The sequence below is a fragment of the Helianthus annuus genome, chromosome 8 (assembly GCF_002127325.2).
Source record: "Helianthus annuus cultivar XRQ/B chromosome 8, HanXRQr2.0-SUNRISE, whole genome shotgun sequence".
Taxonomy (NCBI): domain Eukaryota; kingdom Viridiplantae; phylum Streptophyta; class Magnoliopsida; order Asterales; family Asteraceae; genus Helianthus; species Helianthus annuus.
Window position 1 is genome coordinate 81,136,071 of NC_035440.2, and position 72,089 is coordinate 81,208,159.

Genomic DNA, 72,089 nt, shown 5'->3' on the forward strand with positions numbered 1-72,089 from the left:
GGTAACCAGGGAGCCACAACACAATAGACCAGACAAGACAACCACAAGACAACCAAATGCAACAGAGTGAATCCTCTCTGTGTCCCAAAAACAAGCTGGTCTTGCCTAAAACCCGGTATCAATATGCCTAGACACAAGACCCAGTGATGCAAAAGCAGAAAAAGGTAAAAGAGAGATAGGAACGATCTCACAGTGGGTGCGTAAACTCCAGCGGATCAGGCTTGTAACCTTCACTTAGGGTTACAAGCTCTTGATCAGAAAACCAAGCACAAGTCCTGTTAGTTACCCCTAAAAGGGACCAACGAGGACCTTCTTCAAGTGTACCCGAGAAGAAACAAAAAATTAGGGTTTCAATCTTCCAGGAGCAGCGCCGTCTCCCAGAAGCCAATACTTCAGAATCAGAACAACCAAACCCTAGAAATTAGGGTTTCAAACACCGTAGTGGTACAGGCAGCAAAAGAAGGGGATCACCAAGGATTGAAGTCGGCACACCTTATGGACTACCAAGACCTCAAATTTACTGGAGATACAATCTTTGCCTCCGATCGGAAAACCCTAGTTTGATTCACAATGAAACAGACCTTCGAGATATGCAGCAGAAGAACACCAGAGCACCGATTCAACCTCAGAGCTCTGATACCATGTCAGAACTCAAGGATCAATCAACAGACAGGTTTATTCCTTAATCACAGAATCAAATACAGGTAAATGATGAACCAGTCATCACAGATTGACTGGTGAATCAAACAAAGTGATTTACAAAAATAAGAACCTTCAACTCTCACGAATGAACTTGTGAGGATGTTGATAGAAGATGAACATGAAGAGCAGGTTGCGATAGAGAAAGAGAAAGTTGTGAATGATTTCTTTGCCTCTGGATCCTCCTCATAGATATACGCACCAAACCCTAGACAACTACGACCAGTTGTCATGAGCCCAAAATGAAGCAGCCACAAGCCCATAATCAACAAGAAATAAGCCCATTAAAGGAGCAAACCAAACCTCGCATAAACAAAAGAAAAAGGGAAATAACTAAGATAAATGTAACATAGAAAATATATAAGTACAGGCACATTTATACTGGTATTATACTAGTATTTTAACACACTGCTAAAAACTTAGAAATATACTCTCGGTTGATCTTCATCATTTTCACATATTGAGAAGATAAAAAGACCAAGAGCAAAAGAAGAGACTTCAATGTTCATCATTATATATTTGTATTGGGTGATCACTACCTTGTTTAGTGAGTCGTCAAAGCTTATCACTTCTTTAGAAAAGCGAGACGAGGGTATCAAAACCTTCCAATTAATGAGACAGTTTGTACACCAGTGACCTCCACCACATTAGAGAGGCATTTTCAGTGCAACAACTCTCGATTTGAAATTAGGAAGATGATGTATAGTGAACTAAGTAGTACACATACTTGAACTTCGAACTTCTATAAATATAGGTTTTGTTTTCTTATCCATTAATCTTTTATTTCTTGTAACAATTATATAACCCAAGAGCTCTTCCATATTCAAAATAAAACTAAGATTTTTTTTAAGAAAAATTTTCATCCGCCACTAGTGTCCTACAATACCCACTAGTGAATAGGGCCGTTCAAATCGCTCGCCGCTCGTCGCTCGCTCGGCACTTGTTTGGAAATTGCTCGGAAAATGCTCATTCGATTTGACGCTCGGTTGTAAACGAGCCGCTCTGCTCGGTTCGGTTTGTAAACGAGCCAAGCATGAGCAAAGGTCCGCTCGGCTCGGTTCGGCTCGAATTATTATTGTAATTAGTATATATATATACATATACATATACATATACACATACATCTATAAACATGTATATACACATATATACACAAATATAAATTATACATATATATACACACATACACCTATATATATACACACACTTATACTTACATATATACTTAAATTTATAGTTTTATATGTACCAATCTATTAGATTTGGGTCAAGTATATACAAATTTACAACTATATCTATACGTACTAGCCCAATCACGCCAATAAAAAATTAAAATCAAAACTAAAAGTTAAACCCTAAACCAATAAACGACAGTCTGTTCATTGCCTCAATGTTTCATGTCGTTACCCTAAGTCGATCGTCTCCTGCTCTCAACGTAATTGTTCGTGCAATATGATCATCGCCTCGTTAGCCACAACATTGTTATTCACAAGAAAAATATTATGCCATGAAATGTGCATGTTTTTAAAAGACATAAAAACTTGAGACCCAACATTGTCACTATCTCTCTCAGCAAATTTAAATTAGGTGACACGGTTGTCCAAATCGCTCGAACTTCGCTCGACGCTCGCTCGGAATTTTCACTGCTCGAAAAATGCTCGCTTGATTTGATACTCGGTTTTAAATGAGCCGCTCCGCTCGGTTCGGTTTGTAAACGAGCCAAGCACGAGCAAAGGTCCGCTCGGTTTGGCTCGGCTCGTAAACAACCCTACTAATGAACATAAAACTAATAGATTAACCGATTTGAGACTAGAACGAAAAAATTGAATTATTGGGTAACTCAACCATTATTATTCGAGAGAAACAAGCAATTTGAAATACAATTGATAAATCAGACTCTAACTCCTTAATTAATTCGATTTACATGATCACCGCTAGACCTGGCAAAACAGGCACATTCATTCTATTTTGAGTTGATATGGTTATTTTAAATTTTAAGATGAGTTAAGATGTACCAAACAAAATTAGTCACTAGGTTAGGATGGGTTACGAAGTGGTGAATAAAAAAAAGAGTTGGTCAGGATGGGTATGAGATAAAACCTAAGCGGGTCAGGATAGGTACAAAAATAAAATCACTAAACTAATTACTACTCGTAGATATCTCCCGTAGTACTCACCCGTCGTTCTTCGTTTAAAAATAATAAAAAATAAAAAAAAATTGTAAAAAATCTAAAAAATTCCAAAAAATCATAAAAATTCTAAAAGATCCAAAAAAATAAAAAACCATAAAAATTCTAAAAATTCCAAAAAAATCTAAAAAATCCAAAAAAATATAAAAAAACAAAAAAAATCTAAAAAAGCAAAAAAATTTCTAAAAAAGTCAAAAAAATTCGAAAAAATCATAAAAATTCAAAAAAATCCAAAAAACTCTAAAAAATTAAAAAAACTCATAAAAAAACTAAAAATCTAAAAAAATCTAAAAAGCAAATAAATCCCAAAAAATCAAAAAAAATTATAAAAAATCAAAAAAAATTATTAAAAAACCAAAAAGTTCTAAAAAACAAAAAAACCATAAAAAATCAAAAAATTTCAAAAAAACCATAAAAATTCTAAAAAATCAAAAAATTATAACAATAAAAAACATTCTAAAAAATAAATAATCATAAAAATTCGAAAAAAAATCCAAAAAATATAAAAAATAAAAAAAACATAAAAAAGCCTTAGACATTTTAGAATTTTTTTTTACTTTTTAGATTTTTTAGATTTTTTATGATTTTTAGATATTTATTGATTTTTTAGAATTTTTTATGTTTTATAATTTTTTTTGCTTTTTTAGAATTTTTTTTATTTTTTTAGAATTTTCTTTTGAGTTTTTTCGATTTTTTGTAATTTTTTGGATTTTTTTTAATTTTTATGATTTTTTAGAATTTTTCTTATTTTTTTTGATTTTTTAGGGTTTTTTTTTTTTGAGTTTTTTGGATTTTTTAGAATTCTTATGATTTTTTATAATTTTTTTGATTTTTTTTGCTTTTTTAGAATTTTTATGATTTTTTAGAATTTTTTTGATTTTTCTGAATATTTTGGATTTTTAAAGTTTTTTGGATTTTTTTAGAATTTTTATGATTTTTTAGAATTGTTTTTTTGATTTTTTGGATTTTTTAGAATTTTCTGATTTTTTTGGATTTTTTAGAATTTTTATGATTTTTTATAATGTTTTTTTGATTTTTAGTGTTTTTTGGATTTTTTTTATAATTTTTATTATTTGTTTAGATTTTTTTTTATTTGTTTAGATTTTTTTTTTATTTTTTGGATTTTTTAGATTTTTTATGATTTTTTAGATTTTTTATTATCCATCTTAACCCAAACACATTTTGACCCATTACTCATCCAACCTTTTTTAAAACACCCATTCTGACCTATACCCATCTTAACTCAAACCTATCTTTACCCATTACCCAAACCCATCCAACTGCCCACTTTGCCACTGCTAATCACCGCAAATGTATCTCGTTTTACCTCCTCGCCCATCAACTTATTGTGAAGCGTGGATTGCATTTTCTTTTTCGTTTTCTTCTCTTTTCCCATAAACCAAAAAACGGAGAGTTTATTACTCATATGGTCCATGTTCTTTGCACAAATTTCACCATTGCTTTCAATTTACACAAATGCTCCTAGTCGTATGAGTTTTGTAGCTATGGAGGTTCTTACCATGGATGGCTGTTGAATTTTTCCAAGTAAATTTGTGTAAAACAAAACACTTAATTATACATATATATATATATATATATATATAATATTTAAACAAATTATGTAAATTGACCGAACTACCCTCATTACCATTGCCACAACCTCCCCCTTTGTGGTGAGAAGTGGTGTCGACATGGTGTTAGGAGAACTTGCCGGTGGGGATTAGGTTTATAAGAGAAAGAAGAGATCGGGGGAAGTTGAACAGGGAACAAAGTGAAAGGGGTTATTAATTATATATGTTTTATTTAAATATTTATTAAATAGTTAAATAATATTTGATTGATTTAATATTAATTATTTTATTTTTTAATAGTAAGGGAATTCTAGACATTTTACAAAGACATGACTTAATTTTTCAACGTGTTAACCACCATTGTTATAAGTTTCATACCGCAGGTGGTATCTTTATAATTTTAAAAGGGTTATTGGATTTTGTCACCTCTAACTATTGGCCTTTGACCGTTGCCACCCACAACTAACACTTTGACACCCGACACCTCCAACTTGTCTTTTAGTTTGTGCTGGCACCACTCCGTTAACTCTTTACTAACTGAGTTAGTTTCTAATCCTACGTGGCACAGTCTTGATTACGTGGACAAGATTATGTGGCGTATACGTGTCACCTTCATCTCCTTCCTTTATAATAGATCATATACGACCCTGTGACCCTGTCATCCTCTCCTCCAGCGACCGCTCCTCCATCCAACGCTGGCTCGACGCCGGCCACTGTACTTGCCTAATTACCAAACTACCCCTCTCCAACAACCACTTTGCAGAACTTAATTGTTTCTGTTTGAAACCCAAAATTTAATCAATTTCGTTTTAATACACCCAATTCAATCATGTCGCATTTCGAATCAAGTTGGGTATTGATGAGGATACGTCCCTAACCGGACCGAATCATCGCCACAAACAGAGCCGAATCACGGCATACTAAGATCGGACCGGACCTTGCACCACAAAACGGGTCGGATACTACGATGGTGCGACATAACTAACTGGGTCCCACCTCCATAACCGTCATGATAGCGACTGGTCCGACTCTAACTAACTTGCCACATCAGCACACCCAAAAGCTATAAATACCCCGCCAAGGCTTCCAGCAATGGGTAATCGCTACTCTCTTCCCCTAATCTCTCCTCTCTCTCTCTCACTGACTTATTTCCTCCTCACAAATACTTATTCTCACGCCCGAGCTTGGTCACAGAGAGGCCCCCCTCCCTGTGACGAGGCTAACGGTGTGACTGTCTCTTGTGATCTTGCAGGTTTCTTGCCGGGTCATCTGAAGCTATGCTCTGACCAGCTCGTATCAACTGGTTCTTGAGTCTTCAGTGGCGCCATCCCCTCGAATTCACATCATTCGTTTCCTTGTTCTCGTTTTTTCGAAGTCATGGCAGAATTACCGACAGCAGTCTCCACCAGTCCTTTCCCATCTTACAATGATATATGGGAAGGAAACGCTAACTCCACAATTGCTCCAGCAGCAGTTGTCGCCTCAGCAGCCTCGATAGGCTCTGCGTCGGTTCCTCCAGCTGCAAATCCTGTGGGAGGAAGTTCTGTCACCACGCTGTCTGTTACTGCTCCAGTTGTCACGCCATTACCGAGTTTCGACAACGCTTTCCTTTTGAGGAACGCTGATCTGTTGCGACAGTTACAGCAGCAACAACAGCGAGATGAGATGCTGCAAAGTCTCCGAACAAACTTGTTTACCAATGCCTACTCAGGGGGAAACCCTGTCTCCGTCGGCCCTTTCGTTTCCGGATCTCTAGTAAGTTCTATGATCTCTACTCCTATACCACACGTTACACAATTTTCTTCGGTAACAAGTGCTCCGATGAATAACGGTCTAAACGACCTGTTTCTCCAGGGATCTCTGGGTTTAAACCCCCAAGACCAAGAGCTACTCATGCCATACCATCCCACATCTATGACTTCACAATCAAAGTTTATGTTACGGATTGTCAATGCCCCACTCCCAGCTAAGCTCAAGATGCCTCCCACGTTGAAATTTTACGATGGTACGTCTGACCCGGACGACCACATGTTCGCGTTTGCCGGAGCGGCTAAGGTCGAGCAGTGGCCAATGCCGGCTTGGTGTCTTATGTTCGCCCAAACTCTCACCGGATCGGCTAGAGTTTGGTTCGATGGGTTGCCAGAGGGGTCGATCGACCACTTTGAGGATTTCCGACGTATATTCTTGCAAAACTTTTGTCAGCAGCGTCGCTGCAAAAAAGATATTACTGAAGTACACCATATAAAGCGCCGCGATGGAGAATCTGTGGAAGATTTCATAGACCGTTTCAACCGAGAAAGCATGCAGATAAGCGGAACGGTTGATCAGCTCTGAGTATCGGGATTCTGTCACGGGGTACGGAACAATCAGTTGGTGGAAAAACTTCACGAAGATCTCCCAAAAACCATGGAGACACTCATGGAAAGGGCTCGAGCTTTTGTTCGAGGGAAGAGTGCTTGCGGCCAACCGAATGAAACAACTGCCAGGAATTCCAAAGCACGGACCACATCATGGAGACGGAACGCATCACCGCTGAAAGATAGGAACAATAACTGGAACAGAAACCATGGCCCGTATCAAAAGTCCGATCGAAGCAGTTTTCGGACAGGAAACGTACGATTCAACAGTTTCTCCGAGTTAACAAAGTCGCCGAGCGAAATCCTCAGCACGGAAACTACTCGTTTCCCTACGCCATCGAAGCAACGACCCACCTCGGACAAGCACTCCAAGAAATATTGTGAATATCGCCGAGACAAGGGCCATACAACTGACGAATGTTGGGCCCTAAAGCAAGAAATCGAAAAGGCCGTTCGATCCGGTAAACTCTCACATCTTGTAAAAGAAGTAAAAGATGGAAAGAAGCCAGCAGTAGTAGTTGATAATCCGAACACCGAGCCCGGAATCAATATGATCCGGTCAGCCGAGTCAAGAGGGGTAAAGCGGTCAAACCAGCATATGGCGGCATGGATGCACCAACTAATGTACTTCCCTCCGGTCGATCCCGATGATGCTCGGGACGGACCGATTACAATTTCAGCTGTTGTCGCCGGACACCTGGTCCGACGCATTTATGTGGACGGAGGAAGCGCCTTTGAGATCATGTATATCCAATGTTTTCAGCAGCTGAATCCCCAAACAAAAAGGAAGTTGATCGAAGTATCTACCCCTTTGATAAGTTTCTCAGGAGAGGTAGTCCGACTGATGGGACAGATTACTCTCCCGGCAACATTCAAAGACGGCAACAAGAGCAGAACAGTACCGCTAACTTTCCTGGTTGTTCGAACTCATTCTTCACACAACATAATACTTGGGCGACCCGGATTGCGAGCTCTCGGAGCAATCAGTTCGATAATACACGGAGCTATTAAATTCCCTACCGAAGCCGGAGTTGCCACTATCTGCTCAGAGTTAAACTCGTTTGTCGCCGAAGTGAGACACGCAGCAGAAACGAGCTCCAAAAAGTCCGAAGTACCTACGGAACTTTGGGCAATCAACCCGGATTTCCCCGACCAACAAGTAGCTATTGGCGCTCAGCTCCCAAAACGAACGAAGAAGCTTTTATGGGAATTGTTAAGCAACTCGATAGACGTCTTCGCGTGGAAGCACTCCGATATGCAGGGAGTCCCCAGATCTATGGCACAACACCACCTGAACGTAAAAGAATCAATCAAACCAATAGCACAAAGAAAAAGGCACATGGCGCTGGATCAAGCCAAAGCCATTGCAAAAGATGTTAAAAGCCTCCTAGATGCAGGAATCATTCGAGAGGTTCGGTATCAAACATGGGTATCAAACCCCGTTATGGTACGAAAAAAAGATAATTCATGGAGAATGTGCATCGATTTCACCGATCTAAACAATGCGTGCCCGAAAGATTGTTTTCCCATACCGGAGATTGATGAGAAGATTGACTCCGTCGCTACGTTCAGGTTAAAGTGTTTTTTGGATGCTTACAAAGGATATCTTAAAATACAAATGGCGGTCGAAGATGAGGATAAGACGGCCTTTGTCACCAATGAAGGAGTATATTGCTTTACTAAAATGTCGTTCGGTTTGAAAAACGCCGGTGCTACGTACCAGCGTCTGATGAACAAAGCTTTTAAGGATCAGATCGAGCGAAACGTAGAGGTATACGTTGATGACATCGTGATAAAAAGTCACGATGAGGTCGCCATGCTAAAGGACATACTCGAAACGTTTACCCGACTCCGAAGCATCAACATGAAGCTAAATCCAAAAAAATGTACGTTCGGGGTAGAGGAAGGTAAGTTTCTGGGAGTCATGGTCGGGTCGAAAGGCTTACGAGCCAACCCCGATAAGATTGATGTTGTTCTTACAATGAAGCCTCCGACGTCGGTTAAAGAAATTCAGTCCTTAAATGGACGATTGGCTGCTCTCCATCGGTTCTTGTCAAAAGCAGCAGACCGGTCGCTCCCGTTCATGGATGTTCTCAGAAAAAGCTTTAGATCGGAGTTCAGATGGACGGAAGAGGCCGCACGAGCTTTCGAAGAGCTTAAAACGTGTTTGGGCACCTTGCCAACTCTCACCGTACCAGAAGAAGATGAGGTGTTAACGGTATACTTAGCCGCATCGTTCGGAGCCATCAGCGCAGTATTAGTCGCCCACCGAACTGGAAAACAAATCCCCATTTATTATGTAAGCCGAACGTTAAAAGATTACGAAACAAGATATTCAAACTTGGAAAAATTAGCCTTGGCTCTGGTCCATGCTTCAAGAAGGCTTCGCCGATACTTTCAGGCCCATCCAATTGAGGTACGAACAGACCAAAGAATCCAACACGTTCTCCGACGACCTGAGGTCTCGGGTCGAATGGCGAAATGGGCGATTGAATTGGGCGCATTCAACATCACCTTCCGAACTAAAGGTCCGTTGAAAGGACAAGTAATAGCAAATTTTTTGGTCGAAATACCGGAGGAGAAAGGAACCGAAGAGGTAGAAAAAGCTCCAGAAAAGCCGTGGTCCTTGTACACCGACGGCGCTGCTAGTGCCGAAGGAGCAGGAGCGGGCCTAATTCTCACCGATCCAGACAGAACGGATATAACATATGCACTCCGGCTAGAATTCAAGAGTTCAAATAACGAAGCTGAGTATGAAGCCCTCCTAGCTGGCCTACGCCTAGCGCAGAGAGTCGGAGCAAAAAATGTTATAGCTCATGTGGATTCGCTGCTTGTAGCAAATCAGGTAAACGGAGAATATGAGGCGAGGGAAGCAAACATGGTCGAATATCTTGAACAGGTAAAGCAGGCGATGGCATCATTCGAATCATGTACGGTCGAGCATATCCCCCGTAGCAAGAACAAGAAGGCGGATGCGTTGAGCAAGTTGGCATCGGTATCATTCAGTCACCTAGCCAAAGAAGTGAGAGTGGAAGTTCTAGCTACACCTTCAATCGCAGCTCCGCAAGTGATGCAGGTCGAGGCACCATCACAAACATGGATGACGCCAATAATTAACTATTTGGTGCATGACGTTCTGCCGGTCGATAAAGCGGAAGCAAGAAAGATCCAAGTCAACTCCCTCCAGTATCAGATGCAGGAAGGAGGCTTATACCAAAAGACCTTTCTCGGACCACTGCTAAAATGTCTGGACCCGGAGCAAGCTAGCTATATCATCAGGGAAATACACTACGGCATCTGTGGTATCCATGCCGGACCCAAGATGATCGTGACAAAAGTAAAAAACGCAGGGTATTACTGGCCCGGAATGCATGAAAGCGCCGTGAAAGAGCTCCAACAATGTGGCGAATGCCAAAGGCACGCACCAACCAGCCTTCGAGCCAAAAACGAAATGATACCAGTAACCGCTGCTTGGCCCTTCCAAAAGTGGGGCGTTGATATCGTCGGACCTTTTCCAAGATCAAGCGGAAGCGCTCAATATCTGTTAGTCGCGGTGGATTATTTCACCAAGTGGGTGGAAGCTCGACCGTTTACAATCATCTCCGGCTACAATGTGACACGATTCTTCTGGGAACAAATAGTGTGCGTCTTCCACTCTACATCATAAGCGACAATGCAAAGCAGTTTGCAGAGAACCCCTTTAAGCGATGGTGTGAAAATCTAAAAATTAACCAAGTCTTTTCCTCGGTTGCTCACCCTCAGGGCAACGGACAGGTCGAACAGATAAACCGACGCATCGTCGACGGAATAAAAAGAAGGCTAGGTTACGAGGGAAAAGGCTGGGCGGACGAGTTACCAAACGTCCTATGGGCGCACCGAACACTGCACAAGACCAGCAACGGAGAAACACCGTTTAGTCTTACCTACGGTACTGAAGCAGTGATTCCCGCCGAGATCGGACTCCCAAATCAGAGGTGCAAGAATTGGGAAGAAAATGAACGTGAACTCCGGTCCAACCTTGACCTGTTAGAAGAGCGCCGAAACATTGCGGCAATCAAGGAGGCCCGGTACAAGAAGAAGATTGAAAAATACTATAATGCCCAGGCTAAGTTCTACAAGTTCAAGGTCGGAGATTATGTGCTCCGAAACAACGATGCGAGCCGCATCGAGGCTCCCGGCAAGCTAGCCCCAAAATGGGAGGGACCGTACCGAGTTAAAGAAGCTAGCGACAAGGGCTCGTACGTGTTGGAAAAAATTGATGGAACGCCAATACCCCGGACGTGGAACGGGGTGCATTTAAAGAAATGTTTCATGTAAGCGGCCCGCTACGGCTTAAAAAAGATCGCTATCTGTTATGTTGTATTTTTCCAATTTCCATATGTAATCTGGGAGGGTAATGCCCCGGTATTTTCTCCATTTTCTTTGTAACCGGGAGGGTTTTGCCCCGGACCAACAACTTGCAAATTAATGAATAAAGCGATCTGTATTTTTATGAGTATAAAATAGCATATTTATAAGTTCGAACAATCTCTAAAAACGTGCACAAACGGGCCTCGACCCATGTCTCGCGCCGATCGAGAAGGCTCAGATAGTTTAAGAAATAAAAAATCTATCGAGCAAAGCGGTCCGTACCTAAAACGGCCCGATTACAATCAATCAACTAAAAACCTGGTCGAACAGTTTAAGTTTGGACGCAAACTAAAAAACCAAGTAGCCAGGAATGAATAACTAATGGCAAGATCTGATTCCGTACAAAACATGACAGTCGAACAGTTCAAGCAAAAGTTGTAGCAGTTATATGACAAAGAAAAGTATATGTTTAAAAATGTATGGTTATAGTAGCAAACAAAAGCCAAAAGCTATATGATAAGAAAGATCGAAACTTCAAACTTCCAAGTCTTCTTTCATTATGGGAAGTTCGCTCTGCTGCTTGATGACGGACAAGGGCTCGTCCACAAGATCAGCAATCTTCCCAAGAACAGAGATGTTGAAATTCTCAAAAGCTTTTACCGCAGCATCTAACTTGTCTTGAGCATCCCCATCATACCCTGGAACTTCCTCGAAAGATCGAGCAGGTCCCTTCGCGGCTTCAAAGCCGTGCTTAATACCTTCGTTCGCTCCGACTGCGTTGACACTGTTCACCTAATCCGCAACAACTTTCTCCAGTTCCGGGCTTTGATGCACCAGTTTAACAACCCACGCGACCCCGTCCGTTAAGAACCATTGCTTGGTAAGTTTAAGCTCTGACAATTGGGCATACGATTCGATCATATCACGCTCACACCGGATCAACATCCCTTTTGCCTCATCGATCGTTGCTTTATGCGACTCGACCTCCCTGTCACGAGCTCTCTCCACTTCATCTTTAGCTACAAGGAAACAAGATTCAATGGATCGAAAAAGGGGAGCAAAAAAAAAAAAGATTGTGAACATACTATCAACCAGGCGGTGATAATCAGCCAAAAGTTGATCGTGAGATGTCTGCATCTCCTTCAGCTCGGCCGCATGTTTTTTCTCTACACCAGATAACTTCTTCTCCAAGTCAGCAAATTTTGACTTAAAAGTTTCCAAATCTTGAAGAGCTTTATCTCGAGCCTCATAAGCGGCCGCAGCCGAGGCTTGGGACGATTTGTTAACCTCCTTGGCTTCTAAGTTTTGCTCTTTTAAACGATCAATTTGAGACCGAAGGGAGCTAAGTTCTTGTTTTGTTTTCGAGCGAACATTATCTTCCTTTTCCAAATTGGCAATCTCGCGCCGGAGTTTGTTACAAGTTGATTCCGACTCAATCCAACGTTTATACGACTCTACCACCAATGAGTTAGACTGGGCTTGGTTTACCATAAGGGCATTTCCAAGCTCCGGGCCACTCATCTTTCGATAATGAGAGTGCTCAGCCGGAGTCCCAAAATGGAATAACGCCATTTTCGCTGACAAAGCATCCACTATCCGGTCCTTGTTCGTCAACGACCACTCCGGAACATACTTCTCCAATGCCCGAGTTGAATCCATATCCTCAATGCCGCCCAAACCTAACTCCCGTGATAAGAAAACAGCTTCAGTGTTAAACCATAAAGGGGACGAAGAGGCACTGTCCCCACCATCAACAGGCTTGGGACTCGGCCTTGACACATTAGAAGCAACCCCCGTGGTGAACTTACCCGAAGGAGAAGGCTCGATCTTCTTAGGATCGGAGGTACGAACATCAGCAACAACCTTGATGACTCCCCCTCCGAAAGACAATGGGCTCGACGGAATGTTTTTTGGATGGTCCCTATGGGTACGACCCCCATGAAGATGAGCATCTAAGTTTTCTAACACGCCTCCAGCAGCAGAGAATCCAGTAACTTGGTCATCATCATCATCTAAAGTAATAGTCTTAAAATCCTTCTTCGTTTTCTTCTGTCTAGGTTTCGGACCAGACTTAGACGAAGCCCTTTTCCTTTTCAAAGAATTTTGAGGCTCTCCATCCTCGTTCTCCTCTTCCTCATCACCATCATCACCACCCTCCTTCAAATTTTCAGCACGTTCCTCTTCATCTCCCACAGATAAGTGAACACCCTCATCTTCGATCACAAACTTGGAACCGGACCCCTTCGACCCGATCGAACCAGTCCCTTTACCTTTACCCTCACCACTGACGGTCGCTATCACAATCTGAGCCGGAGCAACGTTCGCCGTTTGTACCGAAGGATTTGGGCCTGAACCCCCTTGACCGGCTAAACCTCCTTGATCATTCGGAACCTCCGGTTCTCGGATCTGATAAAGATTCTCGTTCACCACGTTTAGATACGGAGGGTCACCTTTCGGTGTCCTCGTGGCTTGGATCTCAAGCTCCTTGGAGTCGAAGGACTTCAATCTCAACGCCTCTCTCAAACCCATAACTACAAAAAAAAATAAGCAAGTAGCATCCGAAGTCTGGTATAATATAAAAATATATATATATATATATATATATATATATATATAAAAGCAGAAAGTAAAATGATTATGCAAGTGATACGGCGAGCATCATGACAAAAGTAAGAAGCATGACTAACCCTCTCCATTCCACCTAAGGGTAGGATACCACGCCAGCTCGGACCAAATCGTGTTGATCCGTCCCATAACAAGAATGTGTTCCGGATAACTTTGTATGCGACCTGCTTCCTTAATCAAGGTTGCGTACAAGACTTTATTAAATTCAAAGTCCTTAGGAAGAGAAGACGGGAGTTTCATTTTCTTGTTTCTACAGACCATAAACTCCGGAACGCATCGGTCATCAACGTAGAAAAATCGTTCTTTCCAGTCCTTTATGCTAGTGGTAATCCATGTATAGCAGCAGGAGTCCTTATCTCTAACCTCGAAGGTGTACCAATTACCGGACCGATTCAATTTGTAAAAAGCCCGGAACACATCCAAGTCCGGGTCGAATCCCAAACCACGACAAGCCAGCTCAAAATGACACACCTTGGCAAGGCCAAAGGGGTTCATTTGAGAAATGTGAACCTCGTGGAACGTAAGGACCCCGATCAAGAACTTCGTCAGAGGAAGACGGTAGTTACAATAATCGAACAAACGTGTGTAAACCCCTATTTTCCCCGGAGGAAACGGAAAAATAGGCGTGTCCTTTTCGGGGAGAACAGGGTGCAGAGATGCAGGGATTGCATATCTTTCAATATACCAAGTTAAACCACTTTTAGTCAGAGTGTTAAAGCAACCGGACAGGTTGTTTTTCGACGCCATGTAAGGAAGAAGCTAACCTGTTTTGCAGACCGCTTGTTCTCAGAAAAGAAGGAATGGAAAGGGTGACGAAGATAAAGAGTGAAAAATGAAAAGTGAAAAGTAAAATCGGATTAGTTTTCCCCCTTTATATAGGGATAATGGAACCGACTTCAAACCGCCAATCAGACGACGACACGTCATGACAGCTGACGCCCACCAACCGTCACATCAGGCGGGAAACGTAAAAACGACTGTCGGTTACCCAACTAAGGTCACCGCCTAGAAATTTGAAATTCAAAATATTTCTACGAAACAGCAAATCAGAAACTTTAGACCGCCAAAATTGCGTCGTCATAGTTCGAAGCTGTTATCTAAGAAACGCTACGAACTAGGGGGAGTTGATGAGGATACGTCCCTAACCGGACCGAATCATCGCCACAAACAGAGCCGAATCACGGCATACTAAGATCAGACCGGACCTTGCACCACAAAACGGGCCGGACACTACGATGGTGCGACATAACTAACTGGGTCCCACCTCCATAACCGTCATGATAGCGACTGGTCCGACTCTAACTAACTTGCCACATCAGCACACCCAAAAGCTATAAATACCCCGCCAAGGCTTCCAGCAATGGGTAATCGCTACTCTCTTCCCCTAATCTCTCCTCTCTCTCACTGACTTATTTCCTCCTCACAAATACTTATTCTCACGCCCGAGCTTGGTCATAGAGAGACCCCCCCCCCCTGTGACGAGGCTAACGGTGTGACTGTCTCTTGTGATCTTGCAGGTTTCTTGCCGGGTCATCTGAAGCTATGCTCTGACCAGCTCGTATCAACTGGTTCTTGAGTCTTCAGGTATAAACATCGAACTAGAAACATCGCTTAGACTTTTACCCATTCTGTTACGAAAAAAATTCTTCTCTGTAGCTCTTCTGTTTTCAACCGGAGACTCATCGGAATTTAGGAACTTCGGAAAATCTTCGAACACATCCATCCTAGATCTGTTCTTTGATTTCAGAGGCGGAGGAGAGGGGCAAAAACGATGATTTTCTTGAGCGTCGGCAGTGTGAGAGAGAGAGAGAGATGGTGAAGGTAGCAGTCGCCGGAGGATTAGATGGTAGTGTTGTGGCAGCGATGGTGGTCGGCCATAAAGAGGCGGTGGCGACAATGTTTCTATTTGGGTAATCAGGTGTTGTTGTTGAAACCAAGTTGTTTGTGGTTCACGGTATCTATTTTGAGGGTAATTCAATGGTGGTTATGGGTTAGAGGGTGGTGGCCGGAGGTAGAGGAGAGAGAGGTAGAGAGAAACAGAGATAGAGAGATGGAGGCTTTGTACTACGTGTCTGGCAACTTGACCTACATTTGGTCATTATATTGTATAAGGGACCCACCTCATCTTGCCACATAGGAAATTGAGTGCCACGTAGGATAAAAAATTAACTAAGTTAGTGTTTGGTTAACAACATGGTGCCAGCACAAACTAAAAGTGAAGTTGGAGACTTGGAGGTGTCGGGTGTCAAAGTGTTAGTTGGGGGTGGCAACGGCCAAAGGCCGATAGTTGAGGGAGATAAAATCCAATAACCCATTTTAAAAAGTGAGAATCAAATTTACAATTTGTGCAAAACACGGAGAAAATATTAACTCAACAAACGGATGTAATTTTTTCTCTTGAAAATAAATTCACATCCATTTTAGTTATAGAAAATATTATTTAAACAGAGTTGCAATTTTTTATATTTGAACTTTACTATAACCATTTGTAAATCTCTATTTCAAAAAATTGTTTGTATTTGTGAGCCGTGTAGAGGAGGGTTGGGGTGTGGCGACCAGTGTGAAGGAAAGCAAGAGGAGATCAACAATTGGGGGCGAGCATCTACATGCGAGATACATATGAGTGGATGAGATGAGAGGATATTGTAACGGGGCTATCATCTTGGGTTAAACTGAAAAAAAAATGCAGAGTGGGACCTGTTGTAACTATTTGGTCCGGTTTGATTATAAACAAAAGCATAACCCAAACCGGAAAAAAATCGCTTTTCAAAACTACAAAAAGAAAACAAAACACTAAACCGTTGGTTAATTTGATTTTCGGTTTTTCTCACCCCTAGTTGGTTGTCTTTGACGTGGCCAACTACGTGATAGATCATCCCAAAGTATTACACTCCTCACTCCCACCAGTTTAACATGTATAAAAGTTACACAATTTTTATCAACACTTTTTTTAATTAAAATTTCCTTAAATTACAATATCAAAAAAATATCTCACATACTAGCATTCCAACTGACATACAAGTTAGGGGTGTTTGGCCTAGTTTTTATTTTTTGGCTTAGGCTTATATTTTAAAATAGCTTATAGCTTATTTTCTATCATTTGATAAGCTTTTTCTAAGTGTTTGGATTAGCTTATAGCTTATTTATATCATTTGCCCTTACACAAAGAAGGCTTCTTCAAATAAGCTAAAAAACCATCATCAAATAAGCTTATTCAAATTAGCTTATATAAGCTAATAAGCATAACCTTAAAAAGCTAAACCAAACACCAAATTAAGCTTATTTTGTAAAAAAAGCTAAAAAAAGCTATAAGCTTTATTAAAAAAGCTAGGCAAAACACCCCCTTAGTTTTTGTCAGCAAAAAATCATTATTTACATCCATAGAATTCTAGTTTCTTAATCTTGCGAGCCAAATGTTGCAAAAGGTGAATTTTGTCATCACCTTTGATCTTGCAATAAAATTACAAATACATAAAAACTATTAAAATCTCAATTTGACTAAATCTGAAGGTAAATGTTGTTACCAAACACTAAAAATTAGCCAACAAACCTTCAATTTCACTGTAAAAATTGCTGAACACAAAACGTAACTTTAAGAAAATCCATCAGTATCTTCAAGTGGGCAGGGTACAACTATTTGATATTTGACTGGTTCTCATTATGTGGTATGTATACCGTTTTGATGGAAAATAGATTTATGTTTTTGTGTAGTTTGTTTGTTTAGTTGGCTATTTTGTTTTTAGCTTAGAAATTCACAAAAATAAATTTAACACAATAAACACCAAAAAAATAAAAACGAAACAAGTGGTTTCATTCATCTGACCATATGAATTAAACTAAAACAACATATCTAACTAAACTATTTCGCTTTCTTGGGAGATTTAGTAGCCTTCGATGGAGACTTAGGTTCTTTAGCAGCAGTCTTCTTGGGCAAAAGAATCGGGTTAATGTTAGGCAAAACACCACCATGAGCGATCGTAACTCCAGCCAAAAGCTTTCCAAGCTCCTCATCATTCCTAATGGCTAACAACACATGTCTCGGGATTATTCTGTTCTTCTTGTTGTCCCTTGCCGCATTCCCAGCCAACTCCAACACCTGCAAACAAGAAAACAATATAAACAACAGATCTGGAATATAAATATATTTCAACTTTAATTAGCTAGATTAGATCTGATAATAAAAATGAATGCTTACTTCGGCTGCTAGATACTCTAGGACAGCAGCAAGGTAGACGGGTGCACCGGATCCAACACGTTGAGCATAACGACCTTTCTTCAAAAACCGGCCGATTCTACCGACCGGGAACTGAAGACCGGCTTTGACTGAACGGGTCACCGCCTTCTTCCTTGGACCGCCGGCTTTCCTTCCTGCGGCTCCCTTCTTCACCTTTCCGGTTGACTCCATCTCTAAAAGGATCTAAAAGAGAAAGTAGTGATGAATTTGTTTTGGGTTTGGATGATGGTGAAGGAAGTCATGGAGATTTGTTATATATAGCCATCGTCAAATGGGTTGGATTCAGGATTTTAGATTCCAATCCGCGTGAAAGGCGATGGACCAATGAGAATGCAGCTTATATTTTTTTATTATTATAAGATTAATTATTCAAATTTTCCCCGCCTAAAGTTTTTCTATACACCCGTTTACTTGAAAATTTGAATATAGCAAGTTTTAATGAGTTTTTTTTCCCTTAAAAGTGTCATGTAATAAAATATTTACCAAAATGGTGTTGTTTTAAAAATATTTAGTGTTTTTGAATTATTTGGTTTTCTCACTCCTAATCTAATTAGATAAGTTATACTTTTAATAAATAAATAATGAATTTTTATAATCCTAACTATTAGCCGTTGGTCGGCAATGGTTTCAATTTTAAAAATAACCAGTAGTGACCCTAACTTTTCACATATTGTAAACCAATAGATCTTTAATACCATAACCTTAATTTCTTTTATCCCTTAATTTCTTTAATACCACCACTGGTTACTTTTTAAGTTGGAATCGTTGTCGGCAAACATCTAATAGTTGTGATTATTAGAATACATTATTCCTTTAATAAAGCTAGACGGAACCCACGCGATGCGGCTGCAACAAATTACAATATCAACATGTCACACCCCAGTATTTCAACATCACCCGGTGGGTACGTGAGAGTAGTATGTTACTTAGTCAGCTTGATTTTCTTTTGTTAATGGGGTTGTGATATTTGTACAAGCTTTAGTGACATCATCATTAATGTATTCGTAGCATTAGTTCTACTTGACGTGTTTATGAAGTTAGGTAATGAATATTTGCTGATCGTTTGGGTCGGTATACCTAAATCATGTTGATAATAGTTTAAGGTTGGCGGCTTAGATGGCTTTTTAAAAGCAACCACACCTCCTTACATCTCAGCCTACGTTTATAGTTGTATATGATATCAATTATGAACATGAATATGCATCATATTGTTATACTCTTAGCATTAATGCTTTATTTGGCTCTGGTATGGTGTACAATATGCCTTTGTGTTTGTTTAAGAGGTTTATTTGTGTAGGCTATTGGCCCTGCCTACACGTATTATTGACATGTGTTTAACTTTCCTGCTTCTTCAAATTTTGTCATATCATCCTCGCATGTCCACGTCTTTATATGCAGACTTTGTTGTTGGCACGTGTTTGTTTGTTGTAAGGGGTTTGAAGGAAATGACGACGAAAGATGTCTGGTCGTCATTGTTATGGCATGACGAATGTCTTTCATTCGCAACCACAATAAAAACCTTTTTATGAGCCTCATGGCAAAATGAAAACCTTTTATGAGCCTCATGGCAGGATGAATGTCTTTCATTCATAAAAACCTTTTTTATGAGCCTCATGGCAAAATGAAATGAAGGTATAATGCGCAATGTCTTTCCTAGCATGGCACTTCGTTGCAGCTACGGAAGAGTTTTGTATAAGTCTATTGGAAACATTTCAAGTTCAATTCACCTATGCTAACTTCTGAGCCATTTATGATGGAATAAAAAAATTATATTCGTTTTGCTTTTAAAATACTCTTTTTTACTTTCTTTATAGTCTTGGACATGACAATGGGAAATCCGGCTAAACTTCTAGCACGACTACAAAAATTACTAATAGCGTTATCGCTTATGATCAAAAGGTAATCGAAAGGCTATCGAATCTTACTAACAGGATTGGTCGCAGATCTTCGTCACAGGCAATTGGAGCTGCAATCTAAAATTAATGCGTTATATGAGGGCGGACAGGAAGTAGAACAGGTAGATTAATTTTTTTTATTTAGGCTTTATGTTATTATGTGTGTTATGTAAGTATAATTGATTGTAACTTTTGATTTCCAATATCATACATACAATCAATTGAAATATTTTGTAGGCTTACTACACTCTATTTGCTATTAATCATGACGGTTGCGCGATAATGCGTGTTTTTATCCCTCTACTTTACTAACTATCCATGCCTTAGACCATGTGTAGCGGTTAAGTCAAATAATGCCCCCACCATGAGGCTTTTTCCGACACGTGGCAGTCCAGTCAGCATGGGGCATTATTGCAAAAGTGGCGTAGTGGAAATAATGCCCACCATGAGGCGTTTTGCGACACGTGGCAGTCCGTTTTTTTAATTTAAAACATAAACAACTTCATTAATTTAAAAAAAAAAGTTACACTACTTGAAATTAAAAACAAAAACAAAAAAAAAACTGAAAATAAAAAAACTGAAAAAACTTCGTCCTTCTCCTTCTTCTTATGCGACCTTCTGCCGCGTTTCGATTTGTTCGGCACCAGTTCGGGTTGCGTCTCCGGCACGACATCGGGTTCGGCTTGTTGTGAAGGTTGCGACCCGCCGGCTTGACCATAGCCGAAGGTGGGAGGCACGAACGGAGTGGCGCCACTCAAGTAAGCCGCGTACGTTAACATGCTCGGGTCCATGTTTTGAAGGTTATACGGGTGTTGCGGTTTGGTTGTGTTCGGGTTCATGGGTCTTGCGGGGACACCAAAGGGGGGTCGGAATGGATGCATATTTGTATAAAATATAGAAGAAGTAGGAGAGAAAGTGTGAGTTTTTTTTTTTTTTTAAATAGGAAGAAGTGGGTATTATTTATATAGTGGGTAAATTTTTGAATTAAAAAAAAATATTAAACAAAATGACCGTTGGTAACGGTCATATCTCGCCCCTCTATGCAATTTCAGCGTTTTATATAAAACGCCACCTTGATTTAAAAAAAAAAACGCCGAACAACGGCTACCGTAATGGGGGGGGGGGGGGCGTTTTTGAGAGTTTATTTTTTCTTTTTGAATTTTTTTTTATAAAAAAACCGTCTCACTACGGGTAGTCTTATAAGGGGGAGCGGGGCACCCTCGGTGACTCCCTTCAGGGACCATTGTTGCCGAGCGGTAAGGGTGCCGCCATCAAATAGGGGAGGGAAATCGGGGAGGGGGTTGGGGGAGAAGTCACCGCACAAGAAAGAGAGGAGATGGTGGGCCCATAGCTTGTAACAACCAATCAATTATTTTTTTTTTTTTTTGAATAAAAAATCAATTCCCCTAAGAGGGGTGCACCCCGTACATTTTTGGAAAAGAGCGAAATTATAGAGGGGAATGACATGGCAACTTATAATTCGGTTAAAAAAAGTTTCTCCTCACCTCATTAGTGGGTGCCCCCTTCACCCTAACTTTTATGTGAGTGGATGAGAGAGAATTTGTAAAACTTGATTAAAAATTTCATAGTTAATTTTAAGTTAATAAACGTATTTTTTAGTGAACTAGTGGGGATCCGCACATTGGTGTAGTCGACAATTTTTGAATATTTAACGAGCTAGTCTCGAGTAGATCACAACCAGGTTTCACATACATTTGGCAATCCATATTGTATATTAAATAAACTAGCCTATATTCCGTGTGACACACGGGTTTAAAAAATACAATTAATAACCTATTATTCAATATGATCTTTTATATCTTAACAATCAAAATAACATTTAAGAGCATTGACATTGGTGCCTTCATCTTCATTTATATAATTTAATATAAAATTTATTTTTCTCTAAATTATCTTTAGTTTTAAATAACCTATCACGTCCATCTCTATATCTATATCTTTATCTAACTCACAAACACTAATTTTATTATTTATTTCTCTTTCCTACACACTCACAACAAAAAATATAGTTTATTGTATTTTTCTTCTCTTTAACCGTACACTCTCATCACACTAAAACTTTTTAACTTTTACTTTTCAAACCATATGGCTAAAGCTTTACTCAACCCTATTTTGGGAAGTTGGACTTCAAGTTCCCAACATAGGGTTTAGTGAAACTCTAGCCATATTATTTGGAAAGTAAAAGTAAAAAAACCAAATATTATATATTTGCAAAAGAAATTTTTTATATGATGTCTTTATTATAAATTATAACACTTGTTTTTTTTTTGGTGGGAGAAACATAAAAAAAGGATCACATTATATGTGGGTGGGTTTTATTTTTTTGGATGATCCAAAGTTGAAACAGATCCAAACACTTCAACACTACCAACAGTCACAAAAATTAAAAACACACCAGACTACTACTCGCTTCCCCCTAGGGTTCTTCAACACTCCACTCGCTTCCCCCTAGGGTTCTTCAACACTCCCACACTCTCACTTCTCTCTGCGTTTCGTATCTTCAACATCCAGACAAACCCTATAATCTCTGAATTCCGCATCTTCTTCAACATCCACAGACGCGATTTCACGATTTCACTCACGAAAAGGTTATACACTAACAGTTATCAGAAATCACAGCATTCGGTAAAAAAATTTTGAACTTATTTCTTGCTTTTTCACAGATTTCGTAGTTTTATTTGTTTAATAATGTTAAATAATGAGAATCTAAGTGTCGGAAAACAAAATAACGATGACCAGAAGTTCAATCGTTTGTGTTTCATTTTTTTTCTTGACTTGTTTTTCTATCTAAGTAATGTTTACATTATGTTTCGTTTTTCATTAAACCCTAAAACGTTGATACTGATCAAACCCTAAATGTTTTGTTAGTGCTAGTTGATTTTCATTTTAAACCCTAAAACAGATATTTTGATTGTTTGTGCTTGATTAATGCCCTGGTTATTTATAATTTTGACACTTTTTGGTATTTGATATAAGATTTCTGGTGATAATGATGGTTTTTAGGGCTATGATTGATAATGGTGATGTTTTTATGCTAAATTTTCATCGTGATGTTTCTATGAACTGTTATATGAATCTTCAAGGTCGTTGTTGATTTTCTTTACTTCAAACCATAAAACGGAGATTTTGATATATGTTCTTTCAAACCTTTAAGTTATGCTTTAGTGTGGTAATTGAAAATTCTTACGAGTGATCATTGTGAATTAGATTGCACAAACTGTATATGAGTGTTTTTACACTGTTTTCGGTCAAAAATCTTATACGGTTTGAGTAAAAATGATAGACTTTTTTGGGTTAAAATGTTGCTGGTGAAAGTTTGCTAATGTAAGAGGCTCTTCTTAAAGTGGTTTCCATGTCGTTTTGATGTTCATAGTTGAAGGTACTCACTCACTTTAACTGTTATTGCATTCATTAGATACCCACCGGATTTCGTATGTTTTTTATATGAATGCTATAAAAATCCTTGTAAAAATTCCTTATTATTTCAGTGTTCTATTTTATATTCAAGTTCTGCATATGCTAGTGTATTTACCTTCCTAATTGTAAGTATCTATTTCATTCTGTGCAGATATGGATTCAACAAAAAACGCTCATTCATTCCTAGCATTTCTTGATAAAGAAGAGCCTATCTTAATGGTAATTTTTTTTAATTTCGTTGCCCTGTTATATGAATATTTGAGGTTATAATTTGACATGTTTGTTTTTGCTTTATTTGGAGATACCAAGTGATTTTGCAAAAAATCTGTGGGGCGAAAAAATACCATATTATAAAACTGTTGAAATAAGAGATGGTGAAAAACTGAGAAAGATGCGTATTAGAAAAAAAAATGATGGGCCGGTGTTTACAGATGGGTGGATGTTGTTAGTTAAAGAACATCAATTGAAATACAAAGATGGGGTACTGATCACAACAGTTGGGAAGTTGAAGTTTGAAGTTTTGTGTTTTAAAGATTTGGTATGTCAGAACTCGTATATTACAGCACAAATTGAATCAGAACTTGGAATGTGTGTAAGTGAATTCATATTAGTTCAGTACTCATTTTCAACAAATTTTTAATTTTTTGAAATTGTATAGTAATAATTTGTTCAATTTCTTTTATAGGTAATGCCAGATAAATTTTATCATGACTTTTACGGCAACAATTTCAAAGGTGGAATGGCGAAGGTTTATTTTGGAGAAAGATTTTGGAACGTAAGACTGGAAGGAGGCTCGGACGATGGTTATTTCAAGGATGGATGGCGTAAGGTGGTTGAAGAGGTCCCTATAGACAACGATTATTTCTTGGTTTTTACCAGCCTGGATTTAGTAAGCTTTGATGTTTCCGTATTCGATCCTGACACCGGAACAGAAGTTTTTCTAAAAAAGGTTGACTGGTTGTTTTAAAAGTATATATCGAAACATATTAATTAAAACTGTTAATAATTATACTGATTTTTGTCTGAGGTTTTTTAAATTTTCTAGTCTACTGCGGATGATGATATGATAGTTGAACAAAAGTTGCCGGCTGATGTGTGTGAAGATGATCTGGAAGGAAATAAAAAAGATGTAAGTATTCAGCTTGTTCATTTTGAAAGTGTTTTATATGTTTAACAATTTTTAATATATTTATTTGAATTATTATTTAACTTTTACGTATTCATGCTTTATTAGACAAAGATAACTCCAAAAGTGTTTTATATGTTTAACATTAATGAATTTATTTATTTGAATTATTATTAAACTTTTACATAATCATGTTTTGGTAAGAAAGAATGAAAATCCAAAACATTCTTTATTTATTTGAATTATTATTTAACTTTTACATATTCATATTTATTGTTTTTATTGTGAAGGTTAAAGGCAAGTCCAAGGTATATGAAACTCAGGTATTTAAAACCAAAAATGAATACCGCTCAAGTCATTTATCGTTATATATTTCATAGTAACATGTTTATTTAAAAGTTGTTACTTATTTGTGTTACTTTTGATACAGACACAACGAAATCTTCGGAGCAGAATTAAAAGGGTTGATGCAGCAGCAAGCACTGGTTCTCCGGTCTTGAAATCCACAGACCTGGTAGAAAACCAAATTGTAAATTTTTTGACATTTACGGTTTATATTTTATAGTAACAAATTTTTATAAAAGTTATTAATTATTTGTGTTACTTTTGGTACAGACAAAACGAAATCTTCGAAGCAGGATTAAAAAGGTTGATGAAGCGCCAATGACGGGTTCTCCAGTCTTGAAATCCACAAACCTGGTACAACAACAAATTGTAACTTTTTTTGACATTTTTTATTGTTTACATAGTTCATATATCTTAATTATGTAGTGGCTTTCGTTCAATATGGTTTCTGCAATAAATGGGTTTGGGTTTAAATTGTTTGCTAATAATATAGTCGCTATTTGTTTGGTTATAATATAGGCGTTATTTCTTAATTGATAAAATAGTGGTTTGTTCATTTCTTTTTGGTGATAATACATGCTTTATTTGTTTCATGATAATATAGTCATTTGTTCAATTGGTTTCGTGATAATATAGGTGTAATTCGCTTCATGATAATATAGTCATTTGCTCATTTTGGTTTGATGATAACTTAGGAATTATGTGTTTCATAATAATATAGCTGATAGTATTGTTTTGCATGATAATATAGTCTCAGGTTCCTTTCGTGATAAAATTGTTTTTAGTGATAATAGAGTGTCGTGTAGGGGTGTTCAAAATTAGTGGAGGAAGTTGTAAACATCCTAAGAACGAAGTAGTACTTTTATTTGTCTCATTTTTATTTGTGTGTGTTTAGGAAATCGGATATCCGAACTTCGGATATCCGAAATTTCGGATACGGATTCGGATAGTGATATTGACTATCCGAAAAATTCGGATATCCGGTTTTGAACACTCGTGTTTGTTTCGTGATAATATATAATCTCTATAATATATATCTAGAATATGTTCTACTTAATTCAATTATGTTCAGACGAAGCGCAAGAAGACACTTCAAAAAGTTAACCCACAATCACCGGTTTTGAACTTCACAAGATTTGCGGAACACAGAATTGTAAGATTTTATAGATTTTTTTGTGTTTCTTTGTTCAACTTTTTATCCAAAGGCTATATTTAATGATGACTGTAATATGTTGTGCTTTTCAGCGACTACCAGCAAAAATGTCATCTGTGTTGGACTTATCTCCTGTTCATCTCAAAGAAGTCAGTGTTCAAAACCTGACAGGTGAAGTCAAGAACATCATGACCAGATAGGAAAAACACCGCAAAGGGTTCCGGTATGCATTTGTTGGATGGTCGAATTACTTGAAGGCTTGGAACATCAAAATTGGAGCAGAACTGTTTTTTGAGTTCAACAACTCAAGCAAGGTCTTGACATTGACAAAGGTTGTGGATAAGCGTGGTGTTAAGAAGAAGAAATTGCGTGCATGACTCGGAAGTCTGCTTGTGGTTGTGGTGGTTTTTATAAACAATATATATGCTACTTTCTTTTGTTGGGCTTTAGAGTCCTAGTTGGTCTAGAAAAACTTGGGGCTAAATTAGACAGCTTTTAGTTTATTTTGGGTTGGGCTTTTATGTAAATCAAGGTTAACAGGTAGTCAGGTACATGCATGGTTGGTTGTTATTTTTGGGTAGAATAACTTGACTAATTTTGATATTATGTCTTACGTTTAATGGTAATACACAGTTGACGTGTGACGCACGGGTTTAAAAAATACAATTAATAACCTATTATTCAATATCATGTTTTATATCTTAACAATCAAAATAACATCTAAGAGCATTGACATTGATGCCTTCATGTTCATTTATATAATTTAATCAAAAAATTTATTTTTCTCTAAATTATCTTAAGTTTTAAAAAACCTATCACGTCCATCTCTATATGTATATCTTTATCTAACTCACAAACACTAATTTTATTATTTATTTCTGTTTCCTACACACTCACAACAAAAAATATAGTGGATGGATATGAGCCTCTAAATATACAGGTTTACTTTAACGTCTTCACAAATTCTCTATTATAGAGATATCAATGTAATGGTATTTTTGTTGTTTCCTCTATTTCTTTACGTATGATTAATTATCGTTCGCATCCTTCTATACTTTGATTATCTAAATTATTATTACCATATGTAAGAAATTTAAAATATAAATGTATAAGAGGTCTTTAAAATTAAATAGATGAAAAGTAATTATTTTGATATAACACAATTATAATTTAATAAATAAATACGTATATATGACTAAATAAGTTATATATAAAAAAACACAACTTATACAATGTTAATACATATGATATAAATAAAATGTTACTTTAAATTTAAATTACATCTGAATTTTTATATATACTACTAAAGTTATCATTATATTACATTTTAAACAATGGCAATAAATGAAAATAAGGATAATAATATTCATACAATATACTAACGTGTCTGACTTAAACTAAACATAAAGCGACATACACGTACACTTCACTGTTACTGAACACATGATATTTTAAATTTACATTACAAATTTCTAAAAACTTCTTTGTATACGACATTTGAGGTTGTATCAGAAAGATTTCCATCACTATCTAGAATAACAATTTTGAGGCCATCTCGTCGGGTAACTCTTGATAATGCAACATACAATTGACCATGTGTGAAAACTGGGTTTTTCAAAAACAAACCAACTCTAGAGAGTGATTGTCCTTGACTTTTGTTTATGGTCATTGCAAAAGATACCGCAAGTGGAAATTGTCTTCTTTGTAACTTAATGTGAAGTTTTTTGTCTGTAGGTATCAACGTAATTCTAGGAATATAATGACGATCTCCAATGTGACTTCCAGAGATAATCTCTATCTGTATAACACGTTTACCCAAAGAGACCACCTTTAATCTTGTTCCGTTACACAAACCACTTTTTTGGTCAATATTTCTAAGAAGCATGACCGGAACACCTACCTTGAAAACTAACCTATGATTCGGCAAACCAGAAGCTTTAATTCCATTAAGAATATCCGGGGAGCATAATGTATCATCTAAATTCTCATTAACCATTTCTGTTGGACAGATACTATCTGAGCTTAAATATTCCTTCTCAACTCCCGGAAAAAGTGACAGCATACGATCGTTAATTTCTTGAACAACATCATTTGTTGGAGCTAGAATGGCTCTTTGATGGAAGTAATTTTGTTCATTGAAATTATATATAAGAGAAGGATATACAAACTCGATTAACTCTGAAATGGGATCAGACGAATGTTTGATGAGAAGATCTTCGGGTATTTGTAAATTTGTATTGCCGTCATTCACACCACCAACATTACCTTCCCCTATATCCAAAAGCCAGTTTGCAAAGTTGGTAGTTTCTTGTATTTCAGATGGATCATTTGAGGTACTCAACCTCAAATTTTTGGTCAATTTTAGGACTTTGCAAGTTCTCCAAATATAAGAAGAACTTAAAGAAGCATTTACAATTTGTTGTCTGCTTCCTCCTGGCACCACAGGTAGTATTTGTCGGAAGTCTCCTCCAAAAACTGTAACTTTCCCACCAAATGGTAATTCTAATGATGCTGCAGATACAGATCTAAAAAGGTCTTTTAACGATCTGTCCAAAGCTTCAAATCCATGTTTATGTACCATTGGTGCTTCGTCCCAAATAATAAGTGATGTTTCTTGTAATAAACGTGCAAGATCGCTATCTGGCTTAATGAAACAAAAAGAATCCTCATCTAAATTGATAGGAATGTGGAACCGGGAGTGAGCAGTCCTCCCTCCTGATAGCAAAAGAGATGCAATTCCACTGGAAGCCACACTTAAAACAATTTTCCCTTCAGATCTTATAGATGCACATAAAGTCTTCCAAAGATATGTTTTTCCAGTTCCACCGTAACCATAAACAAAAAAAACCCCTCCTTTGTTGTTATCCACCGCTGTGATGATTTCTTCATATATAACCCGTTGTTCATGAGTTAATGAAGAGAAAAGGTTACGAAACTCTTCAGCTAATATCTCCTTGTCGTAAGCCAACTCTTCACTAAGTAAAAGATTGTTTGCGGAAGATATACAATGATGATTAGGAAAAGGCATACTGGAATACCTTTTAAGAGTGGAATTATTTCGAAGTAAAAACTTTTGGATCTCAAACAATGTTAGGTTCTTAATTTGATCTTCGTTAAGTACTAAACCTGTCAAATAATGAAATTAACGTCTAAATTATATATTACATTAACTTAAACATTTATATAAAATCTATTATAATGGAAAATACCTGGATGTTTTAAAATACGACGTTGCTTGTAGAGAATGTCATCTGATAAGTAAGTGAAAGTTTTTTCCCACACAAATTCAGGTCTAGACATACTCTCGGACATTAACATTGTACAAAACAAACTTCTTAAATAATAACCCGATCCGGTGAAACTGGCTTCTATAATTGCTTCAACATATTCATTGTCATCATCCAAAAGGCCATATGCATAACATGCATCTCTAAAAGTAGGATACTCAACATCATTTACGGTTCTAATATCCTCAAAATTTCTTGGACCTTTCACCTTGTTCAACAAAATCCTCAAATAATAAGCTTCACCGACTGAAGGAGAAACCGAATGAATTCTGCCAATTGAAAACCCTCTTTTCCTTGGTTTCCACTTACGTTTGTTGCTCTTCCAGACAAATTTTGTTGGGAATTCGACATAAGTAAGTTGACGTGCGCCTGGGTATTTTTGATTACAAAGAAACCACTGTAAAAACATTGAAGCATTCACTGACGGTTTATCTAACACATCTTCTATTTCTTCAAATTCTTCATAGATAACATGTTGTTGTCCTGGAAGATGAAAAGGAAGCCTAATGACAGAAGGATTCCTATAATGTATATCATAAGAAAAAATCCGCCAAGACGCTTCACAAGCAGATATGTATCTACAACTATAGTAGTCTTTGATTTCATCAACCGTCTTTTCTTGATCATTTGCTTCTTTACTTGGTACAAAACAAATTGATGCCCTATCATGACCTTTGTTTATATATTTAAACAAATATTTTATTGATCCGGCCTGATTGTACCACTCGACATTGATGTGTGCTTGATATCTTTGTAACAGAATTTTGTTGTATGGCACAACACTGCGGTTATCTAACTTGACATCTGACTTCTCAATAAAAACACCATTGTTACGTCTTCTATAAACGGGAAAACCATCACCATCTATGCATGTAGATTCACGGAATTTTTTGGGATAATTTTTTGAACACTTTCCGTCAATCATGCAGGGACAATTCATATTTTCAACACCACAAGGACCATGAATCATGAACTCACTTACAAGAAAATATAACTCTGGTTCTTTGTCTTTGTCAGGTATTTCGGCAGAAATGAATGGATCGATATAATCAACGGTTGGAAGTTTGTGGTCGGCATGCATAAATAAGCACAAATGAGCATGAGGCAAGCCGCGCTTTTGAAACTCCACCGTATATACAACTAAAAATAGAAAAAAACAAATTTTAAATTGTGTATTATATTTACTTTTTAATGTTTCCTACCGTTTACTAACTAAATACGCATATAGAACATAGTTTATAGTTTATTTATTATAAATGTCGAAAAAAGGTAGAAACGTTTGAAGACAAAAACAAAAAAAATTAAAATACCTGCTTGAAGCTTTCCCAGAATTGCATTATCCCTTAAGTCTTTAATGATGGAATCCAACTTGATTTTAAATAACCTACATAAAATATCAGGCCTATCTTCCGGGTTAAGAGTCGTGTCCTTATGAAACCTCTTCACTTCAGGCCATTTTGGGTTACATGTGATTGTTATGAAAAAATCAGGATATCCATACCATTTACAAAGGGACATGGCATCTAAATAATTTTGAAACATGTACCGTGCACTACCAGTAAAAGACGAAGGTAATATAACACGCTGACCGATTTTAGAGACATCACTTTTGCCTTGTTCTTTAACGGAACATAAATTCTCAAAAGTCTCGCATCTTAATTTCTTTTGTTGAGTACGTATGTATAAGAGCCTTTCGCTTTCAATCATAGTATACGCATCAACCAAAAATTGTTGAAAAAGCCTTCTGGAATTAAGAACCAAAGAAAACGTATTCAATCTGTCTTGGATTCTATAGCAAAAGTATTCTCTCATTGTGCACGTATGTCTTTTACTGGTGGTTGAAGTAGAAACATCACTGCTGGTTGAAGTAGAAACATCACGATGAAGGATATCAATTCTATAACCATCATCACCGTACACAAAAAGTAGGGGATATTGAAGAGCTAAATAAGAAGGATGTAGTTCACTAATACGCTCGAGATAACCTTGTTTACTCTTCACAATAATATCTCTAGGTTCAAACAAAGTGTCAATATCTCCAACTATTAAAGCAGCAACTTCAGAAGCAGTTGGCAAGTTATATGTCCTACCATCTTGATTCCTTTTTGCAATAAGGCGTATCTTTAGATTCTCACAAGGATTTCTTTGAAAACAATCTCGCGCCATTCTGTAAGACTTAACCAACTGATTGTGTGAATCTAACATTGCCTTCAATTCTGTAATAATTTCAAAATCCAAATTTTCGGTACTTGAGGTGGAGTCTTTTTTGCTTTGCCTAATTAAAAAAATTAAAATATAAAGTAAATAAGGATTGATAAAAAAAGATATTTTTGGAATATGAAATTTTGAAATATTACATAAAAAACATACCCTAAAACAAATTGTCTGTTTGCAACCTCATTCTCAGTATCATATATATATAACTGAGAAAATTTAGGCTTGGATCCATTCGTTGGTATAAGACTTCCAATACTATGATAATTTTCACCACTAAGTCTGAATACATACGGAGATTTACCATTGTTAATGGAGTTATCTACTTTTCCACCCATGGAAGTAAAAGAAAACATTGAGTTGTAACGACGAATGTTTTTCAAAAAATGAATGCTTTTTGAGTCCGAAGAAGTATAAAGACTTTTATAATCAGAGGGCGGGGGCTTGAAATCGGGAAGTTTGACTTTGCTGTAACCACAACATAGAGAAAAACTTGATTTAGTCTTTCTTTGATAACTTCTTAAGACTTCATCTTTCCATAATTTTGCATGACATGTTTCACATATATGACTCTGATCACCATGATCCAAGTAATCTGTTAATTGTAAAGTTTAATTTTAGTAGTATATAATTATAACATAGTATTGTTAAATTGAAAAGAATAAATTTAAAAAGCTTTGTAAATGGAATATTACCTTTTGATATGCCACAAAATATATTGGTTATAAATTCTCTGGCAAAATGGAGTTTTTCTCGATAATTGTTCAAGGAAGATAATTGAATATTCTTATTTGACGTATAAGTACCTGAAAAAGGAATTCGTATTTAACAATTGTGAATATATATATATATATATGTTAACTACTGATAAGAATTTGAATTTAGAGTTTGAAAATATAAATAAGTAAGTAACATACCTTGTGGTAATTTGATAGATGCTTGTGTACTTGACCTTTGAAAGTTTACTGATGGAGATTTAATTGCTTGTTTTTGCCTATCACGATATTGTTTCCTGATGCTCCGACAAAACTTTGGGCTACTATAATCATCATTGGTGATTGAAGCTGTGAAAGATAGAATGTTGTATACAAAGAGAAAAAGTAAATGGAAATATGTACTTTTTTATTAAATGCAAAACAGGAAAATTAATAATTTATATACCATTAGTAATATCTGATAGCATAGGTGTAAAATAGATATTGGAAGAATGAACAGTGGTATGTTGATTTGGATTTGATTGATAAGGAATAACAACTTCCTTCACATAAGGGACACTTCTATTAATTGGTGAATTGTTATAACTGAATTGGATATTTGATGAAGAAGTACCTGCCAAACATATGACAACTATTAATAATAATTTGAATTAGTATTTTGTAATTAGAAAAATGAGACTACCATACTTTGACAAAATGTGAGACAGGGTTGTGTACTTGAAATTGGAATGTTTGGTGATGTAGAATTCATGACTTTTTTTTTGCTATCCAGATATTGTTTCCGGATGCGCCGATTAAACTTCGGGCTAGTATAATCATTATTGGGGATTGAAGCTGTGAAACAAAAAATGTGGATAACAAAGACAAAAACATAATGAAAATATGTAGTTTTTAAAGAATTGATTATAAATAAATATGTACCATTTGTAACATCTGATAGCAATGGTGTATAATAGATATTTGAAGCAGTGTCAGTGGTATGTGTGTTTGGAATTGATTGATAAGTATTGACGACTTCGTTCCCATAATCGGCACTTCTGTTAGTTGGTGATTGGTTAGAAGTAAGTGGGACATTTTTCAAACCTGCTTTATGAAAACAAATATTTAGTATTGTAATAATAGTGTACGGTTAATATTTGCATAAAATGAAATTTTTAAATTAAAAAATATGTGAGTAATGAAAATTAACTTTAAAATATAGCTTATTCATAAATAATTAATGGTAAACAGATAAATTACCTTTAGATTTTTTGTGGGAATTCCTTTTATCGATCTCTTCTTTTCGCATAAGTATTCTTTCTTTACAATCTAGAATGAATACAGCTATTTCAGCTATAATCAAATAGGTGAAAAGTAAATAAAGTAAATACATACCATTTGTAATGTTAGAAAGCGGACTTCGCATTTGAAAGTCTGAATAAATATAAAAAACTTTCATTAGTTTCAAATTATTGTTTTATAACCAGGCAAAAATTAATATTGAATGGCATATATTAATGACAAATAGGAGAAGGTAATGAAAACATGACCTTTCCCTGTGGAAGTAAAATCACAACGTTTCGTTTTTTTAACTGCCATATGTAATTTCCTTTTTTGTCGCATAACCTTTGCTTCAAAAATTCCCTCGTTTTGATCTGTGGATAATATATGGTATAAGTAAGGAAATAAATATTTTACATAGACTCAAACATAAGCCATATTTAGAGAAGTATTTGAAAAATTAAAATTTTCACATGTTGAGTTTTAAAATTACATAATAAGATGTGGAATACTTTGACATTCAAGGATTTGAATGTTTAAAGGGTATAAACTTTTAAAAATGATGTTTTTTGATAAATTATGTAGTACAATCGCAATATAAAGATCAAAGTTAAGTTTAGAATAAAAATTAGTGTTTCTCATGTATTATATATGAATGTCGATATTTACAAAAGATTTGAGGGTTTCCTGTAACTACTATCAACTGAAGATGATAATATATATTCTTAAAAAAGTTGTTGATAAAGGAGCAGAGTTTAAAAAGTGATCAACCTTATCTAGTTATATTTACATTACAATGACATAAAATATAATGTTGTCAAAAATAAAAAGAGAAATGTAACAAAACATTAATACATTAAAAACCAAAACATAATAGTTGCTTTGGAATATTGTCAAGAAGCATTCAGTACAACAAAAGGAAATTAAACTTCTTAAACATAAAAGCTGGAATGATCCAAAGCTTTTGAAGTAGTTCTTAAACGATAAACATAAGTTAAAACACATTAAAATAACATAGGAAAACAACACTTAGAACATAAAGACTGTAAAGTCTTCATTTTTCAATTTTTGGAATTAGGAGAGTTGGTTTCCCAGGTTTAACTGGTTTGGTGGTTGACATTTCTCCATTTTCATCAACATCATAACTCTCAACCAAGTTTTTCTTGAAAGCAGGTTTTTGGTTTTCCTCTTAAAAATCGCAGGCTCACCAAATGGCTTACTTGCCATGGCAGTGTCATCCAAATTTTTGGCCAAAGGGGTGATGACATTATCATCCATGGACTCAGTAGCAACCTAAAAATGATATACAAAATTGGTGTAAAAAAAACACTGAAAATTGGTCTTAATTATATAAATTATATTGTAAAAATTTAAAAGTATATAATTAATTTTACATACCTTCGATTTGACGTCTTCGTTTGATTTGGTACCAACAGTGACTCCCATAATAACATCAGTGGAGTTATCATCCTGCATTTTTTGTATAGTACAATTTTTATATCAAACAACTAAAATACTTCATAAACATATAATTGAAGATAAAGTATAATAATGAGTAATTTTAAAGAGTACACAATGCATACATTCAGGTTAACAGTATCTTCTGAATCCATATCAGTGAACCTGTTGTTCAAAGAAGCAGACTTTTCCACCTACAATGTTTTTCAGAAATTGAGTATGTCAAATATGTTTATATAGTAAATGAACCGGTAATTAAGTACTGAATCTTAATATTACCTCAATGTTGTTTGCTTTCTTCTCAAGCTCAAATATGATATCCTCATCATCAGTCAATTTAGAAACACCAAAAAACCAAAAGTTGTTTTCAATGTTGAACTCACTTATATCAATCTTAAATGCAAATTTTTTCCCCAAAAGAGCTTCAAACTCGTCAGGATACAGACCCTTATCACCACCCTGTAGTATATATACAAAAATATTATTGACATATTACATGGGACAAAAATAAGAATTTGCAAAATTAATAAATGCAAACTTACAGCAACGTGTTTCTCAATTAAGTTAGCTGCAGTTGTTTTTAGAATTCGGCAAGCATCTCTGTCAAACAATGTCAATGACACAGTTCCACTTGAATCTTGAACAGTCAATGGAATTTTAAGCCTAAATCACAAAGTGTCAAAATGTAAGGAATGAAATATAAACAGCTAAGAGAAACAATAACTTTCTAACAATTTAAATTTCTTTACACCTTTGAGTATATTGAATCACAGTGTCCTTGCAAGTTGCCGTTTTGCACTCATAAACCTCTTCTTCATCAACCAAGACACCAACCGTAGGTGTATCATTATTAACTTTTTGGAAAACCTTCTTGTTACAAGCTTTACAAGCAAAATAATACCATGGCAAATCTTCGGATATCATTTGAACAGTACCAACAACAACAACAGACTTGGCCTATAAAATAAGTAGTTTAGTTATAATGACAGAAATAATGTTAATATAAAAACATAGTCATGTACTTTACCTGATTGAGATTTACTTCAGCTGTGTTGTTGAATTCAGATCTAACAACATACTCATCATACAATGATAAAAAAATTCCAGAAAGCCGAGAAGATTGACTCGAACATGACGAAGCAGCAAAGTTTGTAATAAGCCTGTTACAAATAATTAGATTACATTAATATTTCTGTAATTATAATAAATTACCGAAAAAAATTGAATAAATGAATTCTGGGTTTTCATTAATTGAAATGATTAACCTGTTACGAAAAGAAGTCATTTCATCAACATCAGAATTGATGAAAAGCTTTGAAACATTGAAACAGCTGTTAACATAACCAAAACGACCAAAGTACTTCAGTGTAGCAAACTGCAGAATGACAACAATAACACCATGTTGTTCTCTGTTTTCCCAGTGCTCTAAAATCCGACCAGCATAAGAATCCCACAAAGACAGGTATATTGAATCCATCCTTCACAAAAAATATTCTAAAATCAGGCTTAAACTAAATGGGTAAAAATTATAAATTATGAATTTATAATCAATAGATTGAATACGAATTAAAATACATACTCTAGATCTTGAATGATGACATTGAGTTTCTTGGTGTCTTTACCCCTTGCTGTCTTAAACTTCTTAAGGTCTTTAACATCAGCAACAAAACCAATAACATCTAGAAAATGACAGTCGGGTTAAATGTGAAAACATATTACAGTATTTAAAAATTTAACTAAAAAACATGTATGAGGTTTTTAGTCACCTATAGATTTGTTTTCTGGAACAGTTTTGTCGATGATATCCTTAAAGGATGTGAATGAGAACCCATAGATGGGACCATTGAAATCCTTACATGGATACACATCGGTATCACAGTAGATTCCCAGCTTGTTTTTGTTGTCCACATACTTGTACTTGGACTCATTTAACCCAATAGTGGGTTTGACAATGAAATAGCAATCTGTTAGAAAATTTGAAAAATAAACATAAAAGAATTTAAAAAACAATAAAAAGTGAACATGTAAGGTACATGTAAAAAAGTTGGTATGTAAAACTTAAAATTTAAAAAATATTTAGAAACTAAAAATACTAAAGTTACAATTGAATGTTGTATTATTAACTTAAAATTAAAACCACCAAACAATGTACAAATATATTATGCAGTTGCTTATTTATACAGGTTATAAGTTATTGCATATAACTAAGTTATAGGTACCTTTTAGTTCTACACTATGTGGATGTCACCAATTTATTTTTAATAAATTTAAGGATAAGGTAAATGTAAGTATACAAATATTATATGATGTTTATAATATAAGCATATAAGGTACTTCAATGAGAATGTGGTCAAAACTTGTGGTTGTTCCATTTGAAACTACTCATAACTTATTAGGGATAAGATGATAATACAATTGAATATACGTTATTGAATATACCTTAACTTATAAGTACCATTTAGTTCTACACTATGTGGATGTAAATAATTTCTTTTAAATAAATTTAAGGATACGGAAAATGGAAGTATACAAATAATTTATGATGTATAAAATAGAAACATGTAAGGGACTTAAATGAGAATATGGTCAAAAGTTGACGTTTTAACATTTGGAACTACTCATAACTTTCTAGGGGTAACATGATATTACAAGTCCTAAATTAATGACATGTGACTAAAAATAATTTAAAAAAAATACATAAACAACCAACCTCCATAATCTGCCATGTATACAGATAAATACAAAAACTAAAATTTCATAACTACATTTATTTTAAACTAACACAGCTGTGAATAACTCTTTATGTAACAATTAAACATGCAAGTTTATGCATAACCAAACATTGTTAAAATATACATGGCAGTTGCTTATTTCAACGGTTATAAGTTATTGAATATACCTAAGCTATAACCCCCTTTTAGTTTTACAATATGTGGATGTAAAAAATTTTTTTTTATCATAACTAAGGCAGCTGTAAATGAGAATATGGTCAAAAGTTGACGTTTTAACATTTGGAACTACTCATAACTTTCTAGGGGTAACATGATATTAGAAGTCCTAAATTAATGACATGTGACTAAAAATAATTTAAAAAAAAAACACATAAACAACCAACCTCCATAATCTGCCATGTATACACATAAATACAAAAACTAAAATTTCATAACTACGTTTGTTTAAAACTAACACAGCTGTGAATAACTCTTTATGTAACAATTAAACATGCAACTTTATGCATAACCAAACATTGTTCAAATATACATGGCAGTTGCTTATTTCAACGGTTATAAGTTATTGAATATACTTAAGCTATAACCCCCTTTTAGTTTTACAATATGTGGATGTAAAAAATAACATTTTATTATAACTAAGGCAGCTGTAAATAAGTTAATATGAAACAGTTAAACAGGCAAGTTGTTGCATTAAATATAAGTTTAACAACTTTAAAAGGTTTTAATAATATACCTGATTCATTCAAAAGTTGTTCAAATCTCGGAAACCATCTTCGGAGAACATTGGCTTGCATGGTGGTTCCCTGTCAAATAAAACATGAAAAGTAAAAATAATAAGGATAATAAGCACAAAAAATATAAATACTTTACGGAGATTACAGACAAAAGAGACAGGAAACTTCATTTTGACATGTTACAGTGAGATGTTCATAAGCAGAAGGATAACACTTTAAATTAAACGGATAAGTAATTAGATAACCAAAACTTTAACAAACTGACTGGATGCAAAGGTTATAAGTTTGTTTGAGATGTAAAATATTTCAATTTGTTTGTTATTTCAAAAACCTCTTCTTGATATGAGAAATATATACCTCTTCATCAACAACGATCATTTCGATTGAGTAAAACTGCTCTGGATTGTTATACATGGGTTGCTTCCATAAACGGAGTACACGAACCTTCACAGTGTAATCACGGCGAGCCAAATCCAAATCCTTCAAATAGGTGATGTTACTGTATCAAAGAAATATGCGTTAATATTACTATGTATAAAATAGGATATGAAACAGTAAATGGATAAAAATTCAATTCCCTACCCGTGCTCCATTAGTTCACTAAGTTGCTTCACAGATCAAATGGAAGAAGGAGAGTTCTAGTTGGTGAAAAAGGAGGAAGGGGGAGTGGATATAAATAATGAGGGATGGAAGAAAAAAACAAAACTATATAAGGTATATGAAAGTAAACAGATTCAGTTTTCTTTCTTGGATAGGTAGTAGAATAACTAAAAGGTGAAACAATTTGAAATGGTTTATTTGTCCTTATAGTTGACCGAGAAAAAAGTTAAACCTTACATAACCTGCAAATTTCAAACCATGAACCGTTGAAAGTCCATTTTTTAAAGGAACAAAGAATTCAGTCCCATTTTAGGCTTTCAGTTTTTTTTGTATTATTCTGTTTTTATAACTGTTGTCTTTTCAGGGCCTTAATAGGCTGTATGAATATCAATTGGGTATGTAGAGTTTTTTAAGTTAATACTTGTTCTTAAAAGTATTTAAATACATATGTAGGGTAAGGATAGTGTAAAAAGGGCCTAAGTGTGAGAAGTGTGAGAAGTGTATTATAACACTTTATGTAATACTATATAACACCATATAAACACCGTATAACAATATGTAACACCATATAATACCATATAACACTATGTAACACTATATATCATTATATAACAAATATAACACTATACATCTATCATAGACATCCTATCAGACAAACTATAGTGTTATATTTGTTATATAATGATATATAGTGTTACATAGTGTTATATGGTATTATATGGTGTTACATATTGTTATACGGTGTTTATATGGTGTTATATAGTATTATATATAGTGTTATAATACACTTCTCACACTTCTTACACTTTGAGCACTTTTTACAGGATCCTCTACCTACATATGTATATCAAATATCCTTTACTATTGTTAAGGACTACTGTTGTAAAGGTTTAAATTATTGATCTTTGTAAAAAAAAAAACAGGTTTCCGGTCTTTAAAATGTTTACAAAAGTATGGTTATGAGTAGAAATCAAAGTGTCTTTGTGAAACGTCCTTGAAAATTTTGATTTACTTTCAAAAAAATGAAATAATGTTAGTATATTTTTTCAAACAAAAGGGCTTGACCGTTAATAAACTGAATGGTGAAAAGTGGAAAGTTTGTCTTTGTATTTTTTGTGCTTTTCCTGGTTTTTTTAAAGATAGTAATCTGAAAAGTAAAGGAGGTGAACAATATTTTTAGGGAAGAGTTTGATTACCTTGTTGATACAAAGACAAACTTGTATACTTTAGGAATTATTAGAAGTGTAAAGTGTAAAAAGTTATAAAATAGGTTAAAAGAAATACCAAAATTGATTCAGATCTGTTTGGAATATTTTGTTTTCAAATACAGAATCGTGACATAATGGTTTAACCAAGATCAAATCATATGAACCAAGATTTAGTTAATTTTAAAAATCATTGATCCTAAAACATGTTAGTAATCAATTTGTGAGTACATATACAACGATAAGATAAAATGAGACTTAAAAATTATATACCTTTGTAAAAAAGAAACACGTTTCCGGTCTTTAAAAATGTTTACAAAGTATGGTTATGAGTAGAAATCAAAGTGACTTGGCCTAACGTCCTTGAAAATTTTTATTTACTTTCAAAAAAGGAAATAATGTTAGTATATTATTCAAACAGAAGGGCTTGACCATTAATAAACTGAATGGTGAAAAGTGGAACAAAGATTATGGGTAAGGTCAACTAAAAGGAAAAGGTATTTCTGAAAGTCAAAATGAAAGGTTTATGAAAATAGGAAAAGTTTGTCTTTGTATTTTTGTGTTTTTCCTGGTTTTTTAAAGATAGTAATCTGAAAAGTAAAGGAGGTGAACAGTATTTTTATGGAAGAGTTAGATTACCTTGTTGATACAAAGACAAAATTGTATACTATAGGAATTCTTAGAAGTGTAAAGTGTAAAAAGTTATAAAATAGGTTAAAAGAAATACCAAAATTGATTCAGATCTGTTTGGAATATTTTGTTTTCAAATACAGAATCGTGACATAATGGTTTACCAAGATGAAAATCATATGAACAAAGATTTAGTTTAAATTTTACAAATCGTTCATCCTAAACATGTTACTAATCAATTTGTGAGTAAATTTACAACGATAAAGATAAAATGAGACTTAAAATATTATATACCTTTGGACCATTTCAAAACTCAGCTAACTGAGATTTTGGATTCAGGTATGCATCCATCCAATGCTGAAAACTGATGATTCCATAGAAACTTATTTGTATCACCTACAACAAAAAAAAATTGCTAAAAATCTAAACTCTATTATGAATCTGATATGAACTGAAAAAAAAACATGTTATCCCTTTTTAAAAACTAAAACTAATATCATGGTAAAAATAGAGGGGACATTATTTCTTGCAAACATCCAGAACAACAAATTGGACATTTAGGGGTGTTTGGCCTAGCTTTTTAACAAAGCTTATAGCTTTTTTAGCTTTTTTTACAAAATAAGCTTACTTGGTGTTTGGTTTAGCTTTTTAAGCTTATGCTTATTAGCTTATATAAGCTAATTTATAGAAAGCTAAGTTGAAGATGGTTTTTAGCTTATTTGAAGAAACTTCTTGTTGTAAGGGCTAATGATATAAAATAAGCTATAAGTTAATCCAAGCACTTAAAAAGAGCTTATCAAATGATAGTTAATAAGCTATAAGCTAGTTTAAAATATAAGCATAAGCAAAAAATAAAAGCTAGGACAAACACACCCATTAAACACAATATTTATCAAATATGAAATCATAATTCAGATTCTAAATAAATTGGTTTTCCAAAATCCATAACGCTAAAAAAACCCCAATGTTATTGAAATTAGTTCAACATTAGAAATCTTAATTCGACTTATCTGATTATGGATTTCCAAGAATCGTGCAAAGAAATGTCAATCACATGAAGCCGACCAAGTTGTTTGACTTCGAATCTTAGAATAAACCCTAATATGTTCAACAAAAACAAAATGTTAGAATAACAAAATGGAAATCACAACTCATAAAACTGCTATGAAAGAGAAGAACGATTGAAAAAAGATGAAGAAACCCTAACCTGTAATACACGTGGTTCAGAATCTACAATAATCACTAACAAAATCAAGGTCAACAAACGCCTAGAATCAAGAACAGTGATCAGAAACATGACGAAAACATAACCTATTAAACGCGCTGTTAAATCTTCATAAAAGTTTAAAAAAAACAAAAGATTTTTTAGGGAGAATCAAACCTGAGACAGAAAAGGATGCAAATTTGTGAAATTAAAACTTCCGCCGATACAAATAGCTTGAACAAACCGTAATATGATCAACGGGTGGTTCAGATCTACAATAATAAGTAACAAAAACAGGTTCAAAACCACCGACAATGAAGAACAATTAACAAAAAATGAGGAATCCCATACATGTTAATCGCGTGGTTAAGAATCTTCAACCATGGATGAATGATGGACATGAAACAATGGAAGAATAAACCCTAATATGAAATACGGGGGGTTCAGATCTAGAATAATCAGTAACAAAATCAACTCAAGAAACTGCTAAGTCAAGAACAATGAACAAAAATAGAATAAAACCATACTGTTAATAGCGTGGTTAAGATCCGGAACCATGGATGAGTGATCGGAGAAGAAGAATGGTTGAGCGAAGGGTTGCAGAGGAGAGAAGAAGGAATCGTAGCGGCTGTGGGGAAGTTTTAAGGGTTTGTTCAAAAGTGAAACAAAAAACCCGGTTCGGCAAACGTGTCGACGTGGACCCCTTCTTTGTTGAACACGGTAGTAAAGTGAAGGAGGGTTGACATGTGCTTAGGGGGAATGTGGGGGTGCCAAGTGGCAGAACCTAGTTCTTTTATTAGAGATAGAGATTTATAACACCCTTTTGGCCAGTCTACTTTTCTATCTTTTTGCTTTTTACCACAACGGTTTCTTGCTTTTTACTTTCTCCACACAACCATCATTCTCAATTTTTATTTTAACTTCTATCAAACTGTTTTCAACATCACCATCCACCATATATATTTCTTACATTTGAAGAGAATCAAAGAACCCCAAGAAAATTAATAAATCAAGTTTATACACATTCACATTCGCAAACAAACAAATTTCTAACCATTGTCATCCATGATAATCCTTCACTGTATTTCCCTTTATAATTAATTTACACCTATTTTATTTTACGTCACAATAGTTCGTATTTATCCTACCAGTTTAAATGAGTAATAACCTAGGTAAGAGTGTAAGACATATCAGGGTTAAAAATGAATAGAGATTACAAGTGAATCGTAGAGTTGTCTAATCTTAGTATATAATTTTTCCTAATCCATCATGTAACTTAAACATCAATACATATTATTGGAAATGTTGCCAGTGTTTGTTTTTATGGTTTTTCATCTATGTAATACACGACTTTATTTTTGGGTTACATCAGACGAGTTTCATGAAATGGAACCGTTGTAGATAAAAAAAATTGTATCGTGACCAACATGTAAACAACATCGAGTACCGGCACTATAACAAGTCAACATTCAAGCTAACAAAAGAAAAAGAATCAATTACATTTAATCAAATGGCTATGAGATGTACAAGTATGGTAGTCGTTTTTATCTTTACCGGTTGTTATACCTGAGTGTCGCTATTGTTACGAACCAAATTGATACCAATCAAACGTCCGCCGCAAAGCGCGGAAATCCACTAGTTTTCTATTAGAAAAACACTAGATGATATATTTTCTATACCTATATTCAATAAAATAAGTATTTATGTAATCACATTCAATAAAATAATTATTTATATGTTTTGATGAAATGGACAAAAAGGGAAATCATTCCAATCCACACCAGAAACTTCCACCCCTGGCCCAAATTTTGGGTCAAGTCGGTAGTACATTCTTTGAGTCTTTTGACACCTCTACACCATGTGTCGGTAAAACCATATGGTGATTTATAATAATGTTATATAAAAATTGACGATATTTATATAGATCTTTACAGAAATAGGCATTGCTTGGGTGAAGTGTATAACTTGAATGTCATATTATTTTATTCAACGCTTATATAGGATTCTTTTTATAAGATGGGAAGAATAATTAATTAATCTAAGTGCGCATATAATTGATGGTGTATGAATTTGTATAGAGATCTATTATTTATATAGTTAGTTGTACAGTCTTGAAAGACTATATGCTTTGGTATCGTTTAGTCATAGAAAGAAAATGTTATGGTCCTGAGTCGAAGTATGAATGGCCCGCTATTCGATGATCATCAATATGTGCAACTCATCTTTTAATGAGATGATGGTACGTAAAAGTCCGACCATCACCACACATATGAGTAGTTGATTTAGACATACAATTCAAATTCAACCACGAGCAGTGATTGATCTTGTGATTCAAAATACCTCCCATGTTATTTCGGTGACTTCCATGGTTGGATCACCTCATCACAAACCAACCTCTATACTATTGCTTTTCAAATATGTGTGTAAATGTGTATGTTTTGTCAAAATTTCATGCCCTCAAATCAAATGTTTGTTTTAAGAGACGCGACTTAAGTTCGAGTATTCGAGGATGTTCAAGGGGATCTTCCTTGCATATGCCCTCAAATCAAAATGGTCGATATACAACTTACACTCGCGATGTATTATTTTTTTTATCAGCAAAAGGTCTTTGAATAGCAAAGGGTCCTTGAATGACATTTGGGCTTTGACTTAGCTTTTTTAAAACAACTTATAACTTTTTTGAAAAGTTAATAAGTCACAATGTAGTGATTTAGGGGGTATTTGTTTTTCAGAAAACCTCTTCTGGCCTCTTATGTCTGCGCCACGCAGACCACACGCAAACATTTAGATCTGCAGATCGTTTATTTTTTAGAAGACATTTAATAAAATGTCTTCAAACCTCTACGCGTCCTCTTCCCCACGCAGACATGGTCAAAATGTCTTCCCACCTCTTCTAACCTCTTCTCAAACCCTAGCATCTTCCTCCTCCCAGTCGACACTCCACCTCCTCCACCACCACCACATCTCCGGCACCTCCCTCACGTCCGGTTGACCCGACGCCACCTCCCCCACCTCCGATTGAGCCGCCTTCACCGCCGACAACCACCTGTGCCTCGTCAGCCCCACACAACAACCACAGCGACGTCGACCTCCGCAACTGTAAAAAACACGTACCTGGATGTCGACAAGGAATAGCACGAAAAACGAGGTGACTCGAGACAAGTCGGAATCTGATGCAGCAGCGGCGGGTGGTAGGTGACGAGTCTCTGGTGTAGATTGGCGAAGGTGATAAGTGGTGTTTGGTGTGGCGGAGATGGTGGCTGGTATGGGACGAGGTGGTGGTTGTATTGATGGTGAATGATGAAATGGTGGAAAGTGCGGGTTGTTAAGTGAGATGTGAGAACAGGCCCCATTTTGGGGGTTTTATTTTTTAGATCTGCAGGGTCCTTGTATACCATAAGACTTAAAAACAAATAATCTTCTTCCCGCAGACTGCAGAGGTTTGGTTCCTCTATTCTGCTACAGATGTATGCGGTCCGCATACTGCAGACGTTTTACCTCTGAAAAAAACAAACAACACCATATTGACTTTTCCCCTCCCAAAATAGTTTCACCCAAACACTTTTTAACTTTTCAAAAAGTTAACAAACTAATAAGTCACTAAAATAAGCAATCCCAAACACCCCTTGGTGATGTTTTGCAATTGTAAAGTTGATATGGATATTGCTTAAATCCATGCAACTTTTGGCTTAAGTCGGTATTGATGAAAACGTAATCTGATATGCTATAAAAGCTAATACATGACCGTGAAGTCGAGTGCCTTAAACGTGATTTTTTACAATGGATAGAGCATAGGGGGTTATCCCGTTTTCCCCATTTTTTACATGGTTAGAGCATAGTAAAAGCTAATAAATGACCGTGTGTGTGGGTGAGTTTAGGTGTCTTTCAGTGAATAATCACCGATCGGTGATTGCAAAAGAGAACCCTGGACCAGGGAAATGGTATTTCCCGTCGGGGCCGTTGGTGTCTGTTTTGCCACTCAGCGTGTGCTCTTATAAGGCATAGGGTGTGGGCGTAATGTTGAGACATGATTTGCCACCTAGGAACATGAACGGAATGCTACACCACCCTCTTGATTGATCCACCTGGTTTGCATGGATTAAACCATGGTAAAAGATAATATTGGAATGGAAACTATCATGCCTATAATTTCTCCTTTCTTTATATATAGTCAAATGTTGTTAATATGTTTCCTATTTTATTATATTGTAAATTAATATAAATGGAATGCAATCCTCTCTAAATATTCAAGAGAGAGTTCACATATCACATGGTATCAGCCAGACTAGGTCCTCTCCTTCCTTAATCCTTCCTAAAATCAATCTTCTTCTTCTATCCCTTTTCCTGCCATGTCGCAACCTGATTCTTCCTCCTCTACCACTCCCGAAAACTCCCTCCCTATGGCTACTATGTTACATATGATCAAATATTAAACTATCCTCTACCAATTATCTTCCCTGGGTTTACCAAATCACTCCTCTCCTCGCCAACTAAAAACTCCTCGGATATGTAGACGACTATCCCTGCTCCTCCTAAAACCACCATCGTTAACTCCAAGAACAAGTGAATCCTGCCTTCACCACTTGGTTCCTTATGATCAACAAGCCATTTCTCATCCTTAACGCCTCTCTTACGGAAGAATTTGTGGCCGAAATCCTTGGCCTAAGCACTTCTCATCAGATCTGGAAAGCCTTACAAGCCGCCTATAGCAATACCTCGTTGGAACGCATGCACCTTTTGCGTGACAACCTTCGACAATTAACCAAGGGATCGTCTACTGTGGCCGAGTTTGGTCGTAAATTCAAAGTAATTTGCGATCAACTTTCGGCATTAGGCATCCGGTAAGCGACAAGGATAAAACCCATTGGTTTCTCTGTGGTCTCGGTCCCACGTTTGAAAGTTGGTCCACCGCTATTCGCACCGCTCGTGACCCTCTTTGTTTCGTGACCTTCTCACCAAGGCGGAGAGTTAAGAACAATTCTTGCGCAACCTTCATCCGCCTACTCCGGCCCCGTCGCCTTCGTTTCTCACCAAAGCCAGGTCAAATGGCTCTTCCAACAGCCGACCCAGATCTGGCTCCTCCAATTCCGGGCATTTTCTCGAAATCAGTCTCACCACATACTCCAAAAAACCCGCGTAGGCCTCCTCACTGTCAACTATGTTCGCACGAATAGCCATTACGCAAATAAGTGTCCCAAACTCTCCTCTTTCGTTAAAATCATTTCCATTTTCAACAAATCATTTTCTTTTTCTTTAGACAAAGATAAATTAAAATAATAAATGGCTAGTGGTTTGGGTATGACCACACCTTTAGGGTAGTGGTTTGATGATGGATTAGAGGTGGGTTATATGGCACTAACATGGAGGGTCATGAGTGTCATGACCACACCTATAGCCTAAAGGTATATCATACCTAGAAAATATTTTCTCAACTTCTATTAATTAATTATACATATATTAAAAAGAAAACATAATAAGAGTAGAGGGCTACTTTTGTAATTTTTTGGTAGTAAAAACATAAAATGTATGAGAAGTTGATTATCTACATTTTCTTAGAATATTCGGAGTTCATGATCCGAATTTCGTAAGGATTAGCTTCCTGGGAATTGAAGAGGCAAAACATTGTGTGTATTTTAAGTGCAAAGAGGGTAACATTTTCGTACATTATAAGGCACCAATTCTTAAATTCAATCTCAATTTTAACAAAGTCGTGAAAACAAATTCATGGCTAGCCATCTGATATTAAGCTTGAGTTATCTAGAAGGATAATCTTCAGATTTCAATTATAACGATTTTTTTTTTGTTTTTTTTTTAGTGAATAGGGATATGCTATAACCAGAAAACTTGTTAAGGTCAAACCAATAAGGGTCACCAGAATGTACTGTTCCGTCAGAGATTCCGGACCAAACGCTTCTCACCGGAAAATATACAACCAAATTTTTTAATTTCAAACTCACTAAAAAGCAGATTTTTCACTAATCTTACACGATTTTGACAAGATTTCAACCAAAAATTATCACAGAACCCAGCCTTTTAGCAAGTTTTTAACCATATTAACATCAAAGAGCGGCGGCAGCTTCTAAGGAACGAACGAGGAATTGCAAAACAAAATCAGAACTGAGAACGCCGTTGCGAGTAGGGATAAAGTTCGTCTGCGTAACCAACGTATGTGTATAGTGGTTGGAAGACGATGAGGGTTGTTGTAACAGAAGTTACGGCGTGGGGACCACGGAGAGTTGAGGTGGACGCGCCGTAGCTTAGCATTTTCTCCTCTTCGATTTCTCATATAGGGTTGGTTGGGTTTTCATCGACATCGTTACTCCGATCTCACTCATCGACATTGATTCCTCTCCGGTAACTACAATTCCCTTCATCTCCATTTTATGAATGACAAGTTGACCCACCAGTTGTTCGATCAAATGCCTCAATGAAGATAAGGTTTTAAAAAAACTTGTTTTTAGCAATCTTGTGGAGTGGGTATTGGTTTAAGGCGATTTGATCTTGTAATTTAGATTCAATTGCTGTTAATCTTTAACTACATGGCATGGGGGTAAGAGGCTACGGAGGGACACCATTAGAGGGTGGGCAACCAGCGGTTGCTGCCCTCCTTCATCTTCTATAAGAATTTTACCGGTTTTCTACCCCCCCACAACTCATCTCGAGTTTGGTGTATCGTTAGTTAACATACGATAACATACGCGCATGGCTCCTACAGGGGGGGTCGGAACGTTAAGTCAGGCGGCCATATGCAGGGCTCTGCCAGTGGTTTAAAGACCTGTCCTTTCAAATTTTTCCACGAATGTAAAGATGGTAAACCGGGCTCTGTGGGTTTTTTCCCCTATTTGAACACATGCAAAGCACCCACCTCAAGACAGAAAACCGAAGGCTGTCTTTGAAGGAGGCTATTTCAAAGGACCTGGACCTTTTTATGGATGTTGCAGAAGTTCTTAGGGCAGGGGATAAATGGTTATGTGGTAAGTGCATGTGATGCACGCACTCAGTAGGGGATGCAAGCATGATAATGAGGTCGTGTCGTTTGCCATGATCTCGGGGGTGTTGAAGATTTCATTGTTGGGATCGGGAAACCATGCCAAGTGGTGGTTGACACAAAACCCACCTCACCCAGCAAGGCTTGGGAGTGATGTTAACCTCCTCGAGCGTGTTTTCTCCCTCCCTATTCAGACTGTTAAAAGCATTCCCCCTAGGTTGTCGGCTTTGTTTGCTTCAGGTCCTAACAGGTGCTTTGCGCAAAGTGGTAGCGTCACCAAGATCGGTCAACAATTGGGTCCAATTGCTTCTACTACCGCGTTGCACCTTGTGCGGTGGTTAGACCATCCTCCAGACAAGAGCGGAGATCAGGGAATAGGAAATCTTACAGTGTAGTAACATCTTGCACGCGCTTACAGTGTGGAAAGATGGGTCTGGGTTATGATTTGATGTGGTCGCTTCCCTATTGGGATAGCGTGGGGGGGAGACGGGGGCCCCTAGGGAGAATGCAGGAAAGAGGAGGAAAAAGAAAGGGGCCCTAATATTAAGCAATGTCTTCGGAAAGCCAGGGAGGACATTTCACAGCTGCGCTTAAGTCCTATATGCTCTAGTGGAGTTGCCCTCTAGGTGATTCGACCTTGAAATCTCTTACTGATAAACACCCAGTGTGTTCGCCCCCGTCATTGCCTTCCAACCCTTTGGCCCAACCCACTCTTGTTGTTGATGGGGATTGTGTGCTCAAATGTAATTCGATCATTTCCTAAAGGACCTCATGCGGTAGAGACGGGATGCGGGCCCAACACCTGTTAGATGCTATTGGTGGCGAGGGCTCGGTTACTTCCTCAGGTTTGCTTATGAGCATTACTGAAGTTGTTTTAACTTATGGCTTGGGGGTCCTTCCTATGGTGCTTGCTGATTTGTTGCCTCACGGCCCCCCTCACCCCCTTATTGAAACCTAGATTAAAAGGAATTCGGCCTATTGTTGTGGGGGGTATTTGGCGAAGGTTGGTTTCCCAAGGTGCGCGAATGAAGAAGGTTCGGGAAAGAAATGACCCAATACTTAGGTGACTATCAGTTTGGCGGTGGGGGAATGCCAAATGGGTCAGAGGCGGTACTTCACAGTGCAAACAGGTTTCTCAACTCGTTTCATGCAGATGGTTTCCTTAGCCTTGCTTACTGTGGATTTCTCCAATGCTTTTAACACGGTCGACCGCACAGCCTTTCTCCAAGAGGTTCATCAGCGTTGCCCGTCAATCTATCGGTGGGTCCAATTTCTTTACGCTCAGCCTGCTAGGTTGTATGTTGGTAACGAGTGTATTGGGGCTACTACCGGAGTTCAACAAGGAGACCCTTTGGGGCCCCTTCTCTTTGCCCTCGCCTTACACCCCCTTATTCTCCGAGTTCAGAACCGCTGTAAACTCCCGTTTCATGCTTGGTACTTGGATGATGGGACGACTATCGGAAACGCCTCTGAGGTTGCTAAGGCCTTAGACATCATCAATGAGGAGGGGCCATCTCTAGGGCTTTATCTCAATATTAAGAAAACAGAGGTTTATTGGCCGACATGCGATGGCCAGAAAGATCAGGACGGGCTTTTCCCGAGAGGGATCGGTAGACCAGAGAAGGGGGTTAAGCTCCTTGGTGGAGCTGTTAGTCGGGATCCTAGCTTTATTGGAGAGTTGGCAGGGCGGCGGGCCTCGGGGGTGGTTGACCTTATGAAACTCTTACCCTGCCTGAGGGATCCCCAATGTGAACTCCTTCTGCTAAGGTCGTGCATGGGTGTTGCTAAGTTGCTTTTTGGGCTGCGGACTTGTCAACCCCATTTGATGGAGGATGCGGTATCTCGGTCCGATGATGGCCTTAGAAAGGCTATAGAAGACATAGTAGTGGGTGGCGCCCCCTTCTTTGGTGACCTCCAGTGGCGTCTAGCATCTTTGCCAATGCGTCTAGGTGGTTTGGGCCTCTTCTCAGCCCGAGATGTTGGGGCTTATGCCTTTGTGGCGTCTAGAGCTCAGTCTTGGGAACTACAGGATCATATCCTTCGAAATGGTGGGGTTGTCGGGCTTGACCCAGACTATCAACAAGCGCTTGAACGCTTAAATGTCTCTCTCTCCCAGACTTGGATATTGGCGGTTTCTCTAACAAGGACACCACCCTCGAAGCCACAAAAAACTTTGACGAATGCACTTTTTAGCAAAATCGCTCAAAGCCTGGGAGAAGCTTTTGATTTGTCACCCCGCCAGAAGGCGGTGTTTGAGTGTCTGAAGGGTCCCCGTGCTCAGGAATTTTTGACCGTTGTCCCGATTGAGGGTTAGGACAATGCATGTCGGCAGTAGAATACAGAACCATTCTCAATACCGGCTAATGATCCCTATGTATCCAGAAGATGAAACCTGCCCGATATGTCGTAAAGCTTGTATGGATAAATATGGGGAGCACGCAGTTCACTGTAAAGAGCTCCCTGGGTTTAAATATCGGCATGACTGGGTGCGAGATGTTTTGGGGGACATCTTAAGAAGAGGTGGGATTTCTGCTAAGAAAGAGGCCCCTGTGAATTTCCTCACGGACCCTATGGAAGGAGATCTACTCTGCGACCAGCGGATCTGCTCGTCTTTGGCTGGGCTGGGGGAAACATGCTTGTGTAGACCTCACGGAGGTTTCCCTTTGGTTGGTTTAAGGGAAAACGGGTTTGTATCTGGACTAGCAGCAAGAAAGGCAGAATCAAAGAAAGTGGATAAGCACGCTAAAGCTTGCGCAGAGAACCAACATGTCTTTATCCCTTTTGCCTTTGATACTTTTGGCTCCCTAGCGCCAGAAGCCATCAACTTCTTGACGAGGGTTCAACGGGTTATCCACTGATGCGTGTTAGTGTATATATGTTTTTAGATGTTTATTTAAGCCCTTTTTACACTTTTAGCCAAGTTTTAAATTTATAAAACACGATATTTACTAACACTAAGCACACATATGGGCAAGTGCACCCATCGTGGACGTAGTATAGTGTTGGTAAGATACCGAGGTCGTCCAAGGACACAAGAGCTTTTAATACCGGTTTATCCTCAACGTCTAATCAAATCAAAAAGTTAGAAAAAATGTTTTAAACTAAGAAAATAAAACTAACTAAATGCTGAAAAAGAAAATAAAATAAAAACAGATAGACAAGATGAATCACTTGGATCCGACTCGTGTATTAGTATAACCTTTGATTATTTTCGCACTTTGCACTTGTTTAAGAGATTATCTTAGTTATTGTAGTAGGCCCCTCTTTTGAAGGCGACGTTACCCTCAACCCAGTAGTTTGAGTCAGCAAGGATACAATCCTAAAGGGTCGGATTATTGAAAGATAATGAATTAAGTTATTAATGCAAATTATGGTAGGCCCCGCTTTCGGCGGTGACGTTACCCTCGGCTAAGTAGTCTGAGTCAGCAGGGATACAGTCCTAAATAGCCGGGTTATAGTATTAATAGTAGTTAGCTTATGAGGGGGTCAAAGAGTTTGGATCCCCGCCATCCAATACCTATGGGCATTGAAGGAGATCCTACTAAATTTGACCCAGGTCCCAAGCAGGACCTCTAAACGCTGAACAAGGGCAAGACCTTTACCAAACCGTTCCCTTAACCCCCGACCAGGTAGTCAACATACCTCCATATAGACCGTGGAGATATGAATGGTGAAAATCTTTTTTTTATATAGACAGTAAAATAATGCCAAGACACCACGGAAAACGATAAGGAAAGATCACCTTCAACATAAGTAACTAGTTATTAAAGTCATTAATACAAAACCAAATAAAAAGTGCAAAAGATTAAAAATAAAAAGTATTTATAAACACTTGTCACCTAAGAGACTTAGGCAAACATGGCCTTGATTGTCAAGAACTCTTACGATCAATCTTGGATCCCGAGACGACTCACACACTCTATGATGACAATGGATGATGGTGGTGGATGATGGTGTTATGGTGGTGATGGTGGTGGATGAAGTGTGAGAGAGGTGGTGTGCCAAGGATGAGAGAGAATGAAACCAAGTTATAGGCTGAACAGAACGCTGGACACGGCCCCGTGTCCGCTGGACACGGCCCCGTGCCCGTCTGACATTCTCTCTCTTCTAATTGCGAATTACAATTAATGCGCCTGCTGTACTTTCAACACGCCCCCGTGTCCGCTGGGCACGGCCCCGTGGTGAGCAATGGAAGCTTCTACTGGTTTGTTTTTCTGCTGCTTCCTGGGCACGCCCCCGTGTTCACCGGACACGGGGCGTGTTCAGACTTCTGTTCTCTTCTCTTTGTCTTGGGAGGTGCCGTTGAGGGTCCGGGCAGTTTACTTTTGTTCCTTTTCTTGTATTTATGATAGAATTAGTGGTCTTTTTGCTTCTTTTGTGATTTTGAGCTCATTTCATCCTGAAAATACAAAAGGAAGACAAAAACACTCTTTTTCCACATTAGTACTTAAAAAGGGTTAGTTTTATGCCTTAATTGATGTGTTTTATATGTTGCATTTTACACACATCAAATACCCCCACACTTGAACTTTTGCTTGTCCTCAAGCAAACTCTTTTAATGTGGCTTACACTCCCAAATGGAATAGTAGAAGAGAAGTTTTTTTTTAACTTGTCCTAGAGTGTCGGGAATCCAAGGTTTGTATAGGTTCTTTTTATTTTATTTACAATCTTATTCGTCGTGGCTTATTTTGAACTTTTCATAAGATAAACTACTTATTTGGGCATAGCATGCCTTATTAAAATTCCATTTATATACAAGTTCACATACCTGGAGATCACTCAATCACTCGGCCGAAGGTGTATATTTAAGTGAATCGCTCGAGAGCGGCACGGATTTACATTCTCCATATGCTTGCCAAGCGATCTTCCTCCTTTTTAACTTTTTACCTTGTAATATCAAGAGGTCTTTTGGGGTGAGGGTTGGGTTTAAAGGTGGGTGGTTGGTTAGTGGTTAGTAAAAAGGGCGAAAATCGTAACAAGTGTCGGTTTTCGTGAAATACCTTATTTTTGTGACATTTATTTTGAAGTATTTCTCCAAACAAGCTTTTTGTAGCTTATGTTTGTTTTTGACTTCATTCATCATTTTTTTTTTTTTTCGTCACGTAAAGGGATGTTTATGAAAAACCGAGTTGTTACTAAATAAAGTGAAAAATGAAAAAGGTTTTGTGGTAAAAAAATTGTTTTGGGGGTAATGAAATGAAAGGTTTAGGCTCAAAGGGGTTTTCTAGGGGATTTTGGGTAGGTAAAAAAAAAATAAATAATGTTTTGAAAGAAAAATAGTTAGTCCTAATGCCTCCATATTTACTTACTTGGGTTTAAGTTGGTAAGGACCAGGAATGTGTATCGTCGTGGCAAGTTCTTAGATTGTAAAGACCGAGCGGCTATTCACACAAGAAACGAATAAAATTGAGCATTTAATCTAAATAATGTGTTATTTTTATGCTCAATAAAGGCTCAAAACTCACTTTTTGTGGGAATGGGTTTTTAATGTGACCAAGCAGTATATAATCGAATTTTAGCTAGACTTGTTATACCGGTTCATAATTTTCTTTTATGTTAGTTCTTTTTATCACGACGCTATCGGTTGTAAGTTTGTATAAAATTATAACCCTTTTATAACTTGTGTTATTCCCAACTTATAACTAAGACAAGTAAATAAAAAATGAAAAAGTTTTTGAAAAAATTTGGGGTGTTTAGCGGTTCAATAGAGTTTTGTGTAAGGTGTTTTAGGATTTTTGCAAAAATTCCAAGGTTTTAGCATCCCCCCACACTTAAATTACACATTTGTCCTCAATGTGTCCCAAAAATAAGTTTTTCGGTTGATTAAAATGTGTAAAAGTGGTGTTAAAAACAAGATTTTATGGTACTGGGTAGCTGAACACGGGGTGGTGTTGGCTGAACACGGCCCCATGTCCAGACTGCCAGTACCAAAAGTAAACAGAAGGCTGGGCACGGGGGCGTGTTCAGTGAGCACGGCCCCGTGTCCAGGTACCTGAACTGGGCATTTCTGCAGATTTTTGGGCACGGGGGCGTGTTGGGTGAGCACGGCCCCGTGCTGAACTTGCAGTAATGAAGAAAAATTGTCGAGAGGCTCTGTTTTTGCGCATGGGGTGTTGGTTCAAGCTTCCCTTAGTATCCTTCACACATCCGAGTGTGTTTTATTCCTGCAAATTAAAACTAAACTAGAAAGCATAAAAGTTAAACTAATCTAAAACTAAGGATAGTTCCGCGGAATGCCTCCGTGGTGCGCCACGTTTATAAGGGTCCTTGGCTAGACCCTCCTTATCGGGTGGTTCAGGCTCATCTTCAATTAGGGGGTCATTATTGCCAAAAGGATATTTCATTGAGCGCTCAAGATCTATGCTCCTTTTGAATGCCCCTAATTGAAGAGGTAGATTGTTGAATTCCGGTTTTTCAAAGCTTATGAGTTTTTACAAAAGGTTTCCCAAGACTAGAGGAGCGTCATCAGGATGACAAAGTCGGTTGGGATTACCATTTGATTTGTTTGAACCAAAACATCTTCAACTACACCGATTGATTTTATTACTTTCCGATCGGATAGAAAAATGGGTATTTGAAGTGGAGTAAAATCACTAATACTTAATTTTTCAAAATGTAGTTAGGCATTATGTTAACACAAAGATCTTTATCAATGGTGATATTACTAATAAATGAATTTTGAAAGAAACATGGAACCGGTGTAATGTTAATTTCAAAAGGATCTTCTTTTATTAGCGAGGTTTGATCATTAGTTAACTTAACACTTACTATCTTTGATTTTAGCACTAGTGTTTAACTCTTTTAAAAACTTGGCATGAGGGGTTATTAAACAATGATTTTCGAAAGTAGGTGACAAGAGGTAATTTCTTCAAAATTAGACTCTTCTTGAATTTTAACATTATCGGACTCACCATTTTCGTTGTTTAACTCATGTGTCGGTTTTTCACTTTCTTGTTCTTCCATTTTTACACTTTCAACTATCTCTACGTTATTATCATTTTTTAACTCTTCTCTTGCGCGGGATTCCTCTTCCCTTGCGCGAGATTCTTTTATGCAACGTTCGATAGTTTTAATGTGTTCTAATATCCTATTGGTTACTTCGGTGAGATTGAAAGAATTTGGATCCTCAAAGCTTGAATCCGGTTGTTCGATCCTTGGTTCCTCATAACTCATATGAAGTAGATGGTTCACACCATTGTTCTTCATTGTAAGTATATGATGGATAAGGGTCGAAACTTTGTTCTTCATAGTACTCATATGAGGTGGGTTGTTCACGCCATGGTTCCTCATAATAAGTGTATGAAGGTGGTGGCTCATATGTTGAATCTTCAAAGTATGAGTATGAAGGCTCATACCTTGGTTCATCAAAATATGAGTATGAGGGAGGAGGTTCATACCTTTGGTCTTCATAGGATGTGTATGAAGTTGATGGCTCGTACCTGGGCTCCTCATAATGGTTGTATGAATTGGATGGTTGATATGAGTTATTATATTGAACCGAGCGTGCATTACGACAATTAGTGCAATAATTACCCTATAATCATCCTCATCATAGGTGTAGTTGTAACCTCTTGAGTATTGATCCATAAGAATCACTCAACAGACCACAACTGAGTCTCGGGACCAGAAAACAAAAATAAGACGGAAACAGAAGCTGGACACGGCCCGTGTTGGTGAACACGGCCCCGTGTTCAGGGACTGTATCTGGGCGTTTTAATTAAATTACTGGTCACGTTGAGCACGGGGGCGTGTTCAGTGAGCACGGCCCCGTGTTCAGACTCTGTATCTGGGTATCTACTCTAAAAATATGCAGCACGGGGGCGTGTTCAGCGAGCACGGCCCCGTGTTCAGGCTACTGTAAATGCAAAACTAAACTAAAATGCAGAAAAAATGCGCGCGTTTTGAAAAGGTTTTGAAAAACTGATTAGGCCGTCGATTTTAAGCTTTCTTAAAATCCTTGTGTCCCCGGCAACGGCGCCAAAAACTTGATGCGTGTTAGTGTATATATTTTTTAGATGTATATTTAAGCCCTTTTTACACTTTTAGCCAAGTTTTAAATTTATAAAACACGATATTTACTAACACTAAACACACATATGGGCAAGTGCACCCATCGTGGACGTAGTATAATGTTGGTAAGATACCGAGGTCGTCCAAGGACACAAGAGCTTTAATACCGGTTTATCCTCAACGTCTAATCAAATCAAAAAGTTAGAAAAAATGTTTTAAACTAAGAAAAATAAAAACTAACTAAATGCTGAAAAAGAAAATAAAATAAAAAGATAGACAAGATGAATCACTTGGATCCGACTCGTGTATTAGTATAACCTTTGATTATTTTCGCACTTTTGCACTTGTTTAAGAGATTATCTTAGTTATTGTAGTAGGCCCCTCTTTTGAAGGCGACGTTACCCTCAACCCAGTAGTTTGAGTCAGCAAGGATACAATCCTAAAGGGTCGGATTATTGAAAGATAATGAATTAAGTTATTAATGCAAATTATGGTAGGCCCCGCTTCGGCGGCGGTGACGTTACCGGCTAAGTAGTCTGAGTCAGCAGGGATACAGTCCTAAATAGCCGGGTTATAGTATTAATAGTAGTTAGCTTATGAGGGGTCAAAGAGTTTGGATCCCCGCCATCCAATACCTATGGGCATTGAAGGAGATCCTACTAAATTTGACCCAGGTCCCAAGCAGGACCTCTAAACGCTGAACAAGGGCAAGACCTTTACCAAACCGTTCCCTTAACCCCCGACCAGGTAGTCAACATACCTCCATATAGACCGTGGAGATATGAATGGTGAAAATCTTTTATTTTATATAGACAGTAAAATAATGCCAAGACCACGGACAAACGATAAGGAAAGATCACCTTCAACATAAGTAACTAGTTATTAAAGTCATTAATACAAAACCAAATAAAAAGTGCAAAAGATTAAAATAAAAAGTATTATACTAAACACTTGTCTTCACCAAGTGATGTAAGAGACTTAGGCAAACATGGCCTTGATTGTCAAGAACTCTTACGATCAATCTTGGATCCCGAGACGACTCACACACTCTATGATGGACAATGGATGATGGTGGTGGATGATGGTGTTATGGTGGTGATGGGTGGATGAAGTGTGAGAGAGGTGGTGTGCCAAGGGATGAGAGATGAAAACCAAGCTCCTCTATTTATAGGCTGAACAGAACGCTGGACACGGCCCCGTGTCCGCTGGACACGGCCCCGTGCCCGTCTGACATTCTCTCTCTTCATTAATTGTAATTGCGAATTACAATTAATGCGCCTGCTGTACTTTCAACACGCCCCCGTGTCCGCTGGGCACGGCCCGTGGTGAGCAATGGAAGCTTCTACTGGTTTGTCTTTTCTGCTGCTTCCTGGGCACGCCCCCGTGTTCACCGGACACGGGGCGTGTTCAGACTTCTGTTCTCTTCTCTTTGCTTGGGAGGTGCCGTTGAGGGTCCGGGCAGTTTACTTTTGTTCCTTTTCTTGTATTTATGATAGAATTAGTGGTCTTTTTGCTTCTTTTGTGATTTTGAGCTCATTTCATCCTGAAAATACAAAAGGAAGACAAAAACACTCTTTTTCCAACATTAGTACTTAAAAAGGGTTAGTTTTATGCCTTAATTGATGTGTTTTATATGTTGCATTTTACACACATCATCCACAGCAATTGTTCGACCCCAAGGGGGCAGGGGTTTGTGTTCGGGAGGTTGGGGTTTGCAATTCAGAAAGGGTTAGCGGCGCAGCTTGTTGCCCGTTTACCTTCTGTTTTAATGTAACTTAACAATTTTTCTGGTTACGATTTTATTGAACAAAAAAAATGAAGATTTAGGTTTAAGTTGCATTTTTTTTCAACAAATCAAAATAAAAACTACCTATAATTTTCAAAGGTACTTTTCAATGTGTTCAAATGGTGCATAGCCAATAGTATCCAATGACTAAGGGGCTGTTTGGTAGCCTCTGAATGGTCATTAAGAGGCTACCTCTTAATAGAACCATTAAGAATTTACAATGAGAAGGTAGAAGAATGTGACATGTGATGATTTACCATTCAGATGTTACCTCTTAACCATTCAGACTATAGGTTACCTCTTATTCATTCAGAGGTTTTAAACTATTAAGAGGTAGCATCTGAATGATCATTAAGAGGCTACCAACAGCCCCTAAGCTTGAAGGACAAGTCTTAAATTTAAATTTCAACTTTAACGAATTTTACTAATAAAAAAGAAACATTATAAATATATACCAAAACATAGGGAAGGTTTAAATGAGAACGCTAAATACTGTGAGAACCGTGAGAATAAATAAAAAAACCGCGAGAACTCGATCAAAAACAATTCAAATTCAATTTTTTTTCTACACATATCATTATTATTCGAATACAATGTTGGAAATTTAATTTACACGTTTAAATTTACGTGAATTCGTAAATAAAGAAAATTTACACATGTGTAAGTTTGCCATTTACACATATGTAAATCTGTTATATTTATACACATGTTAAAAAATCTAAAAAAGAGTGATTTTGAAAGGAGAAATGAATTATTTGATATTGTAAATTCTTTTTCTGATATTGTATCTTAATTACAATGAGGTTTGTATTAAACAAATTGGTTTTGATTGGTTTTTATTCGTTCTCACGGTTCTCGCAATATTTAGCGTTCTCAAGATAACTCTCCCCCAAAACATAAGCTCTTAGTTACAGTAAATTGTCTTTTTTTTTTTACCTTTTTAAGTTTCAACTTTTTCTTGTTTTACTTTTCATGTTTCGAATTCACCCCTTTAAGTGTAAATATTAAGCGCCTTTAACCCGATAATTTTATTTCTCTTATAACTTCCTTTCTTTAGTTTTTTTTTTTTACAAAAAAAACTAAATCATCATCATCATCATACTCAGTAAATCCCACCAATAGCAAAGCAAAGGTAGGGTCTGATGAGGGTAAAATGTAGACAACCTTACAACTACCCCGTAGGATAGAGAGACTGCTTCTAGTGAGACCCCCGGCTCGATAGTAGTTTGCATCAAGACTTAGACATAAGGCACATAACACTCAGCACTCGGGACAAAAACCGATCAGTGCATGTATCCTTTTGTCTTTCAGCTATCAACACCACCACATGACGCATGATTAACCGTCTTTAGCTTTTAACGTTATTTTCACGAAATTAGTAAAATAACGTTAAAAATGGTGCACTTTCACTTCCCCCCACCCCGATGGCCCACGCATATATTATACGCGCATACCGCAAGCGAGACGTAAACAAAAAAAAAACTAAATACGTAATATAATTTTTTTGAGAACGAATTGAAAAAACGTTTCGACTGCCTTTTGGACTTATGCGGCTTTATTTTTTGTAACTTTCCTCTTTCGGTTTCTATAATGACTAATGAGTGTCGGCACCATATCGATGCCGTAATGAACGGTAACAATATTGATCGGATTTCCGCCATTAATGTTATTTTTACCACTGCATCAACATTTCCATTTAAAATTTATTGAAAATTAGGTCGCCTTCACCGCGAAACATGGATGTAACCCACTAGTTAGATTTAAGTTGCATTGAGTTTCAAATGAATCTTTTAATGGTTGAAATGTGGCATATCGAATACAATGACTATGCTTGAAATTTTGACAGAAAGAATATGTGCCACACATTCCTTCTGCAAATTCCCTAGGACAGAACAAAAGGTAATCTGATCTTTGTGTAGCAGTGAACTTGTTATTGGAAGAAAAAGAATATAAGTAAAAACAACAATAAGAATAAGAATATAAAGAAACACTAGCCTCAGAAAACTCTGCCACATCCATCTTTTTCTTAAACGTTAAAACATTTGAGTATTATAAACATCACATTTGTCCATCTATATCATTTAAAATTCCTTTCGATTATAAATAAACAATTTTCTAGATAATTACCATGGGTATAAATCACGAATATTTCTCCTCTATATAATCTAACGGTGAACAAACAAATAGAACCTGATTTATATAACTGATCAAAGTTTACTTTTACATTTTCTTTTTAAATTGTAATGGAGCTAGGTTGCTTATTAGAAACTAGGCTCTATTACATACGGGCATTTTGCTTAGTAAAAATCGAGTTACAATACATTTAAGAAAATGTAACAGAGTTCGTTTTTTACTAATCAACAAACCATGTTACGGTTTTCTTTCATCTTTTGTATGTAACATAATATGATTTTTTTTAAAACGGTATTCTTATCACCCCAATGTGGTGCAACGAAATTTTAGAAGCTTTTATACCCAATTTGGGTAAACAACCGGTTCATTACCCTAAAAGGCTAAAATGATACACGATGACATTTCCAAATATTATCCGTATAGGGGCAACGTTTCAAAAAAAAGGGTAACGAAATTGAAAAAACGTCAGATTTTTTCCAAATTTTACATTAGCGTCGGAGCGTCAAGAGGCAACGGAGGTTCCCCTTCTATCACTCTAGTCCGCCCCTGATTACCATACTTTCTACTTGCTTATTGTTTTTACATGATTTTCTGCATTATATGTGGATACAAGTACTTCTTTGTAATACTTTTTCCTCAAAACATTATTACATGATTTTCGGCATTATATGTGGATACAAGTACTTCTTTGTAATATTTTCCTCAAAAATTAGTATGTTATGTTTCCCAATACTTATCTAACATGTTTTGCTAACACTTAGGTGTAGGGAGTGGTTAAACACTTTGGAGTGGCAAACCAAAAACCGACCAATCAGAGCGCGCCATGTCAGTATCATCAGTTAAAAGTGTTTAACTTTGGTGAAAGTGTTGGAATGGTTCAGTTGCACAATTGTGCTTATTGATTTTAAAATTCACCGGGGTAACCCTTTACCCAAAAAAAAAAAAGTGTGGTAATATGGTTTAGACACTTGGTGAAGTGGTAAACTTTTTAAATAAAAAAAAAAAAATGTGTGATTGGTTGAGATAGGAATGGACCCACCCCACACCCCCTCTCTCTCTCTCCTTCCTCCCTTCCCCGAATCGGTGCTGCCTCACCGATTTCACTCCATTTCGTCAAAGTTGCATGCGGCAAATGGTTGGCATTGGTTTGCCACCCATTCGATCGGTGACTTGAGTTTAGACACTCCACACAGTACGCCCTTATTCTCTTTATGTGGATTGAAACTTCTCAAATTAATCCCATGGAAGATTTATCTACAAACATTGTTGTTTATAGACTCTAATTTGATGAAAACAATATCTTTCCATTGTTTTTTTTTTTTTTTTACTTTCAAATTGTGATTTAGCATTCTTATGCTATACAATTATAGTTGGCTTTTATGCTATACACGATATTTTTTCTCTGCTTGCTTACTTTAATAGACATCACTCGCCTACTAGAAGATAAAGTGTTAAGTGCAATAGAAAAGGGATTTCAAAATACCCCTCAATAACCCTTTGCTTGCTTTTATAGACATCGTTCACCTTTCAGAAGATAAATGTGTATGTAGACCTTCATTTGCAAAAGGAAGAGATCGGGTTGCTATATGCCTATAAGTAAACAAGTCCAGAGGCTCGAGAGCTACTCGTTATCGGCCTGGGGTGTGATTGGATATGGAACAACTAAAGGGACCGCTTAAACGCTCGCCTTACACTTGTATCCCTCATATTTCTAACATTTTTAAAAATTTACATCAAACAACGTCCACCAAAAGAAGAACAAAATGTTCTGTGTTGCATCCCTTTTTTTAAAAGGTTGATCCTCGCCTCTCAAATCTCGATCTTATGGTTTGTTTGTGTGTTTATAATCGAGGTCTTGCTAATGTTTAAGAAAAAATGTACTCTTTCTTTCATTGCTCAATTTTCTGTTACACTTAACCCCCTTTAGTTATAATATCCTTTCTGATTCAATTATTGTAACAATTTATTAAGGAAAAATAACTAATAATAAACAATAACACAGGCACTCTACAATTTTTTTATTATTTGAAAAAAAATAATATCATAAAGGCACATTGTACTAGTTTTAGCAATGAAGAAACGGCATTTAAATTAAAATTAAGAAAAAAGAAAGTACATCATGAATCGAATAAAATCAAATGCATCAGTTTGAAACTATGATTTCCTCTCTAAAATAATATTTAATCATTCTATAATTATTCCTCAATTTATTAAATGTGACACGAAAAACTTTCAACATAATATGTTTCGACAATAAATATTAAATAGTCACATAGTATTTGATACATAACAAGTTTTAAATGGCTACATACTTGTTTTACATTTTATAGATATAAAAAAGTACATAATTCATTAGAACAAAGCTCTATACCTAGAGTGAATTGCAAGGATTGTCCTTTATCTTTATACTCATTTGCAGACGCTGTCCTTTATGTTTAAAATTGACAAGTTTTGTACTTTATGTTTTCAAATCATACACGTTTTGTCCTTTAGCCCTAATCCAGTTAGATTCTTCTGTCAAATATGGTCATGTGCAATGCACATAAGGGTAAAATTGTCTTTTCACCCTATTCTTTAAAAATAAATATAAAAGAAAAAAATATTAACCGGTTTCTTTCAATCATTCAAATTCAAAAAAGAGTTTCATGGAGATGAGCCACAGAGGAAAAGAGTTTCTTTCAATCATTCAAAAAGCAGAATCAGATTTGAGAAAATTACTCGACATCTCCGATGATTACGCCGTCTTGTTCCTTCAAGGCGGCGCCACCACCCAATTCGCTAGCATCCCGTTAAACATATGTAAACCGGAAGATCCAGTTGATTACATCGTCACCAGTTCATGGGGCGACAAGGCGTATAAAGAAGCAACAAAATATTGCAAACCTAAAGTGATCTGGACCGGTAAACCGGAGAAATACACCGGGTTACCGGTTTTTGATGAGTTGGATCAGAGTATTAACGCAAGGTATTTGCATATATGCGCCAATGAAACTATTCACGGTGTTGAGTTTAAAGATTACCCCACTGTAAAAAACAAAGATGCGGTTTTGGTAGCTGATATGTCTTCTAACTTTTGTTCAAAACCGATTGATGTTTCGAAATTTGGGATTATTTATGCAGGGGCTCAGAAGAATGTGGGCCCATCTGGGGTTACAATTGTGATTATAAGGAAAGTGGTGGCGCTGTGGCGGTTGTGGGTGTCGCCTGAGGGATTGAGAAAGAATGAAGGTTGGATTATGGAGAATTGTTGCATGTTGTTGAAGAGAAATTAGGGTTTTGAAATGAGATTGATTTGGGGGAAGACAAAGGGTTTTGTTATGATATATTTTTTTTTGTTCTTTTTTATGTATTTTTAAAGAATAGTGTAAAAAGACAATTTTACCCTCATGTGCATTGCATATGACCAGATTTGACAGAAAAATCTAACTGAGTTAGGGCTAAAGGACAAAACGTGTATGATTTGAAAACATAAAGTACAAAACTCGTCAATTTTAAACATAAAGGACAGCGCCTGCAAATGAGTATAAAGATAAAGGACAATTCTTACAATTTACTCTCTATACCTATTTATAAAATGATACGAATATCGAAAGGTTAACATGAAACTTAAAATTCATAAAATTATTTAATAAGTAACTATGAACACATTATTCGTTTATTATATTGTATAATCTTTCTCTTTATAAAATTGAATTAAATATGACAAATATAAATTTATATTCGTTATGATCATAATTTAATCATGTAATTACTAATAAAAATGATTAACAACACAAGAAAGGTATTTTTATTAGAAAAATATTTAAAACAAAATTTTTAATGCGTAATTAATAAAGGGAAAGGAGTGGAAAAAGCTCCATTATTAAAAGCATTTAATTAAGGAGTGGAAGCCTTAATTAAAAGGGTTAACCAGCAACCATAACCTAACCATGGTTAGATTTATCAACCAAAACCAACATATTCTCCGCATACTGATAACCCCTAAACTTCCCAATAATTACAACCATACCCCATCAAACACCCTATAAATTAAGCCTCGGACCAGAGCTAGGTTTGCCCAACTGAAGACCCAAGGGTCCTTCAGTAAAATCACACCTCCAACCCTGCCTTCTTTCCTTTCTCTCTCACACACAAACACCATAAACACGTACTCACTTTCTCTCTCTAAAAATATGCGGAAATCTTCTAGAAGATCAAACGCACCGGTCCTGCCGTTAACATCGGCGTTTCAACAGCCGAGTTCTCCGTCCGGCCGGTACGGCGGTTACACACCGTCGTTCGCCGGTGACACGTCATCATCTCCATTCGCGTCATCAACAAGCTCCAGTTCTATTCATCTCCGTCGTCAACTCATGTCTACAGCCGTTCGTCATCTCCGACACGTGTAAATCTCGCTCCGGTGTCGTCATCTTCCGTCAGGTTTTCGTTATCAAGCAGATCTGGATCTCCGAACCGATCTATGGCGGTTAATCCTCGAGATCAGGTTGTACGGAAGCAAAACGTTTCGAATCCGTTGAAGAATTTGCCGAAGAAGACGTGTATGTGTTCGCCGACGACGCATCCAGGCTCGTTCCGGTGTAGTTTGCATAAGAATTACAATATTAACCAAACGTACTCACCGAATCGATTAAACGCTCGTAGATCTGCGATGACGAACTCGCTTGTGCGAATTGGAACCGTTGAAGGTGGAGATCTGGTTAAACGAGCTCTCGCGGCGTTGATCCGGCCGTCGTCGCATCAACAGCGGCGGAGATCGGCGTTTGAGCCGCGACCTAGCCGGTTGTCGATCATGTCAAAGGCCGATGACGTATGAGTTTGTTGTTCATACGTCATATTTTACGGTTACAGGTTTGGTAATTTTACATATCCTACCTTTTCTACTACAAATCAACATGTACCGGTGACCGGATTCCGGCGAAGAGTGCAGTTTTTTATATAATTCGACGACATGACATCATCAAACCATCAAATCAATCCTTGAATTTTGACATAAGGATGAATGAAGCTTATTCGATTGTATATGGATGAAAATATATGCTTGCAGGCATTGTGATTGAACAATTTGAAAGGACTTTTTTGGATTAAATTTTAACTAACTTCAATTCATCAAACTAGATTAACTAAACGGATTCAAATTTTAATTAACTTAAATTAAACATCAAATTGTAACATTCATTACTCATACGATTTTCGTGTTGTTTGTGTTGAATCATTTGATTGTTGATTGACGTTATGTTCCGTTCGGTTCCGTTTCGTGCAGTGCCGTGGATTGCGTGTATTGTTCTGTTGCGTGCAGAGCCGTTCCGTTAGGTGCCACCGTATTCCGTCGTATTCGCCGTTATGTTTGGTGGCTGATTCGTTACGTGTAAGGTAATTTTTACTTTTTGTGTAATTTTTATTTTAATTTGAATTGAAATTTTGTTTTGTTTTGTTTATTGTTGATGATGGTTCACGCAACAGGAATGATGTGGTATAAGACCATGTGTAGTGGGGCGTTTTTTTTAAAAAATTTTCAAAAATAACGCCCGAAAACGCCCACCCCTCCATTACAGGGGGCGTTTTTTGTAAAATTTTTGAAAAATTTTTGTTCCAGCGTTTTCTTTAAAACGCCAAATGAAACTAACTTGCATGAGACCATGTGAGTGTTGACCAATGGGAAGAGACCATGTGGGATAGTTCAGTTTTTTAAAAAGGTTTTTTTTTTTTTTTTTTTTTTTAATAATTGTAAGGGGCATTATGGGGCATTATACCCACTACACCACTTTGCTATAATGCCCCCTTGCTGACTAGGACGCCACATGGCGCAAAACGCCCCATGGTGGGGCATTATAACCTTCTACCACTACGCATGGTCTAAGATTTTGACCTTGACTTTGGGGAAATGGAAACATGAGCTGGCTTGCCTTTTCTAGAGAAGTTAAAAACCTTTATAGAGAAGTTAAAACCGTTGGACTTTCACGCGTTAAAGACAACTAATGCCCAACTGTCATGGGTATACGGATACTTATGTTGAAAAAATTGAACCTCACATAATAAAGAAAATAAAGAAAAATTGTTGAAAGGACCATCTAAAACTCTTCTTCAAAGCTAAATAAGAAAACTAAAGCAACATTCTTCATGTTAAAGGAGACTTGGTTCCATGATTTCTTTCCTATAGACATGCCTAAAGAAAATTGCCTCAAAGCCTAACTCTGATTATGGCATGCGAGTGTGTGGCCAAACATCTGATGGGGAAATTAGGAGATAGTAGAGACTAAAAACGATTGAAGTTGTGAACTGTTGAAGCCAATTAGGAGATATGATGAACATGATATAGAAAACGGGTTCTAATACTTAGTTTGGTCTTGAGCAGACAAGCCGACAGGTTTAAGGAAGTCACTGAATATTGTTAAAGAAGAACAACTCGATTAGTGGAGATATTATTCACGTATACCCATCTCTCATTGACAGGGCTATAAACGTGCTAATCTAAACGGACTAATGAAGGCTTGTTCATGGTCATTCGTTTAGCATTGAACTTATCCACGAACAAATATCGAACGAAAATTATTGTTCGTGTTTGTTCATTCAGAAATTAAATTTGTTCACGAACGCTTTACGTACACAAATGAACATATGCTATTTTAAAAAAAAAAGTATAAATAACATCTTAATCCCAAACAGTAAATATAAAAACCTTGAGAAATCACATTATTGTAAATTTCGGAATTTATCCCTAAAGTTATGAAACGAGCAGTTTAAATTATTAAAAGATCCTGTGTTAAAAAGACTTCCGCTGTCACCTAAATTAAATACCACGGGATTCCTGTCCCGCGGCTCTTGCCACGGGTCAAACCGGGTCGGGGGCCGTGACAGTTCATACTTCGCATAATTTTTCATATTATTCAAATATGTGTTTCACCCGAAATTCCCACATTTTAGCGTTCATTTAGGCATTTTATCAAACACCTAATGGGCATACTTTTACACATTTACAAACTAGTTCATAACTAGTTATTTTTACCAAGGTTAACATCAAAATTCAAACCTCCATGTCTAGTGTTTTTGAACTACACCTAGTACTAGTATCATAACATCAATATTCATCAATTTAACACTTTAATTCAAGTGTTCATCTTCTTGTCATAAAACCCACTTAGCACACATATGGGTAATCATCAAATCCCTAGTTTTTAACACTAATTCATCAAGTTTTCAACTAGGGTTTGTTTCTAAACATGAAATTCATCACAACTATGTTCATAGATTCATCATTCATTCCAGAATTTCGATTATGATTGTTCATCATAATTTTAAAACATCACCAAATTGCAAAATTCGACATACCTTACAATCTCCTTGACTTGGTGATTATTTGTATGTGTTCATGCATTTGATTTGAGCTAGTTTTGGCCTTCAATTTGATCATCTTGTTGAATTTAGGGTTTGAGCTCCCATGGAGCTTCTCCTAGCCATCTCACGCACGCACACACTTAAATGTGTGTTGTGTTATTTTTTTTGTTTATAAAACCATTTTCAAGTTACCCAATTTTGGTCCTTCATGTTTGGTTAGTTATTAATTAGGTCACAACCTAATTATTTTTAACAATATTCCCACTTATTAACTAGGTTTGGTATTCCTAGTTATCTTAGTGGGTTCGGGGAAATTATGACTTGTTATATTTTAGGTCCCGTGAACTCGGGCCTTTTTATCCTTTCTATTTTCGTGGAATCTCTTATTCGTTTTTTATTTAATATTAGGATTATTTATTTAAATCCTAATATTTACCGGGTTACTTTCACTACTAACGGTATTTTACCCGTCTTTTAGTATTAACGGGGTTTGATTACCAAACCCGTTTTCGGGGTGTTACATACCAGTAGTTTGGCTTTCTGTGGTTAGAAGGATGTGATAGTGACTAACAGATATGGATTTTTAGCTTCTATTTATGAGGCCAGCTGTTGGGTATATTCATGGATCAGCTGGACTTATCTTGAGGCATTTTGGTGACCATTTACTTGAGATTGGAGACCTCGGCTCCTAGCTTATATCATCAAATCAAGAAGTTTCAGAGTATTGGCATCATTCAATCCAGTGAAATCATATGCCCAATATGTGGTCGTATCGCTGGTTTTACACAAACAGTGATGCCTCTTGTTCTTGGTACCGAGGACTTCCGACAATTTTGACTTCCTGTGGAAGCAAACTGTTGTTGCCTGCAAGGTGGTCTTACTTATGATTCCACTGCTAGTCTTTAACCAAATGAGGTCAATCAGAAGAGTGGAAGCCACACATGCAATCTTATCAACAGGGTATACCAGATTCACCTCTTCTTCATATGGGCTAGGAAGTGAATTTTGTAATCATTTGTTTTTATCTTTTGAATACGACAGTGTGATTTTGTTTGTTTTTTTGTTTTTTTGTGATGTTCAGATGTTCATCCATCATGAATCTTGAAACTACTGTTTTAAAAAGGAATTAACAACATTTTTAAAAAGAAACAGTTGTTAGAAGAAAAGCATCAAGAATGAATCTGAAGAAGTAACATCTATCTTATGTGTGTCCTTCTTTGAAAGATAGGTCAGCTTATTAGAGATGATATAACATCTCAGCATTTTTGTGTGAAGTATATCTGTCTTGGGATACCATAGGAAGGTGTTTTTCCTCGGATAGACAAAGTATTGGGCCTGAAATGATAACTGACAATAAAGAGCATACCTGTTCTTACTAGGGCTGTAAACGAACCGAACGACACGAATAAGGCCTTGTTCGTGTTTGTTCATTAAGGAAATAAATGTGTTCATGAACGGTTCATGAACACTTATCGAACGATATGTTATGTGTCACACCCCAACCGATGGCGGAAACATCAGAGTGAGACGAAGAAAGATTGCTCATCACACATAATAATTGTGACAATAGAATTAAAGATACACTACATGAAAGTTGAAATACCACATGTTAAATACAAGAAAACAATACAACAAAAAGTATGAAATTTATACAACGTATTTGACCTAAGACGTCTAAATGTGTATCTAAGCATCAACACTACTTCAGTTTCAAAGCATTGTCATCCTCAACCTGTAACATGTTTAAAATAAAGTTCAATGTAAAAGCAAAGGGGGTATACAAGTTTTCATACATAGCATAAAGATAAGTTTCAAACAACTCCATGTGGCAAGCTCTTGATACAAGATAAACAATAAAATCGGCATGTGTTCGACAAAAACCGAACGATGAAACGCAAAGCTCATGACATAACCTCAAGTTTACTGGTGGTGCGTTAATCCTATAGCGCCAAGGATAGGCTGTACGAATTTAATGATAAGTCTAACACAAAACGTATAACCCAAGTTTAAAGTATCAAGTAATCAAGTATGCAAGCATGTATAAGGAATGTTTGTGCATTTAAGAATAAAGTTTAAATGTAAGTTAATAGATAACATGTTACCCCAAAAGTGGTAAACGAAAAAGGGGTTCAAGTATACTCATAAAATTGCTAAGTCTTCCGTCCAAGTGTTGACGAGTGTATGAGATTGGGAGGACGAATGCATAAGGGTTAAAGTTCAAGGTATGTTTAGAGTCGAGATTCGGGATTTAAAAAGGAATATGGAAATTACATATGAGAAATTAACCATCTAATCACATAAACTCATTCTTGACACTATGAACCTTAAATGAGTTTAAATGTTTTCATGGGTCAAATGCCCATTAGAATCGTGATGAGTATTATCTTAGGTGGGTAACCTACTATTTTGACAAATAACCATTAGGTTATCATCAAAAATTTGGTTATCATTATTATATACATTATATAGGTTATATTATATGTTTTAAGTCCAATATTACCACAAAATGTCATAGAAGTCATGTAGGAAGTAGGAAGATAAATCTTCCATTTAGGTACCTCTTGTGTTTCACCAATGCACAAGTTGTCATAGACAACAAGGATGGACATGAATCCATACAATAAGGAATGGAAATACATACTATCTAACTAAGAAAACATCAAGTGATGTGTGGATTGAAGGTAGGATAGCCCAAGCTATCCAAATAATCACACAACTTCAAGCTTTAAGCTTGTTCATCACTTGTGGGTAAAACCCTTATCAAAACAGAATGTTTATGAGGTTTTAACCTCTGATTTTGAGTGTCACAACCTTGTTTTTAAGCCTAGCTAACCATAGAAGTGATTATGAGCATAAGGACATAGAAATGTGTATGAGAAACATCAAGTTAAGTGAGTTAATCAAGTGTTTAATCAAAACAGAAAGTTTGAAGCCTTATTTGGTGATGTTCCAGCCTTGGTTTTCCATGGAAAACCTGTTGGAAACATACCTGAGGTTGTTCTAAGTAATTAGAAAGAAGAATCAAAGAAAAAGGTTAAGAAATGAGGAAGTTATGCTTGTTTTGTGAGTTGCAGTGAATCTGTCCACTTCTGTTTGCAGCTGCGTTTTAGAGTGATTTGAGAGTGTTATGAGTGAGTTGCAAAGTGGAAAAATCTTGGAGGAGTGTTGGGTTTTAGAGGGGATGGATTAGGGTTGGTTTGGTGAGCTTTAAATGTAGAAAACACACTTAAAAACACAACTAAACCCACAAAATGCCCAATCCCGAGCGAGTTAGTGGACTGACTTCGGATCCTGGAGACTCGCGGGCCACGAAGGCAAGGCCCAGGTGGGTCGCTGTCCGCGAGCCGGTGTAGTGCTGGTTTCAAGTTTGATTTTATTACAATTAGCCCCCCTCAAGTTCCATATATATAGGTTTTAGGTTGTTTTAAGGGCATGTTATGACATATAAGCATGTTATAAGGGTTTGTTATGTATGAACAACATAAAACAAGTATGTGAAGTATAACTTAGCATATGTATGTCGTAAACAGGTATCGAACACGTACGAATTGAATAAGTAAGACAAGCATTTGTGTGTTTATCATGTGTTTACAAGAATCACGGAGAATGAATCAAAGTATAACGAATCAAAATTACATAAGTATGAATGACTAATAGGGTATAATTTGAGATAAAACGATGGATTTTACTACAATTTAAGCCTTGGATTTACGATGATACGACAAAATATGATTATGAGAGGAATAGGTTTCCAAGAATAGATTTACAAGACACGCTTTCTAAGTTAAGAAGGTTATGGAAAAGCGGAGGTTTACATT

At 36.7% G+C, this 72,089-nt stretch overlaps 5 protein-coding genes and 1 pseudogene across 5 annotated transcripts; 3 read left to right on the forward strand and 3 right to left on the reverse strand.

The window, feature by feature from the left end:
• Positions 1–17,579: 17,579 nt before the first annotated feature.
• On the reverse strand, positions 17,580–18,259 carry LOC110873155 (histone H2A). Its single transcript, XM_022122084.2, has 2 exons — positions 17,987–18,259; positions 17,580–17,887 (listed from the first exon to the last, which is right to left on the reverse strand). The coding sequence occupies exons 1-2, from the start codon at positions 18,194–18,196 to the stop codon at positions 17,651–17,653; spliced, it is 447 nt and encodes a 148-aa protein (XP_021977776.1). The 5' UTR covers positions 18,197–18,259; the 3' UTR covers positions 17,580–17,650.
• A 1,594-nt stretch (positions 18,260–19,853) lies between these two features.
• On the forward strand, positions 19,854–26,588 carry LOC110870222. The gene is made up of 11 exons (XM_035976056.1): positions 19,854–19,924; positions 22,945–23,024; positions 23,510–23,577; positions 23,660–23,950; positions 24,044–24,307; positions 24,404–24,487; positions 24,775–24,807; positions 24,915–24,998; positions 25,100–25,183; positions 25,902–25,982; positions 26,075–26,588. Exons 1-11 carry the CDS (start codon positions 19,854–19,856, stop codon positions 26,180–26,182), a joined length of 1,248 nt encoding a protein of 415 aa, XP_035831949.1. The 3' UTR covers positions 26,183–26,588.
• An 856-nt stretch (positions 26,589–27,444) lies between these two features.
• On the reverse strand, positions 27,445–32,666 carry LOC110870233. Its single transcript, XM_022119430.2, has 7 exons — positions 32,645–32,666; positions 32,401–32,547; positions 32,179–32,289; positions 31,640–32,078; positions 30,580–31,544; positions 29,192–30,409; positions 27,445–29,108 (listed from the first exon to the last, which is right to left on the reverse strand). The coding sequence occupies exons 1-7, from the start codon at positions 32,664–32,666 to the stop codon at positions 27,445–27,447; spliced, it is 4,566 nt and encodes a 1,521-aa protein (XP_021975122.2).
• Positions 32,667–34,346: 1,680 nt separating this feature from the next.
• On the reverse strand, positions 34,347–39,000 carry LOC110870242 (replication protein A 70 kDa DNA-binding subunit B). The gene is made up of 13 exons (XM_035976057.1): positions 38,966–39,000; positions 38,741–38,882; positions 38,383–38,452; positions 36,684–36,881; positions 36,497–36,596; positions 36,183–36,395; positions 35,945–36,077; positions 35,669–35,874; positions 35,460–35,580; positions 35,197–35,376; positions 35,043–35,111; positions 34,858–34,929; positions 34,347–34,752 (listed from the first exon to the last, which is right to left on the reverse strand). Exons 1-13 carry the CDS (start codon positions 38,974–38,976, stop codon positions 34,534–34,536), a joined length of 1,734 nt encoding a protein of 577 aa, XP_035831950.1. The 5' UTR covers positions 38,977–39,000; the 3' UTR covers positions 34,347–34,533.
• Positions 39,001–63,584: 24,584 nt separating this feature from the next.
• LOC110897548 (phosphoserine aminotransferase 2, chloroplastic) lies at positions 63,585–64,211 on the forward strand. Its single transcript, XM_022144313.1, has one exon. It carries the CDS (start codon positions 63,585–63,587, stop codon positions 64,209–64,211), a length of 627 nt encoding a protein of 208 aa, XP_022000005.1.
• Positions 64,212–64,938: 727 nt separating this feature from the next.
• Positions 64,939–66,045, forward strand: LOC118481260 (annotated as a pseudogene).
• Positions 66,046–72,089: the final 6,044 nt, after the last annotated feature.

What these genes read in the sequence shown, in the direction of transcription:
- LOC110870242 (XM_035976057.1), bottom strand. An exon ending in TGATCGTTGTTGATGAAGAG is followed by an intron (nt 38,453 to 38,740) that starts GTATATATTTCT and finishes TTTATTTGACAG; the next exon opens with GGAACCACCATGCAAGCCAA. An exon ending in TAATTGAGAAACACGTTGCT is followed by an intron (nt 35,377 to 35,459) that starts GTAAGTTTGCAT and finishes TATATACTACAG; the next exon opens with GGTGGTGATAAGGGTCTGTA.
- LOC110870222 (XM_035976056.1), top strand. Translation starts at nt 19,854, where the DNA reads ATGGGAAATCCGGCTAAACTTCTAGCACGACTACAAAAATTACTAATA. An exon ending in TCTTGAAATCCACAGACCTG is followed by an intron (nt 24,999 to 25,099) that starts GTAGAAAACCAA and finishes CTTTTGGTACAG; the next exon opens with ACAAAACGAAATCTTCGAAG. An exon ending in TCTTGAAATCCACAAACCTG is followed by an intron (nt 25,184 to 25,901) that starts GTACAACAACAA and finishes AATTATGTTCAG; the next exon opens with ACGAAGCGCAAGAAGACACT.
- LOC110873155 (XM_022122084.2), bottom strand. Translation starts at nt 18,196, where the DNA reads ATGGAGTCAACCGGAAAGGTGAAGAAGGGAGCCGCAGGAAGGAAAGCC. An exon ending in TAGAGTATCTAGCAGCCGAA is followed by an intron (nt 17,888 to 17,986) that starts GTAAGCATTCAT and finishes TCTTGTTTGCAG; the next exon opens with GTGTTGGAGTTGGCTGGGAA.
- LOC110897548 (XM_022144313.1), top strand. Translation starts at nt 63,585, where the DNA reads ATGGAGATGAGCCACAGAGGAAAAGAGTTTCTTTCAATCATTCAAAAA.
- LOC110870233 (XM_022119430.2), bottom strand. Translation starts at nt 32,666, where the DNA reads ATGCTATCAGATATTACTAATG. An exon ending in GCTATCAGATATTACTAATG is followed by an intron (nt 32,548 to 32,644) that starts GTATATAAATTA and finishes TATCTTTCACAG; the next exon opens with CTTCAATCACCAATGATGAT. An exon ending in AACAGACAATTTGTTTTAGG is followed by an intron (nt 31,545 to 31,639) that starts GTATGTTTTTTA and finishes TTTTTTAATTAG; the next exon opens with GCAAAGCAAAAAAGACTCCA.